The 69,853-nt window shown below is 52.8% G+C and overlaps 2 protein-coding genes and 1 long non-coding RNA gene across 5 annotated transcripts; 1 reads left to right on the top strand and 2 right to left on the bottom strand.

Annotated features, from left to right (window-relative positions):
* Positions 1–11,011: 11,011 nt before the first annotated feature.
* On the bottom strand, positions 11,012–35,150 carry PPP5C (protein phosphatase 5 catalytic subunit). 2 transcript variants are annotated; one of them, XM_079723751.1, is made up of 13 exons: positions 35,002–35,150; positions 28,661–28,902; positions 21,038–21,185; positions 20,247–20,368; positions 17,075–17,140; positions 16,656–16,754; positions 15,646–15,751; positions 14,112–14,254; positions 13,920–14,007; positions 13,004–13,044; positions 12,728–12,906; positions 11,710–11,791; positions 11,012–11,528 (listed from the first exon to the last, which is right to left on the bottom strand). In XM_079723751.1, the coding sequence occupies exons 1-13, from the start codon at positions 35,120–35,122 to the stop codon at positions 11,466–11,468; spliced, it is 1,500 nt and encodes a 499-aa protein (XP_079579877.1). In that variant the 5' UTR covers positions 35,123–35,150; the 3' UTR covers positions 11,012–11,465. The 2 variants fall into 2 exon arrangements, with proteins under 2 accessions (XP_079579877.1, XP_079579876.1); XM_079723750.1 differs by lacking the exon at positions 17,075–17,140 and having other exon boundaries at positions 35,002–35,125.
* Positions 35,151–40,301: 5,151 nt separating this feature from the next.
* HIF3A (hypoxia inducible factor 3 subunit alpha) lies at positions 40,302–68,911 on the bottom strand (the record flags this gene model as incomplete). 2 transcript variants are annotated; one of them, XM_079723288.1, is made up of 15 exons in its annotated part: positions 40,302–40,428; positions 42,757–42,838; positions 44,675–44,792; positions 45,923–46,194; positions 50,068–50,172; positions 51,491–51,681; positions 52,658–52,776; positions 57,710–57,857; positions 58,028–58,134; positions 59,596–59,804; positions 60,311–60,423; positions 60,753–60,837; positions 62,424–62,569; positions 63,683–63,873; positions 68,886–68,911. In XM_079723288.1, 15 exons carry the CDS (start codon positions 68,909–68,911, stop codon positions 40,331–40,333), a joined length of 2,010 nt encoding a protein of 669 aa, XP_079579414.1. In that variant the 3' UTR covers positions 40,302–40,330. The 2 variants fall into 2 exon arrangements, with proteins under 2 accessions (XP_079579414.1, XP_079579413.1); XM_079723287.1 differs by lacking the exon at positions 68,886–68,911 and having other exon boundaries at positions 63,683–63,956.
* Positions 47,471–49,555, top strand: LOC307066180. Its single transcript, XR_013811364.1, has 2 exons — positions 47,471–47,671; positions 49,181–49,555. It is a non-coding gene; the product is annotated as an uncharacterized lncRNA (long non-coding RNA).
* Positions 68,912–69,853: the final 942 nt, after the last annotated feature.

Genomic DNA, 69,853 nt, shown 5'->3' with positions numbered 1-69,853 from the left:
GAAGCTTATGATTTGTCCCCCGATGATGCTCCGCGAGGGTCTGCGCTTGTCTGTCCCGCTTCCTGCCGCAGCCCCGGCGGGGCCTGGATCCGCGACTCCCTCGGGCCTTTCCCGGGACGCCGCCTTCTTTTCCCGCCAGAGGCCGCCGCATCTCCTCCGTCCTCCTCGGGGCCCGCGGCAGCTCCGGGGCTTCCCTCTCGGGGACCAACCCGCTGCTGCAGGGCCTCTGCTGCAGGGCCTCTGCTGGCTCCGCGCGCCGCGCTGTCCAGGCGGGAGCGTAAGACTTTGACGCGCGGAGACGGCGGGAGACGCTCCTCCCCGCGCCCCCTCGGCTAGCTCCCACCCCCGCGTAGCGTTCTAGCACCTTCCTCGCCCGGCGCATCTGGGCTCGGGTTGCCAAGTCCGCGCGGTTCACTCCGTCCGTCAGTCACTCAACAACTAGAATCTGCGCGGCCAAGTGGGCGGACACTGTGACGGCGCTGGAGACGCGGCGGGGGCCGGGGGGACCCGACGGACCTCAGAGCCGCCCTGGCCGCTGCGCGGAGCCTGAGCTGCTCTGCTGCCCTTCCCCCCTCGCAGAGGCCCCTCGGCCTCAGCCACCGTCCCGAGTCCTCTGCCAGCTGCGCCGCCGCCGCTGGCCCATGGACACTGGTGGCAGTTGGAAGCGGGAGGAGGGGGACTCAGGCTGTGGTGGCAGCAGCAGTGACGTGGGACAGGGGCTCCGGGAGCAGCGGCTGCGTGATCTTTGGGCAACCTGACCTTCCCCTTTTTGCTCTTTGCCTTCCATGCCCGTGTCCCCAGTGCCCACTATTAACCCCCCAGACAAACACAGCCAGTGCACTGTTTAGAAACAAATTAGTGTGCCAAGTGGCACTCAGAGGTCTGAAATAAAGTGGGGATGTGCGGGGAGGGTTACATTTTTAACAGGGCGGTCAGGGAAGCCCTCCTAGGAATGTGACATTCGAAGAAAGACCCACACGAAGTGAAGGACAGAGCCCTGCAAATGTCCTGGGGAAGGGCACTCCAGGCAGCAGGAACAGCAAGTGCAAAGGCTCTGAGGCAGGAATATGCCTGGCGTGTTCCCTGAACAGCATGGATACCTGGGTGGCTGAAGTCACGTGAGAGTGGTGGACAATGAAGCTGAGACGGGACATACGGACAGAGTGAGTAGACCAGTGCTGTCCAAGAGAACTTTCTATACTTGCCTGGTACGGTAGCCATGGCCACGTGTGTGGCTCTTGAGCACGTGTAATGTGGCTGGTATGGCTGAGGAAGTGGATGTTCGATCTTATTTAATTTTAATTACATTTAAATTGCCCCTTGTGGCCATTGGTTACACTATTGGACGGAGCAGGTCTAGACCACCATAAGGTCTGTGGCTTTGACCTTAACTGACATTGGAAGCCATTAGAGGGTTTGGGGAAGGGAGTGATTGACTGGACTTGACTTCTTAGTCAAGCCAAGTCATAAGCCCAGCTCAGATTCAAGCGGAGGGGAAACAGACTCCACCTCTTGATGGGAGAAATACCAGGCATAGACAGGGAGGGAAAGAATTGATACTGCCATTTTGGAGACAATTCTCTGCAGTGCGCCCTCTGGCGGCGGCTGGCAGAGAAGAGGCCGGAGTCTGCCCGGCTCCAGAGTGGACACGACTAACTCCACCTTCTTGACCCCAGTGTGAGCATCTGTCAGGGGCAAGTAATAAATTGTGGGAAGATGTTGGCTTGAATAAGAATCTGTAGAGAGAAGAGTCCTGACTACAGGTCACAGCCATAAGGTCATTCTTTTTTTTTTTTTTTTTTTTGCCGCACTGCGCAGCCTACAGGATCTTAGTTCCCAGACCAGGGATGGAACCCGCGCTCCCTGCAGTGGAAGCGCGGAGTCTTAACCACTGGACCGCCAGGGAAGTCCCTGTAAGGAAAATTTGAAACAGAATCTTCTGGGAACCATGGTCACTTCTTCAACAACTTTTTTTTTTCATAGATAGCTGGTAACCAAAGGATATCATGGAGCAAAAAGATGGACCGTAAAAGGTGGATTTGTTTAAAAGGAGTCCTCGGTTGATTCACTTCACCTAGAAGTCCATGATCTGTCATTCCTGTGACACTCTCTAATCAAATTATTTCATTTGATGACTCCCAAGATATTCATTTTAAGTTTTGTGTAGAGAATATAAGAAAGTACTTGCTGTCTGAAGCCAGAGGGAAAAGACCTGAATTTTTTCAGGGTTGGCAGACTGATGTTACGAAGTGTATTCCACAACAGAAAAATGGCAATGACTGTGGAATCTTTTGCTCCACACACACACAAAGGCACTGCAAGTGCCTCTCCAGAGGGCAGCCTTTCCAGTGTTCACCAGAAGACATGCTTGAGTGTGGAAGAGGATTCACAAGTTGCTGTGTGAGTGCTGGCTCCTGGGCTGAGATTCAGCAGGGACTCTGGGAAGTTTGGCCAAGTCAGAGCAGATGATTTTGTTGCTTGAATCTCCAAACACTTAATTTGAGTTTTTACAGATATTTCAGATCAGTGATGTTGGGCCACTCTTGCTACCTCAAGTTTATCTTTTTGTCCTTATTCATTTCTCCAGTTACCATGTACTATTTTTTAATGTTTGGGTTGGTTTCAGGTTTCTTTTTGTTTTTGTTTTTTGGTTTCAGTTTTAATTTGATGAATTCCATGCGTCCCTTCTCCCTTGTATTTAATATTTATATCCAAATGCATGCATATAGACAGAGCATGCGGTGCAGAGGGTGTTTTTTTTTTTTTCAAGTCTAAAAATGAAATAATCGGGCTTCCCTGGTGGCGCAGTAGTTGAGAGTCCGCCTGCCGATGCAGGGGACGCGGGTTCGTGCCCCAGTCTGGAAAGATCCCACATGCGGCGGAGCGGCTGGGCCCGTGAGCCATGACCGCTGAGCCTGCGCGTCCAGAGCCTGTGCTCCGCGACGGGAGAGGCCACAACAGTGAGAGGCCCGCGTACCGCAGGAAAAAAAAAAGAAATAATCTATTTAGATATATGACCCAAATAATCTATTTAGATATATGACCCAAATTCTTCAATTTAGGTTTAATCGGGGTGAGGGCTTTGTGGCAAAGTGAGGCCAGACTGTCCTGGTCCTTGTGGGCTCTGCTAGGGATTTTATCCTGGGAACACTGGGGGCTATGGAATTGCTTAGAACGGGGAAGGGCATAATCAACCCTCCATCTTGCCAAGAAACCTCGGCCAGGGTGACAGGTGCTGAGCCCCAAATGGGGCAAACATGGGGAAGATGGGAGGGTCACTGCCTAGAGCTGTATGGGAGGGGCTGAGGGGAGGGGAGGGGCCAGGACAAGGCCAGGATCATGCCCTGGATGACAGAGAGGGCGGGGCAGCCACCCCTGAGATGGGGCAGAAGAGGAGGAGGAGGAGGCTTGGGATGAGAGGATAATGGGGTCAGTTTTAGGCGCAGTGAAGGTTTACCTGTCTTCCTCAATATGGTAATAGATTTCTTGTTTTTTATTACAAAGTAATATAGGCTAATGGAAAGAATTTGGATAAATATAAGACCACACACACACACACACACACACACACACACACACACACACACACACACACAATGAGCTAGGATTCTTCAACCAAAAAATAATTCCTATTGTTATTTGGTCGTATACTTATAACCTCTGTTACATAGATATAATGATATAGATAGAAATGTAAATAAGGATATACATATGGATATAGATGTAGATAAGGATGCGGCTATAGATATGGATATAGATAAGGATATGGTTAGAGGTATGGATATAGACTTAGGTACAGACACAGACAGATATATATTATAGTGAGTTGAATGGTAACCCCCCCAAAAAATATGTCCACATCCTAACCCAAACCCTGGAATCTGCAATTGTAACTTCATTTGGAAAAAAGGTCTTTGCAAATGTAATTAAAGATCTCAAGGTGAGATCATCCTGAGATAAACAACAAGGATCTACTGTATAGCACAGGGAACTATATTCAATAACTTGTAATAACCTATAATGGAAAAGAATCTGAAAAATAATATATGTATAACTGAATCACTTTGCTGTACACATGAAACTAACATATTGTAAATCAACTATACCTCAATAAAAAAATAAAACCATATTCCATATTAAAAAGAAACAGATGAGGGCTTCCCTGGTGGCCCAGTGGTTGGGAGTCCGCCTGCCGATGCAGGGGACACGGGTTCGTGCCCCGGTCCGGGAAGATCCCACATGCCGCGGAGCGGCTGGGCCCGTGAGCCATGGCCGCTGAGCCTGCGTGCCCGGAGCCTGTGCTCCGCAACGGGAGAGGCCACAGCGGTGAGAGGCCTACGTACCGCAAAAAAAAAAAAAAAAAAAAGATGAGATCACCCTGAATTATCCAAGTGGGCCCTAAATCCAATGACAAGTGTTATTATGAGAGAAAGAAGAGGAGAAGCCCATGTAAAGATGGAGGCAGAGATTGGAGCCAAGAAATGCCAGGAAAGAGAAGCTGGAAGAGGCGAGGAAGAAGTCTCCCCTAGAGCCCTGCTGACATCTTGATTTCGAACTTCCAGCCTCCAGAATTGTGAGAGAATACATTTCTGTCGTTTTAAGCCACCCAGTTTGTGGGGATTTGTTACGGCAGCCTTAGGAAACTAACACAAATCTGGACATAGATTGGATTTGGATATCATTGTAGATATACATACAGATAAGGACGCAGCTGTAGCTCTAGATAAGGATACAGCTGTCAGTGTAGATATAGATGCAGATGTACTTAGACGGAAACCTACAGACAGAGACAGAGATAACACAGATCTTGAGGAAACCCTGATACAGGAATAGAGCCAACCTGGGCTAACCATGGGGTGCTGCCAGAGGGAGGCCGCCGGCAGATGTCACAGACACAGCCTCCCACAAATGCTCCACAGCCAAACTCTCAAGGTTTTCTGGAGAATCCCAAATATCTGAAATGGCTTTCTTTAATGGCCCCAGAAAGCCTGCTCCTTTCTAGTTGCTAGATAATCATTTTGCCCCCCCACCACCAAAGTGTAAAAGCAAAACTCGTCCCCAAACCATCTGAAGCTTTTTCTTATCTTTCTCGTATAAATCCTGTTTTGCCTTTATGCACTGACAGCAGTCCAAGGCCGTCTGCCTCCCCTTCCCACGCTGATAACTGTCTTCAAGTTAGACACAGGGGTTTGGAGCCCAGGAAAGAAGAGGGAGCTAGGAAGGGCTGAGAGGGGGCGCTGGGCCACTAGGGAGTCAGGAGGGGAGTGCCCACCAAGCCGCTTGGGGATCCAGCAGCCAGGGCCTTTAAACCACCTGCAAATGAGTCATGGGGCAGCTCTGGGAAAGAGGTCCCAAGAAAACTCCTTTAAACATCCCTGTCTTAGGGACAGGAAAACAGGCCCAGATAGGAGGGGACATAGAAAAGGGTAAATGCCAAATACTTTGATTCAGGCTCAGTTAAAATTGGTAGTTGAAACCAAGTGATGCAAATTAGAAATATGTCTGTCATACAAATGATTAGGGAAAAAAATGCGGAATAGAGAAAAGGTACTCCCTTTACCCCGGTACTTTACTGCCATCTGCTGGAACGGTGTTGTAATGAATATAGAACACCACGACGTTAACAGCGCCCCCTAGAGCTGTAGAATAGACAGTCACAAAAGTATCTAATGAGAAATCTTGCAAGGACAGATGGTTAACAAAAATGCTTTGAGAATTGCAAAGCTCTGAGGGATTTATGAGCCTTTATTATCCGCGGTAAGATTGCAAACCATCTGTCCTAAAAGGAGAAAAAAGAGATCACCCAGGTGGGATGAATTCTTATTTAACTTAAATCTTTATGTATTCTGTGTCTCATCCTCGTGAAAATTTAGTTTGTCTGTTTTGTTTGCTGAAAGGGCTCAAAAGCTTTCCCCCAAATGTTCTGCTTTTAGCATTAGCGTCAAAGGTCTTATTATCTCCCATTCAAGAAGCTCTGCCCCTCCCTAGCTGTGTCCTCAGGTAAATTGCTGCCTGACTCTGTGCCTCAGTTTCCTCATCTGTAAAATGACGATTCTTGTTATGAGGAGCCAATGTGTTCATGCCTGCAACACACCTGACACAGGGAGTGCTCAATATTACTGCAGACTGGTTAAAGGCACAGACATGAGCCCAGCTCTGTGTTCAAATGCCAGCTCTGCTGCTTGCTGGCTGTGTGATCTGGGACACATAACTTAACCTCTCTGTCCTTCAATTTGCTTATCTGTAAAATGGGCATCAAAAAGCATGTCTATTCACACAAATGAACTTATCTATGAAACAGAAACAGACTCAGACATAGAGAACAGACTTGTGGCTGCCAAGGTGGGGTGGAGGGAAGGATTTGGGGTTGGGATTAGCAGATGCAAACTAGTATATATAGGATGGATAAACAAGGTCCTTCTGCATAGCACAGGGAACTATATTCAATACCCTGCGATACATCATAATGGAAAAGAATATGAAAAAGAATGTATATATATAACTAAATTACTTTGCTGTACAGCAGAAATTAACACATTGTAAATCAACTATACTTCAATAAATTTTTTTAAGTGCGTCTATTCATAGTGTTGGCATAAGAATTAAACGTTCATGCATGTAAAGTACTTAGAGCTGGCCATGTAGCAATTACTTTGAGTTGCCTGAAAAGGTGTCCATTTTATAGGTGAGGAAACTGAAGCTTGCACAGATGCATTTCCTTGAAGGTCTTCTCTCGAGACCTAACTCAATGTTGGTGGGAGAGAGCCCACAGGTCCGGGCAGATTGCTATCCTGCCCAGGGTCTCTGCGAGGCCAGTGTGGTTGGTGTCCCCCCGAACCCCGCCCTGCCTGACTTCTTTCCCCCCACATTTGCATCCAGCATCCCTGTTTTTAAAGTGAATGCATTTATTTTTCATTGTGGAAAAACCACATAACATCCAATTTACCATTTAAACCATTTTAAAGTGCACAATTCAAGTGCATTTAGTACATTCACTGTGTTGTGCAACTTTCATGTCTATCTAGTTCCAAAATATTTCCACCCTTAAAAAACCCTCGTATCCGTTAAGCAGTCACTCCCCTTTCTCCCTGCCCTCCAGGCCCTGGCAACCACTAATCTTTCTGTCTTTATGGATTTGCCTCTTCTGGACATTTCAGATCAATGGAGTCGTACAGTATGTGGCCTTTTGTGTCCAGCTTCTTCAGTTAGCATCATGTTTTCAAGGGTTCTGTTGTAACATGGATCAGAACTTCATTCCTTTTTAAGGCTGAGTTGATATTCCATTGTATGAATAGACCACATTTTTTAATCCATTCATCTGTTGGTGGGCATTTGGGTAATTTCTGCCTTTTGGCTACAGTGAATAATGCTGCTATTAACATTCGTGTACTAGTTTTTGTTTGAACACCTGTTTTGACTTCCTTTAGGCATATACCTAGGGGTGGAATTGCTGTGCGTCAGGACCGTACCTAGGAATGGTAATTCTGTTTAACCTCTTGAGGAACTACTCAACGGTGTGCCACAGCGGCAGTGGCAGTTTCCATTCCCACCACGAACATGGGAGGGTTGCAATGTCCCCGTGACTGCTGGTTTTTAAAGTACAGGCTGCAAAGCATGAGGCCCCCTGAGGCTGCCCCTTTAGTCACCCCAGATGGGCTCTCACCCCGGCCTTCCCGACACTCAGGTTTCAACTGCTTCTGCCCATGTTCATTCTCCAATTCCTCAAGCTGGCTCCCTCATTCTTTGGGCCTCTAGCCCTGTGGTCATATTAACTCTGGAGGTAGGCAGACCTGGGGGTCCAAATCCTGACTCCTTGCTTATTCTGTGTGCTCCGGGCAAGTGGCCTCAGTTTCCTCACCCTCTTCGTGCAAACACCAGAAGGAAACCTGAGGGAATTTCCCTGAAATCTGGGTGGAGGGAAAGGTGTTCTAACTCAGACTCACAAGCCAGAAGCAATAACAGAAAAACCAATACATTTGATTTCTTAAAAATAGGGAATTCCCTGGTGGTCCAGTGGTTAGGGCTTGTCACTTTTACTACCGGGGGGCCCGGGTTCAATCCCTGGTTGGGGAACTAAGATCCCACAAGCTGCACGGTGAAAAATAAAAAAAATAAAGAAGTAAACTTTTACATGGCAAAAACACCACAAGCAAAGCCTAAAGATAAAAGACAGGTTGGGATATAGTAAATTTTATATGATGATTTTTTTTTTACCACAATACTAGTATTAAAAAAGGGGGGGGCGGAAATTATTTGCAACACACATGACAAATACAGGGCCTTTTTAGTACCTCACTATTGTTCTGGCTGGAGATCCACACCAGAGTCTGATCAGGGAGAAACATCAGACCGACCCCAAATAAACACTCCTTAAACAAAGAGGATGGGGAGGATTGTCTTCTTCACAAATGTCAATATCATAAAAGATAAAGAGGCTGAGGAAATGTTTCCGATTAGAGACCAAAGAGACAGGAGAACTAAATGTAACCCAGGGCATTATTGATCGGGTCAACAGATACAACTGGAATACAGTTAGTAGGATAAATACAAATAGCACAGCCATGTTAAATTTACTAGTGGACAACTGTAGTGTGATTATGTGAAAGCATCCTTAATCTTAGGAAAAACACACTGAAGTACATAAGGATAAAGGACCATGAGGTACGCCATGCAATTTACTCTCGAATGACTCAGGAAAGAAGTGTGTGTGTGATACATACAGAGACACACACACACCAGTGCAAGCAAATGGAACAAAATATTTTGTAATGGGTGAATCCAGGTAAACGGTACACAGGGGTGTTCTTCGGACCTTTCTTGCAACTTTTTACGTTTAAAGTTGTTTCCAAATACAAAGTTAAAAAAGAAACTGTTGGTATTTTAAGAGGACTGCCAGCAGTATGCAGTCTGGAATCGAGTCATCCTTAAAATAAAAAGCCAAACCGAACAGCTGACAAATTAAATGCTAGCTATGCGCCTCTTTCTATAGGAATAATTGCATCTCCGGGCTTAAAGTTAATTCTAAGCAACTTGGGACCAACCAATAAATTTACTTTTAATGAGAAATTTAAGTAAATTATTAAAGTACTTCCTCTGAAAGTGCTGTCAACATGGGGCTTGGTGAGGCCTCGCGTGGCAGGCAGTATTCTGGGGAGGGGACTGGTACAGTGTCTCCCATCTGTTTCCCCAGCCCCTTGAATCTGGGTCGGTCTAGATGACTTGGTCGACGGACACGATGTGGGGGAGGGGATGCATCGGGACTTCCGAGACCAGGTCGTGAGGTCCCGCGGCTTCTGTCTGGGCATCCAGGATGCTCCCTGGTGGGCCCCGGCTGCCACGCTGTGAGAAGCCCGGGCCACAGGGAAGGCCAGTGTGGGCACTCCAGCCATAGTTCCCAGCTAGCAGCCTGCCCCAGCCGCCAGGCGTGGGAGTGAGCCATCCTGGACGTCCAGCCAGGCCAGCCCAGAGGCCACCTGACCACAAATGCCTGAGACTTCAAGTGAGAACTGCATGGCCACCCTGTCAACCCATGAAACAGAAAGACAGGGGTGGGGGGAGGGGTGTGTGTGTGTGTGTGTGTGTGTGTGTGTGTGTGTGAGAGTTTTAAGGTTTGCTGTGCAGTAAAGGACTCACCTCGCCTAAAGAAAGGTCTGGCAAGGTGGGGCTCTAAGCCCTAGGAACATCCTCCCAGATAAGGGTCTTTTTTTACTCCGAGTGGCCTATATGTACCCGAGATTTATGCTGGGGACCCTGGGCAACACGGCATCGGCTAGTCTCTCTGGAGACTAAGGTCAGCCATGTAGGATGGGTGGCCAATGTGACCAAGCCCAGTAAAGACCCTGAAAACCAAGGCCCAGGTGACCTTCCCTGTGGTGTTGTCACATGGTTGCTGGGAGAAACCAGCAGAGACAACCGGAAGCCCGGAAGCCCGCGGCTCATCTCTCCTGGGCTCCGCCCTGTGTGCCTCTTCTCTTTGCTGATTTTTTTTTTTCCTTGCTGTGATAAACTGTAACCGTGCGTATAACAGCTTTTCTGGGTTCTGTGAGTTCTTCTAGAGAATGACTGAACATGAGGGTGGGCCTGGGGACTCCTGAACTCCTGGGTTACCAGCAGGAGTAACCACACACCCGGATGCCGGGCGTCTCGCCTGCCGAATTCCCCCTGGAGGTCTGAAGGACTCCTCAGAGAACACTTGTTTCCCATGGGAAGTAAATGCAACTGGCACATTGGGATTCGTGCCTATTTGCCTCAGGACAGCCCAGTGCATACCCCCGGAAGGTGGTTCATTCACATCCACTGCGATGCCGACGTGCCGTGGAGAAGAGGACGTACCCGCAGGGCCTCTCTGAATGCCCCGAACAGAATTAGGACTGAGATCGCCTCACTTCTGTCCCCGGCGGAGGGGGATGGGGGGCACCTGAGGGGTCAAGGTCCTCACCGGACTCCACCCTCCATCTGCTGTCATCTGGAAAAGGTGGATCCAAAAGAGCTCAGACTTAAAAACAGACATCTCTCCAGTGGCCCAAGCCGGGGAGAGCAGCCTGAATGGGATTCAACAGTAACCTCTGATGGAGAATAAAACGGGAAGCGGTAGAAAATACCTCCAGTCTTCCACGGCGGGTGGAGACGTCTGCTTCGTTTCGTGATGTAAGGACTGAGGCTGGCCTGCCCAAGAGGGCTCTGCCCTGCTGGACTGTGAACAGCCTCAGTGAACACTTGCTGACGGGGATCAGCAGAGGGAAGGAGGAGCTTCTGCCAGCTTCTGCTCTGCCCTGGTCTCCCCACCTGCACGTGAGCCGTTGATGGGGGTTCTCTGTCCCAGGCAGCAGAACTCTCCCTCAGGAGCCCGCTATGATGGGCAAAGCGGCTGCTTGGCTGGCTGGCCCCAAGACCGGCCTGTCCAGCTCCAGGGTGCCCCAGGGAGATGAGAGATGAGGGGATGGGACTTTATGAAGCGGTCACCCCCATCCCAGCAGCTCCCGAGGCTCCACCATCGGAGACAAGCTGACTTACAATAATGACTTTATTTTAACATATTTAATTACAGACATAAAAGAGCCGGGAAGGGGGTGAGCCCCAGCCGAGCCCCGCCCTGGGGCTGCCAGGAGCGGGTGAGGTGCAGGTGAGGCCTCCCTGATGACCCTCCTTCCAGGGGTCTTCCCATGGCGGGGACCTATTGCTTTAGCAGGGGAGGGGCCACGCAAGCAAGGGGACGGGGAAGCCTCTGGGCCCCGCCCCCCCCAGCAGTGCTGGCCTCCCTCCAGAATGCCCGCTCGGTGCCCCACCCTCCGCCTCTCCACCTCCTTCTTCTTTGTCCAGGGAGCAGACCATCTGGCCAGCCCCCCACCCCCTCTGCAAACCTAAAGGGGAATAAATACAAACTTTACAAAGTAAAAGGGGGTTCCAACGTTGCCCTGGGCCGGGCCTGGGGTCGGATGGGGAGCAGGGGCCCTGCCACGTGGGCCTCACATCATCCCTAACTGCAGCAGCGTGCTGGCGTAGGCCATGGGCTTGACGTCGGGATGAGGCTGAGAAAGCAGAGGCACACAGGTTAGACACGGACAGAAATGGGCGGCGCGTGGAGGAGGGTCTTCTGAGCACCAGATGCAGAAACCAGCCCTACCCCTGAGAGCCGTTATGCACTCATGAGAGCCTCTTCCCCCCGGGGCCCAGGCCAGGGAGAGCAGGGGACCCAAGGGGGTGACTCACCACTGCTGTGAACTGGTGGAACTGGGGCCGCAGGTCAGAGCCCCGGAGGTGGATGTAGGCAGCTTTGTTCCCCATCTGGTCGCTGCGGGGACAAGGGCAGAGGGGCCGGTGTGGCCCATCAGAGGCTGGGTGGGCCTGGGGCACCAAGGAGGCGGCGGGGCAGGGAGAGGGACGGAGAAGAGCCCTGGACAGAGTCAAGGACACGGACGGACAGAGAGGCTGACCAGGCAAGAGGGAGGAATCCAGGTGAAGAGGGGCCCAGGGGGCCCAGGCAGAAGGAGTGGGGATGAGGGGGAGAGAGAGCCACGTGGGAGCCGGGGGCGGAGAGAAGAGGGCCCGGGGAGGAGGGCCGGCAGAGGGCCTTCCTGACAGGATGGGCAGAGGGCACGGGCAGCCCCCCAGAGGCGGGCCTCTTGCCAAAACCTGGTCTCCAGGCTGACCGTGCCCTGGCTCTAGTCAACAGGAAACACAGGGGACAGAGGAACGTGGTGTCCGGCCACCTGGGGATGGAACGGCCAGAGCACAGGAGACTCTGGTTTCTTCAACCAAAAACCAGCAAGGGGGAGGGCAGTAAGAACAGGCAACTCGAAGATCAGGAGACTGAAAACGTGGCCCTTGTTTGGGTCCTGCTTGGAAGAAATCGACTAAAATGAGACACTGATGAGAGACGTGGGGAAAGGGAACTCTGGCTGGGTTCAGGTGACCTCTTTTGAAGGTGTGACAGTGGTATCACAGTTACATACGGAAAAGAAGACTTCCTTCTTTCAGAAATATACTAGGGCAACAACGGGTAGAAGAGAGAATGCCTGGGGTTTGCTTTACAATAGCCCACGGTAGGGGTAGGGGTGGTGAGAGCTGGTAACTGTTGAACCTGGGTGACAGGTACGTGGGCGTTCATCATACTATTTTATCTACTCTTATGTATCCTTGGAATTTTCTATCACAAAAAGTTAAAAAAAGAAAACCACCAGTGGGCTGAGAAGACAGGCCCAGATGGGTGGGGCAGGTGGGGACGTACCAGTAGTTGGGGGCAGAGAAGACGGTGATGCAGCGACCGCCGTGCGCCACCTCATAGCCCTCGGCCTTGACCTCGTGGCTACGGATGATGTAGTCCAGGTTGTTCTCCTCCAGGAAGGCCTTGGTGACGTCGGGCCCGAACTGGCAACTCACACCCCGCTTGCTGACCGAGCGTCCGTTCTGGGGAGACAGGGAGCTCAGGGTGCCTGCTGCTCTTCCAGCCCGCCCGCTCTGCCCACAGCCCGCACCTGCTGGCCACGGCCCCGGGCAGACTGACCTGCGGCTGCGGGTCCGACCAGAGCAGGTCGCACATGGGACCTGGAAGGGAGCAGAGGGCAGCGTCAGGGCCTGACGGAGGGCAGGGGAGGGGCCGTCCGCCGCGGAGCGGGCGTGGGGCACGTGAGACAGGACTCTGAGCCGCTGCCCGCCTCCCCGCTGACCTCCCCCCGGGGCCAGACCCCATTCAATCCATTAGGGCCCCAAAGCTGGAGGGAGCGTTTTTTTGTTGTTTTTTTTTTTGGCCGCACCACGCAGCATGCAGGATCACAGTTCCCCCACCAGGGATGGAACCCGAACCCCCTACAGTGGAGCGCGGAGTCCCAACCACTGGACTGCCCTGGGGCCAGGGAAGTCCCTGGAGGGAGCTTTTAACACTGCAGTTCTGACCAGGTCCCTCTGTTGCTCAAGCCTCTGTGGCTCCCACTGCCCTAGGAACGAAGACCAAGCTCTTCACCCGGACCTGTGAGGCCGGATAGGGTCTGGCCTCACCAGCCCCTCTGCACCCCGCGCTTGCCCGGCCGCACTCCTGCGAGAAGGCACCTCCTCCTCCCGCCCTGTCGGCGTTCACGTGGTGCCCCCAGGAGGCCCTCCCACGGCCGCTACCTCACCACTCCACAAACACCCTGTCCCCACAGCTGTGTGTGGTTAACACTCTGCTGTCTGTCCCCATCACATCACTCCAGGGGAAGCAGGTGAACTCACAAATAAATAAATAAATGACCGCTGTGTGCTGCGGACACTCATGCTCCCCGGCCAGCACTGCCTCACGAGGGAGGTGCACTGACCCAAGTTACAGGTCAGGAAACTGAGGCTCAGCCTTGCTGTCTCTTGCCGAGGGCGCAAAGCCCATCGGGGCAGGGCTGGAGCCCTCGAGCCCCCGGAGGGAGGGGCTGTCCCCAGCCTTCCCCAGTCACCTGAATCTGGGGGCTGCCGACTCCGCTCGATCTTCCTGATGTCGTCCAGGGTGACGCCGTCTTCACTGAACAAGCCCCCGTGCATGATCTGGGGTTCAGGTGGGAACAGCAGCGTGAGGGCAGGGGCCAGCCACACCCCAACCCTCTGACTCGCTGCACCGCATAGCGGCGGCAGGGGCGGGCCTGCCTCACCAGCACTTTGCCATTGATACACTGGGCCAGCGGGAGCCACTCGAACACCTCGCTGAAGAGCTCGTACATCTGGGCTGTGTACTTGGCCTTCACCTCACCCTCAAAGCCATATATCTGGTTCATGTTGTCCGTCTCATGGTTGCCTGGCCGACAGCAGGACAAAGAGAAACCTCATCACTGCTGGGTGCCCTCTGGCTCAGACCCCGCCAAGGCCAAGGAGGACAGCCCAGTGGCCCCAAGCCAATGGCATCCACACAGAAGCTCACTGGTCCCTCCCAGAAACCCGGCCCCTTTCTAGAGGGGCAAACGGGCTGAGAAGGCACATGGCCACAAGGCCCAGGCCTGCACTGCTCATCACGGAGTGGGTTCGGCCTGGGTTCAGCCCTGGCCCCGATCCCAAGTGACCAGAGGCGTGTCCCTTGCCCCTGTGAGCCTTGCACTCCTTCTTGAAGGACTTGCCGTACGTTTTGGGCTGGAAGTACCAAGGAGGGGGAGGTATTGACAAAGAAGAGGCCCCCTGCAGAATGTCTGCTGTGGGCCAGCCCCACGCCGTGCTTTTATCTTCCCACCCGCAACCTCATTCCTCCCTCCCGGGGCTTGGGGGAGACAAGGAAGCTGCCAGGCCCCCACGGCTGCAGCAGGCGCTCACTGAGCATCTGCCACATGCCAGGTCCTGCTGCAAGAACTCCCCGAACCTGGCTGTGGACCTGCCCGGTGTCAGCACTCATGCCCCCAGGAGCCCCCAACCCAGCCCGCTGCCCTCACTTCCTCCTGGTTCTCCTCCTCTCCTAGCTGCACCTCCCGCTCACCACCCCACCTCTCAGTGCGCAGGTCCTCCGCCTGCGGCCCTCACTCCCTGCTGAGCTCATCCTGCCCGATACCACATGTACGCTGAGGAACCCATACTTTACAGCCCCCCGGGGGCCCCCAGACATCTCTCAGTCTCACAGCCACATCCAGAGCCAAGTTCCCCATCTTCCAGCCTACACCCTGCTCTTCCTGTCCCCTTGTCTGTCAGTGGCAGCCACAGCCCTCCAGATGCTCCAGTCAAAACCTTGGAGTACCCGCTTTGACCCCTTCTTTCTCTCACACCCTCATCCAGCCCACTGGCAAACACTCTGGGTTCTACTTTGAAAAGTGAGCCCCAATCCAACCACTGTTCCCACCCGGGTCCAGCCACCAGCAGTCTCCCTGCTCCCACTCTCAGCCCTTGGTTTGTTCCCCACACGGAGGCCCAAGGGATCCTCTTAACACCAGAGAGAGCCCCTGACCCTCCTCTGCTCAGAGCCCTCCCATGACCAAGTCCTCCCCAGGGCCCACAGAGCTCCATGAACGTGATGCCGCTGCACAGTGCACAACCTGCCCGACCTCACAGGGCAGGCCCACGCATGATCTCAGCGAAGACACAAAACAAACACACCTGCAACCGGTATCCCCACTTCTTAGATAAGAAATGGGAGGCTCACAGAGGAAAAAGCGAGGGCTCTGCCCAGGTCCCCACACTGACCCCAGACCCTGCTGCCTTCCAGCTCACCTCGAAGTAGGTGAAAGTGATCAGGGTACAGGAGCTTAAAGCCAAAAAGGGTGAGGATCACTTCTACAGAGAAGGAGCCGCGGTCCACGAAGTCGCCATTAAATATCTGCCCTGCTAAGGAAAACAAGGGTTGGGGGGAGTGATCCCTCCTTAGCCCCTCCACACCCCGGCTCCTGTCGGGACTGCCCTGGGGTCGAGGATGCCCGCAGGGCTTGGGGCGTCTCTCCTCACTGCGTAGCTCTGGCCCAGCAGCTTGGCCTCTCTGGGCCTCGGGATGGTACTAAGATCTCCAACCTCGTCTGCTCCTCAGGGAAACTGATGGCAGAGGGGGAGACCCCAGGTGGTCAGCCGGCTTCAGCTCTCCCCCCAGTATAGGCCCAAAGCCACAGGGCAAATGGGACACAGGCCCTCCTACCCGACACTGCACAGGCCTGGTAGCCCCACCCAGTGGCCACTGATCAGGCAATCATAACATCCGCAAATACTTATTCAGCATGGACCGTGGGCCACTGGGCACGTCACAGGTATTAACACACTATTCCTCTCAGTAGCCCGATGAGGGAAGCCCACTTTACCACTATCTCTTCTCCCCATTTTACAAACAAGGAACCTGAGGAACTGCGGGGTGAAGTGACCTGCCACAGCCATAGCTGGAAAACGGCACAGCCAAGAAGGAAGCCAGGTGTGGGCAGGGCCAGGCGCCCCACGTACGTGCTCTTGTACCACACACATCCAGCCCTGTTTCAAGCTGGGGAGAAGCTGGGGCTCGGACACACGGGCCACCTGCCCAGGTCACACAGCAGATGGGGACTGGCCCTGGCCGGTCTGGCCCCAGAGCCCAGAGCGCAAGGCCGCCAGCCGCTCCACCCCCGCTCAGTGCCAGAGCAAGCACTCGGGCCTCTCCCTCCTCAGGCTCACGCCTGTTTCCCAGGCAGCGGTTCCTCTCCCTCCTGCACGCCACACCCGGGAGGCGGGGCAGGGGAGGGGCCTGCCCTTCCGAAGAAGGATACGTAGGGGTTGGTGTCCGAGGGTAAACCGTTGAGCTCAAATATGTTGAGGAGGTCATAGAACTGGCCGTGGGTGTCCCCGCACACTGTAATCTTCTCTGTCTGGAAGAAAAGAGGCCACCGGAGAGGGAGGGGCCCAGAGAGAGATGTGGGGAGGGGGGAGGGGGAGGGGAGGGGGGAGAGGTCACAGCAGACCGAGAAGAACCATGCAAAACACACAGGCGGAAGGCACAGAAATGAAGAGGGGAGGAAAGAGACAGCCAGGAGGAGAGAGACAGGGCGGGGGAGGAGGGCAGACGTCAGGGAGAGAGAAGGCAGACCAAGCCCGGTGGGTCTGTGAGTTTCTGAGCTCCGTGGCCCCTCCCCAGCCAGGGAGCCACCCGCCCCGGCCCGCCTGCCCGCACACTGCCCCCAGCGCGCACCTCTTTGAGCGTCGTCTCCACGAGTGTGCTCAGCTTGGAGAGGACCTCTTTGACCTGTACCAGAATCTGGAAGGCAGGGCAGGCTGTGAGTGGGGCCAGCTGGAGGGCCTGCTGCCCACCCCAGCCCCAGAGAGACTGTACTGGCCAGGAGACGCTGCTGGGCTGAGGGTGAGGGAGAGGCGGGGAGAGGAGAGGAGAGGAATGGGCAGGGGAGGCCTGGCTGCGCGGGTGCTAGCCGGGAACAGAGGCGGCCCCCAAGCTGTGACCCCAGTGTCCTATGCGGCATTTAAACATCAGGATTATTTCATGGGAAAACCTAGATTCTTGGTTTCTCTTAAAACAATCAGCATGGATGGACCTAGAGACTGTCATACAGAGTGAAGTAAGTCAGAAAGAGAAAAATAAATACCGTACGCTAACACATATATATGGAATCTAAAAAAAAAAAAAAAAAATTGGTTCTGAAGAACCTAGGGGCAGGACAGGAATAAAGATGCAGACATAGAGAATGGACCTGAGGACACAGGGAGGGGGAAGGGTAAGCTGGGACGAAGTGAGAGAGTGGCATGGACTTATACATACTACCAAATGTAAAATAGATAGCTAGTAGGAAGCAGCCATATAGCACAGGGAGATCAGCTCGGTGCTTTGTGACCACCTAGAGGGGTGGGATAGGGAGGGTGGGAGGGAGACGCAAGAGGGAGGAGATATGGGGATATATGTATATGTATAGCTGATTCACTTTGTTATACAGCAGAAACTAACACACCATTGTAAAGCAATTACACTCCAATAAAGATGTTAAAAAAAAAAAAAACAATCAGCATCATGAAGAAACACACAGGATGAAGCCAGATGTGGAACATTTTATAAAACAACTGGCTTGGAAACGTCTAAATGTCAATGTCACAAAAATCTCCCAAAAAAGGCTTGAGACTGTTCTAGATGAAAAAAAGGTTAAAAAGGCAGGGCATATGCAGTAATTGATCCTTCAATGGATTCTGGATTTTATTTTATTTTTTTATTATTTTTGGCCACGCCGCACAGCTTGTGGGATTCTTAGCTCCCCAACCAGGGATTGAACACAGGTCCTGGGCAGCGAAAGCACAGAGTCCTAACCACTGGACTGCCAGGGAATTCCCCGGATTTTGGATTTAAAAAAAAAAAAAAAAAAAAAAAACAGCTAAAAAGAATGTCTGGGGGGAAAAACTGGGGAAAATTAAAATATTTGTCTAGAAACACAGAGTATTAGTTCTTTCAGATTGAAGATGACCTTGACAATGTCATGTACACCTGACAGTGTTTGCAAATCTTATGGACAGGGCCTCCCTGGTGGCGCAGTGGTTGAGAGTCCGCCTGCCGATGCAGGGGATACGGGTTCGTGCCCCGGTCTGGGAGGATCCCATATGCCGCGGAGCGGCTGGGCCCGTGAGCCATGGCTGCTGAGCCTGCGCATCCGGAGCCTGTGCTCCGCAACGGGAGAGGCCACAACAGTGAGAGGCCCGCATACCACAAAAAAAAAAAAAAAAAAAAAAAAAAAAAAAAATCTTATGGACAGCCTGTGGACTGTTTGCATTAGTCAGTATTACTGTATTGGTACTAAATTACTAAGGTGGGATGACTAAATCTTAGTCACGTAGGAGAACGTCCTGTTTTTAGGGGACACAGATTATGATGCAACTTATTCTCAAATGGTTCAGGAAAAAGAAAAAAGTGTATGTGTATATACACACCCATATACATAGAAAGATGAAGTGAATGTGTCAAAATGTTAACGGTGAACCTAGGTGAAAGGGGTATGATGTTAACCGCACTGTTCTTTTGACTCTTCTGTAGGCTTGACAATTTTCTAAATACAAAGCTGGGAAAACAGAGTGTTAAAGAGAAGAGGAGGGAATTCCTTGGTAGTCCAGTGGTTAGGACTTGGCACTTTCACTGCCAGGGCATGGGTTCAATCCCTAGTCAGGGAATTAAGAATCCCACAAGCTGCACAGCAGGGCCTGGGGGCAAAAAAAAAAAAAAGGAGGAGATGTCCACTTCAGGTCAGAATGTAAAGAGTTTGCAAAAGACTGTCATTCTTGCCCTAATGACGAGAACAAGCCAAAAGAAAAAACAAAAACAAACGAACAAACAAAAAACCCCCTGAAACATCTGAGAGCAAGGACACAAAGAAACCTAAGTTAATCAAACTGCAGACAGTAACGGTGAGAAACCCTTCCCTGGGAGAAAGGGACCATGACTGCATTCCTCCTGGCAGCGGGCCAGGAGGGCAAGACCCTTCAAGGCTGAGAAGAGGGGAAGCCGGCAGAACCCTCATGCCTACGTGGGCTGGCATTACAGAGCCCTGAGGGGCCCCGCCGCAGAAGGCCTCCGCCCTCACCCTCGCCCTCGGATTCTCTCCCACGGCCACCCAGAAGGCGAGGCGCAAGGCGGCGTAGTGGAGAGAGGCCATCTGAGGCACAAAAGTGGGGGTGAGACTGGAGGGCGGAGAACTCCCCAGCCACCCCATCTTGGCAGCGGGGCTGAAAATCAGAGCGCTTTCCTCCAGTTCCAGAAGCTGGAGACTTACAGCATAAAGACATCCCTGGGATTTTGCCAGGGCTAAGATCCCAAGCCCTGCTGACGGGAGAGTCCGATTCCGCTCTGAAGACATCTGAAACCGGCGGTGAACTAAGTCCAATAAGACCTGCCCCTAAACTGCAGATGAGATGGACACAGACCCTCACAATAGCAGCCCGACAGAATCAGGTCCTGCCGTTACCTGAAGGAAAGTTTTGTCTCGGTCGCTACTACTCTTTTACACAAGATGTCTGGCATACAATAAAAAATTATAAGACGCAGAGAGCACACAACGGAAGCAGACCCAGAGACGGTGGAATATCCAGAGACTTTAAAATAACTATGAAAAAAATGTGTTAAAGGATCTAGCAGAAAAGGTAAATGACATGCATGAACATATGGGGCAGAGAGATGAAAGCTATTGAAAAATATAACCCAATGGAAATGCTAGAAATAAAGAATTCATTTGCAGGGTGCCCGGCACACTATGGGCTCAGCAAGTGTTCGCTGCCGGTACCACCCTTCTCCTCTCGCGCCCTGTGATGGGGTTCAGGCCCGGCTGTGATGCTGTCCTGGGGTCACAGGCGTGTTCAGCCCTTGACAAGGGCGTTACCTGGTAGGCGCATTTCCGGTGCAGTTTCTTCTGGTCCTTGTACCACTGCATGAGCTCTTTCATGAAAGTGATTGTCACTTTGCCGTCCTCAAGCTTGGGTCCGCTGTACTCATCCTCGATGGCTGGTGTGTGAATGGGGGGATGAGAGTCAGTGGCCATGGCCACCGTGAGGGTGGGAAGCGGGGCCTGGCTCCCAGGCACGGGGCAGACGGCGCTGGACACACAGATTGAGAGGGGGATGGAGTGAGAGAAGATGCCACTCCCCGGCCGGGTCCTCTCGTGGCCCGCTCCTTCCGTTCAGGTCAGCTCAAAGGCCCTCGCCCCGACTGGACTTGATAGCACTTAACACTGTTAACTGACTAGTCAATCCTCTCTCCCCACTAGGACACCAGCTACAGGAGGGCAGGGACTGCTTTGTTCTCAGCTGTATCCCCAGTGCCTAGAACAGTGGCACCTATTAGGTCCCCAATAACCATCTGTGGAATGAATGACAGACTCAGCTGAGCGCCCAGAGGACCTACGGACAAACCAGACACAGGAGGCCCACGACAGGTGAATGCAACTGTGGAGGGCAGGGTGGGTGGTACAGCAGGGAAGCTCGCCCGAACCTGGAACCTCCAGACCCAGCTCTGGACTGTGGAGTCCCCAGAAGCACAGGCGAAGGAGCAACAGACAGCGTGTGGGGACAGGCACCAGAGGCACCACTGAGCCCCATCCCCCCTGCACCCCAGCATGCACTGGGAATGGAATGCTCTGGGCCGGGCACAGCGGGGCACCTAGGCCTGACTCACTCATGCTCTCGATGTCGAGCGAGTCCACGACGGAGCGCTTGTGCTCGTCACCTGCGATGGCCCGCTCGAAGGCCTTCTGCTTCACGATCTTGTTGCACTCCTGGTATTTCATCTTGGCATCCTTGTCGTGGGGCTTCACCTTCACCACCTGGGTGCGTGGGTGGGTGAGAGGGGAGGGAAGGAACGAGGCATCAACACCCAGGCCGGGGTCGGGGCCATAGGGAGACGGGGACGCCACAGCTGCCCTCGGCCTGCTTGGCCTGGGGCTTCACGACTGCTGAGCGGAGCACCCGGGCCAGGGGCACTAGGGGTGCGAGCCTGGGCTCGCGTCACCTCTAGGCCTCAGCTTCTGCATCCCCAAACTGGGCCTGACAGAGCTGCCCACACAGGGCTGCCAAGTGGGTAAACGTGCTAACGTGCTACCCAGATGCTCTTAATAAATCTTAGCTCTGACCATCAAAATAAAAGTGGCCCCGCTTCAGCTTCCTCATTGGAGTCAGAGCGGGCCGAGGTGCACTTTACTGATACCGTTACAGTCAATACCAAGGGGGGTGGGATTGACAGGAAAGGGTGGGCCGGATCCAAAGTCATAATTTACAGCCCAGACTCATCTGAAGAGGCAATGACTTGCTGGATAACCCGGACTCGCTGAGCCTAAGTTTTCTCATCTGCAAGATGGGGGAGATGACAGGCTCCACCTGCCAGGGCTGTTGGGGGTGATACACAGGGCCTGGCACGCAGCCTGGGCTCTGCAGGCAGCAGCGGGCACCTAGTGGTGACATGGCCCTTGTTCAACCCTGGGCACTGCGGAGACCCAGGACAAGTGAGTTCCCTCAGTTTCCTCCTGTGTAAGGTAGAGGTGACAGTGTTTCTATCCTAGGGGGCTGGGAGGACTAAACAAATGAACACTTGCGAAGTGTGTGCAGCGGCGCCAGGCGGCAGTCAAGTCCACATTAGCGTAGGCTGCTCTTCAATGGCCCCTCTCGTGGGCTGCTGCATTCATTAAACGAGATCGTATGGAGGAAGTGGCAGGCACACGGCTTTGGGACACACTCGGTTCTCAGGAAAAGGAGCCTGTCCTCTCCGCTCTCCTTTCCTTCTATCCCTCTTCCTACAAACTCTGATCCTCCAAGCTGAGAGGCAGGCAGGGCTGCATTCAGATCCCAGCTCTGCTACTTACTTGCTGGGGGACCCTGGGCAAGTGAATTCACCCCTCTGAGCCTCAGTTTAGTTATCTGTAACTGTTCCTGTAATTATTAGTGGACCCTGCGCACCCTGTTGGCCTCCCCAGGAGCGGACTCCCACAGCTCCTGTGCCGGGGGGCCGAAAGGGGTTTGCCAGGGCTGGCCCTCAAGGGCAGGGATGCCCCCCGGTGGAAAGCCTGCCAGAGTGAGTCAGAAGCCTGGGACAAGGCATCTGCTAATAACCCCTGGGGGTCAGTGTGGCTCACGCCCCTGGGAATGGGTGTGCAGGCCAGGAGCGGGGGCAGGAAGCTGGTTCGGGGCAGGCTCAGGCTAGGGTACCCTCCAGGCAGCTCCGCCCGGGGTAGGGGTGCGGTGCGAGGCTTGGGAAAAAGGCAGCACCAGACCTTCCCTGGAGTCCTTCCCACCAAGGAGACCTTACGAGTCCACACCCCAGGACAAAGTCCAAACCACCACTGGGCCTGGCCCACAGAGGCCCGCCCACCCCTCCACGTTCTCTGTTTGCCCAGCACTACCAGCCAGACCAAACTCCCAAGTCCCCAAGTGCGCCAGCTCCTTCTCACCTCCAGGCCTTGTACAGGCTGCCCCCGGCCCAGAACACCTCATTTCTACCCCCAGTGACTTTCTAGCCTCTCCTCCTCCTCCAGGTCTCAGCTCCCCTTTCCCCTCTCCCCCAGGCTGGGTCAGGCACCCCCTCTGGGCTCGCACAGGGCCCTGGGCTCCCCCCGCCCGCCCCAGCCCTGAGCACTGCTGGAGATGGGTCTGCTTCCCCATTGGAAGGCGGCCATGGCCATGAGGGCAGGGCTGAGGTCGTGTCCCAGCTGTGAACGAATGCCCGGAGTGGATGGATGCCCCACTAAGCATTCCCTCTGAGCAACTACCCTGTTCTCAGAGAGCTCAGAGGTTGGGGTGTGGGATGCAGGCAAACACCGACAACCCCGGGAATAAAGGGGCGGGAGCAGCGACAGCAGCAGCAGCACTAGGACACAGCTAAGTGTTCGAACACTCACCATGTGGCTGATGTTGTGAGCAATTACCTTGCTCACTGTAGCCTCAGAGCAGCTCTATGTGATGTTATCACATCTCCATTTGACAGACTAGGAAACTGAGGCCCAGAGAGGTGAGGTCACTGACCCGAGAAGCCAGGATTCAGTTCTCTCCCTGCTTGAGACCCTGCTCCCCTGGCACGCTGGGATGTGCTCCCCTCCCTACCGCTGCCACCGTCCCCACAGTGCCCTGCGCGCCCTCCAGGGAGACACCGTCGTGGTCATGAGTGCAGGCTCTGGGGCCAGGCCTCCAGGGTCTGCATCCAGGCCTTCAAGAGCAGGCAGCCCTACCTCTCCAGCCTCCCTCAGCTTCTAGAAAGCGAGGGAGGCTGGAGAGGTGGAGGGTGGCTGTGAGAATTTAACAGCAGGCCCATCACAGGGTCCAGCAGCGAGCGAGTGCCTATGCCAGGGCCTGGGGCTGCTGCGGCTGCTACTATAACTGGCTGCCTGGCTGGGAAAGGGAAGTGACCCTGCCAGGCTCCCGCTCCTGGGGAAGGTCGTTTGCTCCAGGTTGGAGGGGCCAAGTGGGTCCCAAGGCCTGTTGGGTCAGAAGTGAATGCTGGACTTTTCTTTAAAAAGTGGGATCTGGGGCTTCCCTGGTGGCGCAGTGGTTGAGAGTCCGCCTGCCGATGCAGGGGAGACGGGTTCGTGCCCCGGTCTGGGAGGATCCCACATGCCGCGGAGCCGCTGGGCCCGTGAGCCATGGCCGCTGGGCCTGTGCGTCCGGAGCCTGTGCTCCGCAACGGGAGAGGCCACGGCAGTGAGAGGCCCACATACCACAGGAAAAAAAAAAAAAAAAAAAAGTGGGATCTGGGGCCTTCCCTGGTGGCGCGGTGGTTGAGAGCCCGCCTGCCGATGCAGGGGACACGGGTTCGTGCCCCGGTCCGGGAGGATCCCACGTGCCGCGGAGCGGCTGGGCCTGTGAGCCATGGCCGCTGGGCCTGCACGTCCGGAGCCTGTGCTCCGCAACGGGAGAGGCCACAACAAACAGTGAGAGGCCCGCGTACCCAAATAAATAAATAAATAAATAAATAAATAAATAAATAAAGGTGGGATCTGGGTTGTATCCGTGTCAGTATCCAGATTCTGATGGTGATGCCAGATATGTCACTGGGAAAACTGGGAGAGTGGGATCTCTGTATTACTTCTTACGGCTGCATGTGAAGCTACAATGCTCTCAAAAGAAAAAGCTGCCTTTAAAAAGTGGTATTTTCAGCTGGGAGTATCCACAGACAGTAACTACAACGACTCGAATCAATGAAATGATAACATAGGCTCGTGATCCCCACGTGAAGCCATGGGGGCTGCGCGTGTTTGGGAATTGGGAACTCTTAGGATTTTAGAAAGGTGACACAGTGCACCCGCGTGCTGTATGTTACAGGACACCTCCAGCAAGTCCGGGTGGCACCTGGTAACCACACACACTCCCGTTTCTGCAGTGAAACTTCTAGTCGCACTACAAGGGGGCAAACAAGACCATCAACGGCCTATCAGTTCAGGTCAGATTTTGCCACCAAATGAGTTGCCCAAACTTACCAGACTATTTTTCACAACGGCTCGGGTTTAGAACTGAGGTGAAGGAGGACTGTAGTCTGGGAGCAAAAGCTGACTTCAGGGGACCCACATGATAACGTGTGGCGGGCCATTAGGATTATTTCCAGTGTAGAGGTGATGGGATGCAGCCCAGAGAGAGGCCATGCCTGCCCGGGGCACACGGGCAACCAAGGAAGCCAGGGGTCTGGGGGAGGCAGTGGGAAGCAGGACATTAGGGTTTGCACCCCAGGGGTCGAGACCCTCCAGTGAATTCATCTAGGAGGTCACACCAACACTCCTTCCATAATACATCAGAGTGAGACCATCGGAGTACGCTGCCTGAGCTAAGGGTGATGATTATGCCAACAAGCCTGGGACCGGGCTGTCCCTTCCTGGCTGCGGGACCTCGGGGCAGTGACTACTCTCTGGGCCTCGGTCTTCTCACCTGTAAATCAGGAATAGTAAGAGTCCCCACTGCGTAGGGTTGTCATGAAGATCACGTGAGTTATCACAGCACGAAGGTCACCAATGCACCTGGCCCCTGAGAGCGCCGTGTCAGGTGTCAGCTGTGACCGTTCCCGTTACTATCATACGTCCACACCTTAGGGGGACGGGCGTTCGTACAGGCTAGCGAGGCAACACGCATTTGCTAACTGACTGTGCTGGGCTATGCTGTAAGAAGAAACCCAAATGCAAACCATATTACAAACCAAACCCCAAAAATCCCAGGAGAGGGTGAGGAGTGCTGAAGGAGTCCCCCAGATCCGGCCCGGGCCCATGTGATTCACCACCTGAGTTCCAGCCACAGACGGGAAAGAACACAGGTGGAATCTTCTGAGAAGAGGACCCAATAAGGGGGCGGGGAATCCTGGAGCCAGAGTCCCCCGGAAAGGATGAGCTTGGAGATGAGGGGCATTGGTGGGAGGATTCAACATGGACCCATGGAAAGTGGAGATCAGCTCCTGCCCTGGAGGGAGAGCAGAAGTGCCCCCAGGTCCCCGCCCCCTAACAAGGCCCTGTGCCTGCACACGGCCCTTCCTGGGGGCTGCAGGCTCTTCCCCAGACACCCCCGGGAGGAAGCGCACCCGGTACTGAGCAGGGCCAGGCCCTACTCTGAACATATTACTCCTGCCGAATCCTCACAAGGCCCTGAGGCAGGCTCTGCTGTTCTCTTCCGTTTACAGATGAGGACACTGAGGCCGAAGATCCAAAGCTCTGAGATACACAGCTCATAGCCGGGCGTCCTGACCGCGGAGCCGGTGCCTCCAGGCCCTGCATGAGTGACCTTCAGAATTTGAGACTATGACTCACAGTAAGAAATATATATTTTATCACACCTAATATGCATCCGTATTCACATAAATGAAAAATACTCTTTCACAAATATATACGTACTTCCTCCACACAATGAACTGCTGTCTTCTCTATTCTATTTGATGAAGACAGAAGTGCTGGTCTCAAACTGTTACACTGACTTCACGGCCCACTAACCATTACAAGCATGGACTATGGGTTCAAGTCTCAGCCCTGCCACTTCGCTGCTGGGTGACCTTGGAGGAGGGACTTCCTCCCTCTAGACCTCTTTTTCCTTCTTGTAAAACGGATTGAACGCATTTTCCTTCTTGTAAAAAGCACATCAAGAGCTCACAGCAGAGCTAGGTCCACAGTGAGTAGGCAGGTGAGGAAACTGAGGCTGAGAAAAGAAAGGTCCTTCACCTGAGGGCCCAGGCTGCTGGGAGACAGAGCCTCAGGCTCTTTGTTTAACCAAGGTCACATCTTGGTTCCGCCTCCAAGGATGCCATGACTTAAGAGGGGGCCTGGGCACATCCTCCGTGAAACTCCAGCACGTCACAAGATAGCCCTGGAGGTAGAGACTCTGGACGGGGAGCCACCCCAGGGCCCAGCCCCTCTGCCCTGCACCCAGGGTCGGATGAAACGTGTCAGAAAGGACAGCCTGCAGGCGGGCAGCTGGCCCAGGTGGGCAAGGATCTCAGGCTCATGCAGGGGCTCCCCAGGGCTGCTGGCAGAGCCCTCACAGGGAAATGGGCCGTGACCTGGCCCCCAGGGCATCCGCAAGGCCTGGGAGAAAACTCAGATGCAGTGTGCCCACAAGACGGCTGCAAGTGACCTCTCAGCCTCATGGAATATGCAGGGCGAGGCCGCAGTCTGGGCCAGAGCTGTGCCGCAGACCTGTGCTTGGGGTTCCTCTCATCTCCTGCCCGCTCCCATCTCCTTCAGGTCCCTCCCCCCATTTGGGGACCTGCAGGAAAGCCCTGCCCCCACCCAACCCCCCCTGTCTTCTGAGTTAGTTACTGAGCCCTCCAGCCCTATGATCTTTACGCACACCACTTCACCAGAGCCCAACAGCCGCCCAGGAGGTGGCCACTCCTCTTGTCACCATTCTCCAAATGAGGACGCCAAGGGACAAGGGAGAGGTTTGGCCGGGGAATGGCCTGGGAGCCCACGCTTGTAAGGGCTCTGTTCTGCCGCTCCTTCCTCCGTTCTCCTCCCGGAGGGTCACCCCAGCCCCCTCCTCCATTCCGCCCCTCAGTCTCTGAATGATCTCCTCCTCCAGGCCTCTGCCCCACCCTGACACAGGTGCCCCCGGCCCAGCGCCTGGCTCGAGCCTGCACTTGGCCTGACAGCCGCCCTCCTCTCCGGGCCAGCAGCCAGCCCCATCCGTCTGACCTGGCTCCCTCCAACTGCAGCCTGTGGCTCTCAGCCTCCCCTGCCGCCTCTCGCGACACAACAGAAGCTGCTCAGAGTGCGTGACGAATGAAATGAAAGGAGGGAGTGCCGGGTGCGTGGCGGGGACGGAGGCAGAATGATCATTCGTTCAACGAACACTAAGCCCCTGTTGGATGCCAAGCTCCATCCCAATGACCAGAATAAACAAAACCCCTACTCTCAAGGAGCGACTCTCTCCAGTGGGGAAAGACGCGGGCCGGAGGGCTGGGCTGCCTGCGTTCAGATCCCAGCTCTGCCGCCCGCCTGCTGCGTGCTGGTGGGCAGGGGACTCGAGCCTTCTGGGCCTCAGTCACCCCATCTGTACGATGGGAGTAATCACAGTTCCCACCTCACAGGGCTGACGCACAGGTCACTCAGCCAGCTGACGAGAAGGGTGTAGAACGTGCCTGGCACGAAGGCGTGTGCTCTGGGAGACCTTACCACTATCGTTGTCATCAGAGCAGTTAGAGCGATGGGGTGGCAGATGAGCGAGTGAACTGGTGGATTCCTGCCGTCCTCTAGGTCCCCTCCCTCGTCACCTCGTTAAAACATGTCCCCCGTTTGCTCCCTCTGCAGCACATCACCCTAGTCTATCTTCTCCCAGGCCCGTATCCTCACCTGCACCCTCACAGTGACGGGTTTGTTTTTGGCCCTCCTCTGAATTATAAGCTCCACCAGAAGAGCTGTGTGCCTCTTGTCCACCAACAGTAACAGCAACAAGTATCGTAACAGTTAATTATAACAGAACACTGACTACATGCTAGGGGCTGTTCTAAACACTTGGAAAGCAGAGGCTCATTTATTCTTCACGGCAACCCTGAGAGGTAGGTCTTACTGTCCTCCCATTTCACAGATGTGGGAAAGAAGGCACAGAGAGGCCAGGTAACTTGTCCCAGGTCACCAGGCGACGATGGCAGAGCTGGGCTACGAGCCCGGCTGGCATCTGTTGGATGAGCAAGCGGCAAGTAAACGTATGAATGGCCTCCGCATACCTCCCCCCGTCTAGTCCAGCTGCACACACAGAGGCCGTCCTCCCCCAGCCCGCCCCACCCGGCCCTCAGCACCCGCCCGGCTCAGAAGCTGGGAGCTGGCTCACCCCCCGAGGTCTGGCTCACCGTCTCATAGTCGCGCAGGGCGGCCCGGAACTTGCCCAACGCCATGTTGCTGGCGGCCCGGCGGTAGTAGCCCTTGATGTACTTCTTGTCCATCTCGATGGCCCGCGTGGCGTCGGCCAGCGCGTAGCCATAGCACTCAGTGCGCAGGTAGGCCAGGCTGCGGTTGCCATAGTAGATGGCATTGCTGGGGTTCAGCTCGATGGCCTGGCTGTAGAACTTGATCGCGTTCTCGTACTCCTTGGCTGTGAAGATGGAGGAGGAGAAGCATGAGGTGAGCTGCCACCGCCCAGCCAGAAGAGGCCCTAGGCTGGGTATTTGCCCAGGCCCCCAATTTACAAATGGGGAAACTGAGGTCCACAGCTGAGCTCAGAAGCGTCTCTTCAGCCCACCCCCCTTCCCTGTCCTGACCTGTCCCACCCTAGCACAGGCCTTGTCTCCTAGGCCCAAATCCCTAAGACCCCAAATCACTTCCACACACCCATCCACCCAACCATCACCCCCCAAGGCCCCAGGCGGACAATACTTCTTCCAGGACTTCAGGAGGGTCTTACTGAATGTTCCCCATGGCCCGGAGAGGATATGTTACTGAGTGCCAGACCTGAGCTGTGAACCAGCAAATGTGAGTCTGCCCTGAGCCCCTTGGTTGTGCAGCCCCCCAAAGCAAGTAAACAAGCCCAAAGAGGGGTCCTAGTAGGAGAATAGGAAGTGGGGAAGGAAAAGGAACCTACTTAGGTCTCAAGAAGGGGACATTTCAGCAGAGACCCAAAGGAAGTGACAAACCAGACCAGAGGAAGAGCATTGCCAACAGAAGGAACAGCAGGTGCAAAGGCCCTGGGGGGGAAAGGGGGTGAGAGAGCATTATGGTCCAGGACCAGCAAGAGGGTGGTGTGGCTGGGGTGGAGTGAGCTTGGGAGGGCAGGAGATGAGGGCAGGGAGGCCGGCAGGACAGAGCCCAAAGACCACAGCCAGAGCTGGGTGTGGACATCAATGTTCTAAGTGTGGAGTGACAGGATGTGACATCTGGCCAAGGAGAAAGGTCAATTTTATTTGAAATGAGCTACGGCCATGCCTTGCACGTTACATCTCGGCCTGTGGAATCCTCACATCCCCACGGCATAAGCACCGTCTGGTGCTCACTTTACAGCAAGCCACAGAGGTCTTGTTCAAGGTCAAACACTCAGTTTGTATCCGCAGAGCTGTCTTGGGCCCCGCACATATGGCCATTCAACAGGCAGGAGGCCGAAGCTAGGAGGTGTGCCCGAACTGCGGGGACCATGATGTGCCAGATGCCACGTGGGGCTCTTGGTACATGAGTCGCCTCACTGAACCCTCACGGCAACCCTGAGGACAGTTGCATTAGCCCCATTTTCCAGACGTGGCTCTAAGAGGGAAACCCCAACACACAAAGTGGCAGGCAGGAATTCTGAGCCAGGCCAAGACCCAAATGCTCCCACTCTCATCCTCCGTACCAGGTGGCCTCTCAGTGGGAGCCTGGCATAGAGACAGGCACAGACACAGGGGCAGGCAGCCTGGGCCCAATCGCTGGCTCCACTCCTTACTAGCTGTGTGTCCTTGGGCAACTTATGTGCCCACTCTGGTCTAAAGTTTCAGAGAGTCCTCCAGACACTGAGCCTAAAATGAAAATTCCTGCCCTAACTCCCACTATTCTTTTCTCCAGAGCCATCTGATAAACCATGGCTTTCCTTTGTTTGCTTATAATCTATCATCCCAATTTGAACCTAAGCGCCCCATAAGGGCAGGGGCCCTGTTTGTCTTACTTCTTTGAACCCTTACCCTGTCTGAGGACACAGCAGCCCCCCCCCCAGCCCTGCCCTCCTGGGGCTCACAGTCCAGTTGGGGGGTGGGAGTGACAAAGCACACACAGATCCACCCCCAGACAGTGATGACCCAGAGTGTTTTACAGCTGGGGCAACCCAGAGGGGATGCTGGAGCTGAGACCTGGAGGAGGAGAAAAAGTGAGCCAGGTGAAAAGAATGGAAGAAGAGGATTCCAGGCTCCATGAATGGTTCCTGAAGGAAGGAAGGAAGGAATGAAAGAAAGTGAAAGACAGGACACACCTACACTAGAGAAAGAAGCCAGGTGCTGGGAGATGCCAGGAACAATATAACGGCGATTCCTTCTGCAGGCTAACGTCTGGCAACCTTTCAAATGGCTCGGATGTCACCTCCTTTGGAAAGCCTTCCTTGACACCCAGGCTGGATCAGGCACCTCTCCGGCTGCCTCGGCCCCTGGGCTCCCCTATCCCAGCCCTGCCCCCATTGGGTAGTCACCGTTAGGTGATGGGTGTGTCCCCCAGGATGGTGAGCGCTGGAGGGCAGCCCAGGACTTCCCAGAAACACGCAAGGGCAGAAGCAGGCAGCCCGAGTCTGACTGGCCCTCCCTGGAACACCAACACCTTCGAGGGCTCCTTCCAGCCTCCTGGCTGGGCTCCAGAGGCCAGCGCTCTTGCCGGGCCGTTCAGCATGGGGTGGGGAGCCTGGTGTCTCGGAGCCGGACATCTGGCTCTGAGGATCCCGACCACGAGGCCTTGGGCAGACAGCCTCCCCTCTCTCAGCCTCAGCTTGCTCATCTGAACTGCGGGAACCACAATCGGCCCTGCCTCATGGGCTGGTTGTGAGGGTGAAAGGAACTCCTGGATGAAATGTGGCTACAGCAGAGAAGAGGTCAGCAGAGGCTTGTAAAAGAAGTGAATAAATGACTAAATGAAAGGAAGAAGAGACTAGAGCAGAGGAAAGAGGAGGGGCCTGTGCTTCACACAGCTACCCAGTGGCACCAGATCCCAGCCCTGCTCTATGTACTCGACAAATATGAGCGCATTTAATCCTCAAGAGAGGCCCCATTTTAGAGGAGGAAACTGAGGCACAGAGAAGTTAAGGTTTGCCCAGGGGTCACACAGCAAGTAAGAGGAAGAAACAAGATTTGAACCCAGGCAGCCTGAGCTCTTAAACCTGTCTACAAACTCTTAGACTCAGAGGCCTCCTGGGGGGTCAAATAGAACCCCTCTCTTTTTACAGAAGGGGGTGGGGAGCAATGAGGCCCAGAAAGAGGGGAAGAGAGCTGAACGACACTGGGGGCCAGGCTCTGCCCCACCAGGGCCTCTGGAATGGGCCTGCGTTCACAGAAGTGACCCAGCCATGCTGACGGGGGCGGGGGGCCTGGGGCCCCTCTTCTCCCACCGTGTTGAGCCCCTGGGGCCCCTCTTCTCCCACTGGGGCCAGGACGGCTCCAGGTGAGGCTGTGGGTAAGGACTCTGAACGTGGGTGCCAAGCACGTGGTGAGGAAGGGGGATATCCGGGCTGCGCTGCTCACACACTCTGACCTTGGGCAAGCGGTTTCACTTCTCAGAGCCTCAGCTTCCTCTATAAAACAAACAGGCCCGCTCCTGCCTAGTGCTCGGGGGAGGATTAAACAAAGCGGTGTACCTGGCCACCACGGGGGCTCAATTAAGGCGAGCTGTAATTATTCCTTTTATTGTTATTCCCCCAGCCCTGGAGACTGGGGCTCTGTGCCTGCAGCTGCCTGCCAAACGCAAGGGACCCGGACCAGAAGGGGCATTCCCCTCCGTTCCAGCTCAATGCCAGGACCGCTGGCTACCTGCCCAGTCTCAGGCCTCCTAAGAGCTCAGATCCCAGGTCCTGGAGGGCAAGGAGCCCTTCCCAACGGCCTACGGTTTCCCAGAATTCTTCCCTCGCCACAACATCACCCCCATACTTGCTGCTCCTCTTGAGCCCCATTGCAGGAACAGCCCCACCTTCCACACCACCCTCAGCTGGAGACTGGACCCTGTCCTGGACACCTGATCCCTCAAGCCCCAAAGCCAGGCAGTCACCCTGTTCTGTCAAGTCAGCCTCCGGAACATCTCTCAAATCTATTCTCTCACTTCCATCCCGAGAACCCCTCTCTGCCCTGGTCTGGCCTTCATCCTCTCCTGCCCAGGTTCCTGCCCCAGCCTCCTCCCAGCTCTCCCAGCATACGCCCCCTCCTGCCCCTCCAGAGGGGCCTTTCTGAAGCACAAACCCAATCCAGTCCTTCCCCACTCAGAACCATCCACGGCTCCTCAGGGTCCTCAAGTGGAAAGCTCGGGCTCCTGCCTGCAGCCTCACCATAAACTCCTCTGGCCTTTTACACTCCAGCCCCACTCGCTTCCTTGGTGCCAGGCTCACCTCTGGGCCATTGTCATCCAGCTCTTCCTGCCTGGGGTTCCCTCCTCCCTCTCTCCAGGCGGCCGCTGTCATTCTACCTCTGAAACATTTCTTGAGTCGATTTCCGTCTCTCCAGCCTAGTGGGCACCACCCCCCTCCCCACTCACCTGTCCACCATTCTAGTCTCCTTCCTGGTCTCCAGCCTTGCCCTTGGGTCCAGTCTCTACAAGGCCGCTGGGGGATCGCCTTCAAACGCGCTAATCAGACCGTGTCACTCCTCTCCTCAAACCTTCCTTGGCTTCCTACCACCCTAGGGATCACGTCCTTGACCTGCCTCCAGAGCTCTACCTTCCAGTCTCACCTCTCACCAGTCCCACCTCCTTCTCGCTGCTCCGGCCTGACCTGACTTTCCCACTCTTAAAATCTGTTCGTGCTCCCACCAGAGGACAGCTCTCCACTAATGCTCTGGATTCCTCCCATGCCCCACCCCTCCTCCAGGGCTCTGCTGCTGTAGGTCTCCTCTCTCTCCTGCAGGATCAACTCTCTCTCTGTAGGACCATACTCTTAGTCTCTTTTATTCTTAAACAAAAGCACCCTCCCCCCATTTCTCCATTCCCCCTCAGAACCAAAATTGTCAAAACCCTTGTCAACAATTGCTGTCTCCACTTCCTCATTTCCCATTCACTCTTCAGCGCCCTTCCCTCTGGGTACCATCACCATCATCCCCTAGAAACCGCTCTGGTCAAGGCTACCACCAACACGTTATGGAGGCAAATCCAATGGTCAATGCTTGGTGCTCACTTTGGCAGCATTCGACCTCAGGTAGAGCCCCTCCTTCTAGAAGCACTCTCTTCTCTCAGCTTTCCTGATTTTCCTTCCACCTCACTGACCACTCTTACTCAGCCTCTTCTGCTCTAAACATTAGAATCCCTTGAGGTTCCGTACTAGGCCCCTTCTCTTCTGGGGTGACCTCATCCATTCCCAGGGTGTTCCAGTCCACCCATTGGCTGATCATGCCCAAATTCCTCTCCAAAGACTTCCAGACTGGCCCATCTACCTACTCAATGTCTCCTCTTGGATAGCAGAGTCAAATCCACACTAGTCTATGCAGTGACTTGTGACACCCTACATGAACTGGCCCCTGTCCTAAGCTTATCTTGTACCTGTTTCCCTACTAACTCATTAAAGTTCCAGCCAAGCCAGCCAGTCTCTTTTCATTCCCGACCTCAGGGCCTTTGCACAGGCAGCTTCACCCACCTGGGACACTCCTTCCCAATTCTCCTTCTCAACTTAAATGCCTTTTCCTCAGTACGATCTTCCTTGACCGCCCTCTCTAAAGTACTAGCCTCTAACCCTTATTCTCTACTTCACACTCCGTTGGGGTTTTTCCAAAGGACTCATCACAGCTTCTAAGTATTTTAATATTTATCTGTGTGTTTACTCAATGTCTGATTCTTCTGCTAAATTACAAGCTATATAAGGGCAGGGCTACATCTGTCTCATCTGCTGCTACATCCCTAACGTCGAGCATGGTCCTTAGCACATAGCAGATGCTCAATAAACGTAATGAATTAATGAATGAATGGGTGCCCCCACATCTTTCTTTCCCAAGATCCTAAGTCATACTATTCTTGGGATTGCCTCACCTCTACTCCCAGAACCTCCCTTCTCCTGGTGTAACCCCAAATTTCCTACTTCCTTGCCCTCCCATCTAATGATCTATTCTCCACTCCCATGATTTCCTGCTCTATTGGGACAGTTCCCCCCTCCCCCCCACTTGGTGTCTCTCCACTTGGTAGCGCCATCACTGCTCCGCCCCATGTCACTACTTGGTAGCACCCTCTTCAGGTCTCACCATAAGCTGGCACCTCTGGGGTCTCACATCTGGTAGTGCCCTCATTCCCGTCCCCCTCCCGTTTCATACTTGGAAGCGCCTTCCTCAGTCTCCCCACTTAGCACCCGCTCCGTACGCCACTTCTAGGTGTCACCCCTTCTCTCAGAAGGCCCCTCTGTCGCCCCTTGGTAGCGCCATCCTCGGCCTCCCCACGCCCAGTCACTTGGTAGTGCCTGCCCCGCGCCCAGGCTGCCGCTCCTCGTTGCCATGGTTCCGCGCGGGCCCGGCACCCCTTGACCTGGGCCGCTCTCCACCCTCCTTCGCTCCCTCCAGGGCGGGCGCACCTTTGAAGTAGTCGTTGGCCTGCGTCTTGAGCTCCTCTGCCCGCTTCAGAGCGCCATCAGCCGGGGGCTCATCCCGCGGGGGCTCAGCACACTCAGTCCGCTCGCCCTCCGCCATCGCCATGCCGCAAAGCGACCCCCCACCCTGGCAACCGCGGCCAGCGGCACCCGGCCGAATCGTCGCGAAGGAGTGCCGAGTTCCCGCTGCCGCTGCTGCACAAGTGTCGTAAAGCGCGGGCCCTGAAGGCTCCCTTCGCGCGCCTGCGCAGGGCGCTTTACCCATAGAGCGCGCGGAGAAGGTGACCAGAGGGCCCCCTGACGGCGCCCTTCCTAGCATGAGCCAATGGGGATGGCGAAAAGGGGCGCGCGGTCAAAAAAGGCCCGGCGTGGCCCCGTCTCCCAAAGTTCCGTGTTCCGAGCCGCAGAAGTTTCTCGTGGTCTTAAACTGGGATTTCCCTGCTGTCTTCTCCCGTTGGTAGGTGGGTTGCGAATGCTGCTGGTGGGTGTGGCTTTTCTGCGAGGCAGCACCATGCCCAACGCGGAACCGGAGCCGGGGGTCAAGCCCTTCTGTCAGTTTACCTGCGTGACCTTAAACAAAGAAACCTTCCCTTCCTCTCTAGGGCCTCACTTACCCCTCTCTGAAAAATGGGCGGTTTCTCAAACCAACACCAGAAAGGGCCAGTGTTTCTAAGTTATTAATTAAAGGTGCCCTGCATCCCCTAGCCCTGAGCTAGGCTTAGAAGTTTGTTGCACCATCTCCTTTCTCCTTCCTCACGCCCCAGTCACCAGCCTTCCATGGCTCCTCAGTGCCCTTAGGAGAAAACCCAGACTTCTTCTGATGACTTAAGAGACCCTGAATAGTTTAGCCTCAGGCAACATCTCCAGATGCCACTCCCATCCCTAATCTTCATTCACGGTCCACCGTTCCAGACTATCCTTCCTAAACCCACAGCCGCTACTCAATACCGAACTGTAGCGCTAAATCCTTTAAGGCTCTGCTCTGGCTCCCCTCCTGGGGATAGCACGAGCTACCCCACCCCCAAAACTTCTTGTCCTGGCAATCTGACCCTACCACATCCAACAATCACCCGAGAAGGTAAATACTAGTATCGTCTCCATTTTACAGATAAGGACACTGAGATTTGCAGAGGTCAACGTATTTGCCCAAGGTCATACAATAAGAAAGTGGCAGAGCCAGAACTTGAACCTGTCCCACCTAATTCCTGTGCTCTTAATTCCTACTCTACTGTTCCTGTAGGCTCCAGAGCCTACGCTGTGGGTTAGATTTTTGAGATTTTTTTTTTTTTTTTTTTTAGTGTGTGTGGGAAGAATGCCATAATGGATTTGGATCCTGGATTCGAGTCCAGCACAGCCCTTCCCTGCTGTGTGACCTCGGGCAAGTGATCATCCTCTTTGAACCTCAGTTTCATTCTCTGAAAAATGGGGATAATGACTGCCTATTGTATAGGATTAGAGGAGAGTTTGATAAGATCACGTAAGTAAAGTGACAGAGGGCCTGACACAGTGTAAGTACTTTTTATATCCACTCCGTTATAAGTACTCAAAGTGGGACAGAGTACCTAGAGCTGATGGGGTGGGGTGGGGGGCGGGCAGCTCTCAGGAGGTTGTGGGAGGACCTCGCCCAGCTGAGGTAGGCAGGGAAGACTTCTCGGAGGAGGGGATGTCTGAACCAAGATCTAACGTATGAGTAGGAGCTAAGCAGGTGAAGAGAGGGGAGAAGAGAGAAAGGCATTTAAGGCAGAGGGAACAGCAAGTGCGAAGGCTTAAAGGTGGCTTTCTTTTCTTTTTTTAAATTTTTATTTATTTATTAATTTTTTGCCACACCGTGTGGCTTGCGGGATGTTAGTTCACCCCAAGCAGGGATTGAACCCGGGCAATGGCAGTGAAAGTGCCAAGTCCTAACCACTGGGCCACCAAGGAATTCCTAAAAGTGGTTTTCTTCCTTTGAAAAGATTACTTTGTGGAACATAGGAGAGGGGTTATGAGGGTGACATGACAGAACAGGCACACCCGTCCACACATGAACCTGTAGACACAAAATCTCTCTTTGGCACCTGCGCGCACGCACACACACACACTGAAGTACAGAGAATCATGTCACAGAGACAGTACACAGAATTATACCATCAAACGGTCCCATACATGCATCCAGAATCACAACACCACACAGACAACACACAGGTACAAAAAAAAAAAATCGCAATGCCTCCTACACTCAGGAACACAGAAATCCAAAGTAATGAGAAACACACATAAGGCTGAATCATTTCACCCAGACAGTAACACATGTAGGAGGAATTACAACCCTCCCCATACACAGGTTCACAGAATTATGTCACAATGACCCACACAGAATGAAAACATCACCAGACACGCAACGTTACACAGACCTATATCACAAAGTGACATGGACACCCAATCACCCGGTGCACCCACACCCCCTGAAGCGACCCCACAGATGAGTCAACACACAGGGCTCTGGTGCCTACCAAGGTGAGATCTTTATGGGGGTTTAGAGATCAGTGGGTTTCAGAGCCAGCATGGCTGGTCCAGTCCCTTCCCCTCCCCCAGCCCACACAGTTCCCTCCATAGAGGGCCTAGGTCACCCGCTGAGAGAGGGAGGGGTCAGACCCTTCCCTTCATAGCACCGATCTGGACAGGCCATCCCTTGACAAAACAGTGAGAAGTGCCTTCCATAAAGGGGGTGAATTGGGTTGAGAGAGGGAGGCCTTTTCCTGTGGGAGACCAAGAATAGCACCATCGTCGAAAGAAGGTTGGGGGAAGGGGACGGGGACACATAGGTGGTGGTGGAGTACTGAGGAGTCCTGGCCTCTCTCCCCACCCCATGATATGCAGATAGGGCTGTGCGTGTGCCTGTGCGGCTGGGGAAGTCACCTGGATTGTGAGGGAGCCCCAGGTTCCCCAGATACCTGGGGTTAAGTAATAGTAAGTACATATCTGAGGGCTGAGGTGGGGAGGGAGGGGGTTCTAGGACAGAACTTTTAGGGATATGAGACTGAGAATGGACAGGCTTGAGCATGAAGTCCATTAGCTCAAGGACCTGGAGGGTAGGGATCTGGAATCGGAAGACTTAAGGCAGAGAGTAGTAATTAGAGCAAGTTGAGTTGGGCGGGAAGCCCAGAATAGAGTTAGGAGGGTGGGGTCTGGAGTGAGGGAGTCAGAGGTCTTAAGATTCAGAACTAGAGGAATCTACAGGGCAAGGTCCAGATTCTAAAATCAGAAGCCTTTGGAGGCTGAGTTCTAGAGCCAGAAGAATTTGGATCTGAAATCAGAGGCACTTGGATGCTGTGAGGTCTAGAACCAGAGATACAGAGTAAGGACTAGAATTTGAAAAAGTCTGAAGACCAAGTTTTAGGACCAGAGGGATTTGGGAGTTGTAAGGTCTAGAATCAGGAATTTAAAGCTGTAAGGTCTAGAACCAGAAAAATTTATAAGGCAAGGTCTGTAATCAGAAGATGTTTGAAGGCTGAGTTCTAGATACGTGGTATCATTTGGAGTCATAAGATGTGGAATGAGGGGGAATTGGAGATTGTGAAGTTTAGAACCAAGGAAATTTATAGGACGAGGTCTGGAATCAGAAGACATTTGAAGCCCATTACTAGAACCAGAAGAAAGGGAGATCATCAGATCTGGAATCAGAGGGCCCTGGAAATTGCAAAGTGTAAAGGTTGTATAGTCCAGGACCAGTCAGTGGTAGCGATAATGAGGTCGAGAGCAAAAGAGAACTGGAACATTGTGTCTGGTTCTGAAAGGTCCAGACATGAAACCCATAAGGTCAAGACATGAAACCCATTTTACTTCTTTTTGATGGGAGAAGCAAGTCTCGAGTGTGGAGTTGAAAAGGGATGAGCTGGGCACCATGAATCAAAATGACTGAGACATCACGAAGTCTAGATTTGGAACGAAATGCATTACAGATCAGGAAGACTAGAACCAATTCCAAGCTTGGGGATGTGGGGTTCCAAAATCAGAAGAAGTCTGGTTGTAAGAGCTGGAATCAGCAGGAGTGGGAGCATGCACCATTGAGAACAAGGGAGACCTGTGGGGAGAGCTCTAGAACCAGAGGAAGGCGGAGAGTGTGCTCTAGAACCAGAGGAAGGCAGAGAGTGAGCTCTAGAACCAGAGGAAGGCGGAGAGTGTGCTCTAGAACCAGAGGAAGGCAGAGAGTGAGCTCTAGAACCAGAGGAAGGTGGAGAGAGAGCTCTAGAACCAGAGGAAGGCGGAGAGTGAGCTCTAGAACCAGAGGAAGGTGGAGAGTGAGCTCTAGAACCAGAGGGTTCTGGTGGTCCTAGGCCTGAGGGAGTTGGAGGTTGTGAGGCCTAGAACCAGACAACTTTGGAGAGCGTGAAGTAGAAAGATAGAGTTGGAGATTGTGAGGTCCAGAAGGAGAAAAAGCTGAAGACAGTGAGATCCGGAATCACAGCAGTTTGGAGGATGCAAGGTCTGAACCAGACCACGTTGGGGGTTGTGCAGCCTAGAACCAGAGAAGGCCGGGAGTGGCATAGTCTAGAACCAGAGTAGGTCGAAAGCTGTGTGGTCTAGAACCAGAAAGGGTTGGAGGTGGTATGGTCTGCAAGCAGAGGTTGGAAGCTACACCTGGGATAGGAAGACCACCTATGGAGTCGGGGTCCAGGTCAGGCAGGAGCCAGCAGAAGTCCAGAGCGTAGGGGTGGGCAGAGCTGGGTGGCCGCTTGGGAGGCTAAGGGCTCAATCAGGAGTCGCCAGGGGTGAGGTCTGGCCCAGAGGCCTCCCGTCCCCATTGACACCTGAGTTGGTGGGAAGATCAGAGTCCCACATTCTTATGGACCCCAGGCAGTTCGTAGCGATGAAAAACATATCATGAAAGCAACAAAAATAAAAATAAGAATGAAAGAAAGATGGATGGAAAGCAAGGTGCTTATGGTTATCAATACTCCCCCAAGCCCAGAAATGCAGATCTGAGCCCCAAACTCCCCCACCCCTAATTACCAAAAATAAAGCCAAGAGAATTGGAGAAAAGGATGAGGTAACCGGTACTGAGAACCCCAAGGGAAGTCCTGAGAGAAGCAGGAGGGGGCCAGGGACCCCCTCCCAGAGGTCACTGAGCTGAGACCACCCCGGAGCACCCCCAGACAGTGGGGGTGGGGCAGAGGGGTGGGGACTGAGGTAGGCCTGAGGCGGGCGGGGGTCACCGAGAGGAGAGAGGGAACCCCTCTCCCGGCACCTCCATCCTGTGCATTGGCTGCCGGCTTGGAGTATGATTGACGTCCTTTCTTGTCGGGGGAGAAGGGAGGTGGGAAGAGGACCTGGCTCAGTTGGCCTGGGCCAAGCCTGCCGCTGGCTGAAAGTGGCTCCTGGGCTGGGCGGTGTCCTCGTCCGGGTAGAGAGAGAGCAGGGAGGGGCCCAGGCCTGTGGGGGAAGATGGAAGGTAAACCAGTGGGGAGTTATCACCCCAACCCGTCTTCAGACAGTTAAGAGCATGGCTGGTGAGGCAGGCATGCCTGGATTCAAATAGGAGTGAAATCTTGGGCAAGTGCTGTTCTCTGAATCTCAGGTGTCCAGATGTTAAGAAGCCTGGAACCAGATGCCACCTGAGTTTGAATCCAGGCTCTGCTATTTACTTGCTGTATGAACTGGGACAGGTGACTTTACCTCTCTGTGCCTCCATTACCTCATCCGTAAAATGGGCTAACAAAAATAACTCCCCTGCCTCCCACAGGGCTGTCAGTGAGGAGTAAATGAGTGAATCCATGTAAAGTGCTTTGAACATCGCCCAGTGAGCTGTGGTCATCTGGGAAACAGGGATACTTAGACCTACTTCATTCATGAGAATTCACTCATTCAAAAAATATTTGTTGAGCACCTACTGTGTGCCAGGCACTGGGGACACAGTAGTGAACAGGATAAATGAAACTTCCTGCCCTCGCGGGGCTGACATTCCAGTGAGGGACGTCAATTGGATCATGTATGTAACAGATTTAGCACAAAGCTTGGCACAGAATGAGCTCTAGATAAATGTTAGCTCTTCAATTACAAATATGTACTGAGGCCCTGCTCTGTGCCCAGCCACTGCCCAGCCTTGCACACACGGTGAAGCACAGTGACCAAGACAGGCCAGGCCCCTGCCCTGTGAGGAGTAGACAGACAGTAATCAAATAATGTAACAAACTCCTATGTGAATGTGGACTGTGATGAGTGTTTCAAACCATAGCTTGGGAAATGAGGGAAGGCTCTGTGGAAGGAGTCGTATTTGATCTGAGATCTAAAGGATGTGGTAATTAGACAAAGAATGGAGGGAAAAGCATTCCAGGCAGTGGGATCAGCATATGCAAAGGTCCTGAGGCAGCCTCCTCAAGCAAGATGACTTCAGAGTCCTCACAATGCCCCACAGTGGCCCTGTGGAATCTGCTTCTCTCCTCTCTTCTCTGTGCTTTAGCCACACTGGCCTGATTTTTCCCCATAGAAGACAGATACACTCCCACCTCAGGACCTTTGCATTCGCTGTTCCCTCTGCCTGGGATGCTCTTCCCCCAGAAATTGTCACAACTCACTCCCTCACCTCCTTCAGGTCTTTGTTCAAATGGCACCTTCTCAATAAGACCACCCCTAATCCTACTGTTTAAAATGGAAATCCCCCCACCGCAGAACTCTTTTTCCTCTGCACACATTATTTTCCCAAGTAGCACTATTTTTCATCACATGTACTCTTTATTGCATTTGTTTCTTTGTTCTGGACTGTCTCCCTTACTAGCATGTCAGCTCTATGAGGGCAGGGGTTTCCGTGTGTTTTGTTCCCAGTTTTGTCTTCAGCTCTTAGGACAGTGCCTGGCACTTACTGTGTGTTTAGTGAATATTTGTTACACACATGAAGGAAAGAATGAATTAAAGGATAGTGACTGTGGCTGAAACAGAGGATGTGAAGCAGAGTGCAGTCTGAGATGAGGCAACACTCAGACCCTGCAGAGACTGGAGTCCAAGATGAGGGGCTTGATCTTTCTCTGAAGGGTGCTAGGGAGGCATAGAAGAGCTTTGAGCAGAGGAAGGCCAGGGTCAGATTCGTGCTTTGGAAAGCTCCCTCATGGCCAATGCCTGCAGGTTTCAGGTGGAGCTATGGCTATTCACAGCTGTGCTGGAAGATGATGAGAGCAACACAGACAAAGCAGCTTGTCTCATACTCTGCAGGGTTTGGGGGGGTGGTCTGGAACCAGCGTCACCTTAAGGGCGACATTTCTTGAGCATTTATTGTGAAACAGGTCTCGTGCTAAGCTCTTCCTGGGCAGCATCTCAAGTCCTCAAAACATCTCCTTAAAGTATGAACTCTTATATTGGGTGGGCCAAAAAGTTCGTTGGGGTTTTTCCTTACGGAAAATAGGCCCCCACTGACAAGAAGGGGGAAACCGAGACTCCAGAAGCAGAAACTATCTCCCAAAGCCACACAGCTGGGAATGACCAAGGGACAATCAGACACAGGCTTTGGGAGACCTAGACTCAGGCCCGGGCTCAGCTTCAACCTCAAGGGACAGCTTTGGCCAGCCCCTGCCTCCCTCAGGGCCTCTCTTTCCTCCCACAGTGTCCCTGAGAAGAGGGAAGGGCTGCCTGTTTCCACTAAGGTCATGTCCAGGCACAGACAGCCCCCCACCAGCCTCAGAATCATCCCACCCTCTCTCAGCCATCAAAGGCACCTCCCACAGGAGAAGGGGACCCAGAGCCTCTCTGTCTACCCAGGTTGCTACTCACCCAGGGGCTCATTCAGTTCTAGGAGGTGGGTGCTGGGATCCTGCTGGCTCCCTGGGGCTGGTCCTCCTGTCAGAAGGAAACTCTAGGGGACACAGACAAAGCCGCCATCATCATCATAATCATCACCATCACCATCATCATCATCATCATCATCATATCCAAGGAGGCAGGATAGGGCAGTGGTTACGGGCACTGTGGTGTTCAGTGGCGCTTATTGGACGTGTGAATTTGGGTGAGTCACTGTCCCAGATGTCCTCTGTGGGTCCCTCCAGAGCCTTGTTTTCCCCTTCTTTGGTGCCCCAGCAGGCTGACCTGTGCGTGTGGACTCCGTCAACGTGCAGCCTTGCTCTGTGTGTTCCTTTGAGGTTTACATGATGGGAGGTACCAGCAGGTGGGAGGAGGAAGACAAGGGGTATTTGATCCTCTAGCTGCTTCCCTGCTGAGTCGTCTTGGGCTGGCTGTGTCCCTCCATGGAAGGTTTCAGCTCTCACAAGGTGGACCCTACTCTCTCCAGGATCCAGTGGCCACCCCTCTGCCCTGTGCCTTCAGGCTAGGGATGGTGCTGCTAGCCCCAGGGTGATGCCTACACCTTTGCCAACAGTCCTGTTACTAAATTCTCCTCAACACCCCATTTGAACATGTTCTCTGTTTCCTGTCCAGTCTCTGACTGATACAGTTGCTTAACCTCTCATGTGTAAATGTGAAGAATAATAATAATATTTCAAGAGTGGCTGTGGGGACTGAATAATCATGCAAGGCACTTTGTGCAGTCAGCGTCTGGCACATGGTAGGCACTCAGTAAATAAGAGCTGTTGATATTATCAACCATACTCTCACATTCAAACAGCCCTGTTCAGGGCTTCCCTGGTGGTGCAGTGGTTGAGAGTCCGCCTGCCGATGCAGGGGACACGGGTTCGTGCCCCGGTCTGGGAGAATCCCACATGCCGTGGAACGGCTGGGCCCGTGAGCCATGGCCGCTGAGCCTGCGCGTCCGGAGCCTGTGCTCCGCAACGGGAGAGGCCACAACAGTGAGAGGCCCGCGTACCGCAAAAACCAAAACAAACAAACAAACAAAAAACAGCCCTGTTCAGGGTGAGGAGCCCGAGGTGCTGCTCTTGTTTGGTTGGTTTTTATTCGCCCATTTATCAATAGCCCACTAAGGAGCAGCTAAGGGCCTGATTTCATTAAGTCTCATGCCAGTCCTATGAAATGTAACTATCTGCTACTTCCCAGATGAGGAGACTGAGGCTGAAGGTGGTGACGTCACCCACCCAAGCTCTCACAGTTACTGAGTGATGGACCTGGGACTCGAACCCAAGTCAGTCTGACTCTACTGTCTGTACTCTTTTTTTTTTTTTTTTTTTTTTTGCGGTACGCGGGCCTCTCACTGTCGTGGCCTCTCCCGTTGCGGAGCACAGGCTCCGGACGCGCAGGCTCAGCGGCCATGGCTCACGGGCCCAGCCACTCCGCAGCATGTGGGATCTTCCTGGACCGGGGCATGAACCCGTGTCCCCTGCATCAGCAGGTGGACTCTCTACCACTGCGCCACCAGGGAAGCCCTAGTGTCTGTACTCTTAAAGCTACACTAATAATCCAAGGCCAAGACCTGTGCTAGGTTTGGGAGGGAGTGTTCCATGGGAGCAGAGAAGATTCCTAGAGATAGTCACCCTTGTCATTTCCCCCCTTACCCTGCTTATTTTTTCTTCTTAGCACCTACCACCAACTTATGTCTATTTGCAAAGCCCTTCCATACCTGTTGCCTGAACCAGCAGATCAAGGTCCTAGCCCTAGCTGGACGGCTGACCATCCATTTGACCTTCAGCCAGGCCCTGCCTCTCTTGTTTTTCCATCTATAAAAACTAGGTTTAAGCCCGCTGGGTTCTGAGGGCCAGAGAATCCCACAAATCCCCACACATACCAGGCTGAGGGGAGGCAGCAGGAAGTTTTCGGGTTCTGGGCTGGGGGACCGTTTGGGGGGTCTCACTCCCAGCAGCTCCACCCCCTCTGCCTCGTCCTCTGAGCTCTGGGCCAGGGCCCTGGAGGAAGACAGGCAAGAATCTCAGAACCCAGCAAACCTGGGCAGGTGTGGGCACCAGTGTGAGCAGGTGATGAGCGTTCATTCACTCCCCCAAGCACCTATTTATTCCTTTACTCATACACCCTCCGATCCATCCATTCATCCATCTGCCAATCCATCTTCCCATTCATCAATCCAGTGATCCATCACCCACCCACCCACCCACCCACCTATACAACTACCATCCGTCTATCCTTCCATTCGTCCACCTATCTATCCATCCACTCAGCCACCCACTCCCCCATCCATCCATCATCCATCCATCCATCCAACTACTATATTCACTAATTTCCTCCCTCTCTCACTTCACAAATCTTTATTAGGCACCCACTGTATATCCAGCTCCAAACTGAAAGCCTTGGAAAATAATGATGTATCCATGAAAGCCTTATAAGGATAGTAATGAGACCACCCTGGGGACTAAATGGGCACATGCCTACAATTTGGAGAGCAAAAACTTGAGTATTAGTAGTGTAACATCTTTGGAAGGGGGACATGGATCCTCTGAAATTATATGCGAAATCATGTGTCTATGTGTGTGTGTGTAAATCTTCTTGGGAAGGGTCCATGGCTTTCAACAGGTATTCAAAGGTGTTAGGGAACTTAGTTCTAGACAGTTTCCCTGACACCGTGGCAATGTCCTCTTAACTATGACAAAAATTGTTACTAGGCCAGATAGAAATATATTCTAGAGGAGAGGGCCGTGGTTGACTAGTGGGATTTGGATAAACAGAACAGTGGAAGGCGCTCCAGAAGGAAGGCACAGCCTAGGCAAAGACATAAAGTTTGAAACAAACATGACATGTGCTGGGGACACTGAGGGCCTGGCTGGAGCAGAGGTCAGGGTAGGAGGAATAATGAGGGGTGAGGCTGAAGTAGGAGGCAGGAGAAAGATGGGGTCAGGGACCTTCTCTACACTTCTTTTTTTTTTTTTTTTTTTTTTTTGCCACACCACTGCTTACAGGATCTTAGTTCCCCGACCAGGGATTGAACCCACACCCTCAGCAGTCAAAGCACGGAGTCCTAACCACTGGACAGCCAGGGAATTCCCTCTACACTTCTTTATATCCCACCTCTACTGTGGCTCACCTCTTCCGAGCCCCAGCCATGGGGGAGGATGCTGAGGGGTCCCCTCTGGAGGGGCTGGAACAGCTCAGCCGGGGGTCACTCCCCCAGCGGGGCAGCAGGGAGGGCTCAGGGGTTGGGGGTGACATGCCGTGGAAGCTCCGTGCACGGGGCCGGGGAACAGCCCCTGGAGGTCTGTGGTAGGCCCTGGGTAGCTGCTCACTGGAGTTGAGCTGGAAGTCATCATCCATGGAGATGTAGGGGGCCAGCATCTCCAAGTCCAGAGCATCGACGTCCTGCAGAGGGCAGGAGGGAGTTAAGAGCATGAGCCTTGGCCTTGGGTGGACCCGGGCTAGAGTCCCAGCTCCACCACTTCTGAGTTGTGTGCCTGAGGTCAAGAGTCTGAGCCTCAGTTTCCTCATCTGTAAAATGGGTAGAAGGACTCTGTGGTAGCCAGTTGCCAAGATGGCCCCCAAGGATCCTCATCTCTTGGTATTCACACCTTAGGTTAGTCCCCTACTATAGTGACTAGGGCTGACCTGGTAACGATAGGATATTGAGGAGATGATGGTGTGTGACTTCCAACATTAGGTTGTAACGATACTGTGGCTTTCGTGTTGCTGTGCTCTCTCTCAGGTCACTGGCTCTTGAGGGGAGCCCTCTGGAGAGGCCCACATGGCAAGAAACAGACCTCTTGCCAACAGCCAAGAGAGGGATCTCGGAAGTGGATCTTCTAGTCCCAGTCAAGCCTTCAGATGACTGCAACCCGGCGTGACATCTTGATTGCAACCTCACGAGAGATGCTGAGCAAAAGCCACCCAGCTAAGTGACTCCCAAACCCCTGACCCTCAGAAAGTATGTGAAGTAATACATGCTTGTATTAACCTTCAAAGTTTTACAGTAATTTGTTATCCAGAAATAGATAGCAAATAAGATTTTGATAAGAAGTGTGGGGTGTGACTGTAACAAAAACCTAAAACGGGAGAGGGGCTTTTGCACTGGGCAGTGAGCAAGGGCTGGAGGACTTCGAAGGGCCCGTTCGAGGAGGCCTAGATTGCCTTGAACAAGGCATTAGTCAAAATTTGAACCATGAGGAGCCTGCCACTGAGGGCTTGAAGGCAAGTGAGGAACACGTTATCCGAAGCTGGAGGAAAGATTTTTGCTGGGAAGTGGCTGAAAGTTTAGCAACACTGTCACCTGCAGTTTTGTGGAAAGTAGAAAATGTAACTAGTAAGCTGGGTGATCCAGCTAAGGAGATTTCCAGCCAAAGTGTTGAAGGGGCTGCCTGATTTCTTCTTGCTTACTTGGAGTAAAAGGCAAAGGGAGAGAAAAGATAAAGGAAGAAATGTTAAACAGGAAGGAGCTGGGGTTTGAAGGGCTTGAAAATTCTCAACCTCCCTGTGTAGTGAAGAATTTTACCCCAAAAGAGGTTCGGCCTTTGTCCTGGCTCCTGGGAGGTGACATCTAAACCCTTGGAATTTCCCAAGTGATAGATGTGTCTTGGCTACTCGTGATGGACCCCTTGGACCACACCTGATAGTTTATTCTGACAAGACAACTCAGGATGGGGACTCTCCATGCCAGAAAAGCCAACCATGGGATTTGAGGGCTGGGGCTTTGGGCCACATGAAATCAGCCTGACCTCCACGGAAAATCTGTGTGTGTGCTGGGGAAGGTGGAGATGGAGATGGAATTCAACTACGTTGGCAATAACTCAATTGATCATGCCTACACAATGAAACCTCAATAAAACCTCTGGAGACCAAAGCTGGGGTGAGCTTCCAGTATTCCATATGCATGTTTCCACACATCAATGACAGGAGGGTAATACCATCCCTGGGGACATGAAAGCTTTGAACTCGGGACTTTCCCAGTCCCAGATTCTACCCTATGAATTTCTTCCTTTGGCTATAATATTCTTTTGCTATAATAAGACTGTAGTCATAAATACAGTGCTTTCCTTGGTTTTATGACTAGTTCTAGTAAATTATAAAACCTGAGGGAGCCCACGAGAGTCTCTGAATTTGTAGGCAGCTGCTCTGAAATGAGGGTAGCCCTGGGGACCCCCAAACTTGTGGCTGACATCAGAAGTCTTGGGCAGACTTGACAGTCTGGAGGATTGTGCCCCTCACCTTGGGTTTGGCTGACTCTGGGAACTCCCCAGATGGCAAGTGATGCTAAAATTAAGAAATGGTTTCTGAGCAAAGAAGGGCACTCTCAGGAAAGCATGGTCTAAAGATTAAGCCCAGGGTGTGTTTATAAAATTCCTTGTTAAGACCTCAGAAAGACAAAAGGTGGTGCCTAGAATATCCTCAGTCAGACAAAAGGTACTCTAGGGTTTAAGGATGTGCCTCATAGGTCTTCCCAATCAAACAATAGGGCTTCTGTTAAACCTCAGGGCACTGTCACTCAGCCATCTCAACAGAAGCCCAAGGTAGAGAAGGGTTTATCTCAGAGATTTGTGGGTACGGCTTTTGTCTAATGGAGTGAACTCCAAAGAGATTCATTTAAGACATACAAAGTTTTTTTTTTTTAAGAGAATTATATGAACAGAAGCACTGCCAGCTTGGCCTGAAAGGGACAGAGATGGTACAAAATGAAAAGAGAACTTTGGGCCATCAAAGTTCTAAAAGCAGGAAGCAGGTTACAGAAACCACTCAGCTGCAAATACATGTTACCTTTTTATGAAAAAGGAAGGATGACTCAGAGTGAATTGCCAAGAGCCCAGAGGGTGGAGCCAAGAACCATGGAGAAAAACTCCTGGGATGTTTTTGAGTCAGAATGGGTTCTGACCAAGGAACTTTTGATATTTGCCCAACTGGATTTCAAAACTGCTATGGACCAGTGATACCTGTATGCTCTCCTTTCCCCTTTTTTTGAATAGGAGTGTTTTTGGCAGTTATTCTATGCCTGTCCCATCACTGGATGTTGGGTACGTGGGTGGCAGACAACTTGTCTCTTTAGTTCACAGACCAACAGATTGAGAGGAAGTGTATTTGAGGTGCTTTGCCACACCCAGACCTGACTGAGGTGACGGGATTCTGGACTTAAAGTTGATGCTGTAGTGGGAAGAGACTTTGGGGGACTTGGGAGGGGGTGAGTGAGTTTTGTGTGACGGAGAGACATAAATCCCAATGACCCTTGCCTTTTGGTGTTCCCACGTGTTTGTGGCTGCCTTCCACATTGTACCAGGGTTGGCCTGTATGACCAATACAATACAGCAGAAGTGATGGTATGTCACTTCTGAGATTAGGTTATAAAAGACTGCATCTTCTGTCTTAGGTTCACTCTCTGTCTCTTGGATTACTTGCCTTGGGGGAAGCCAGCTGCCATGTTGTGAGGATGCTTAGGCAGCCTCTATGCAGGCCCACATGGTGAGGAACTGAGGCCTCCAGCCAAAGCCAGTGAGGGACTGAGGCCTGCCAACAACCATGTGTGTGAGTTTGGAATTGAATCCTCTAGCCCCAGATGACTATGGCCCTGACTGAGAGCTTGACTTCAACCTCATGAGAGACTCAGAATAAACCATCCAGCTAAGCTGCTCCCAGATTCCTGATTCTCAGAAATTGTGTGACATAATAAATGTTTGGGGATTTTTTTAAAGTTCTTTTTTTTTGATGTGGACCATTTTTAAAGTCTTTATTGAATATGTAGCAATATTGCATCTGTTTTCTGTTTTGGTTTTTTGGCTCCGAGGCATGTGGGATCTTAGCTCCCCGACCAGGGATTGAACCTGCACCCCCTGCATTGGAAGGCGAAGTCTCAACCACTGGACTGCCAGGGAAGTCCCATAAATGTTTGTTTGAAGGTACTGAGTTTTGGGGTAATTTGTTACAGTGATATATAGCTAATAGATCCATGCCACTGTCATTTATCTCTCCAGACCATCAATCATCCAAACATTATCCATCTATCATCCATTCAACGGTCTATCTATCCAGCTACCCATCCAAACATACATCACCTATCCATCCGTCCATCCATCCATCCATCCAAATACCTAAGCATTACCCATCCATCTCTCTACCATCATCCACCTAGTGAATTCAATGACCCATCTATCCATCCATCCACTCATCCCCTTAACCATTCCACCATCCTTCTCTAAAACTTAGATATGTCACCCAGAACCCAGAGGTAAAGACTGTTCCTTCCATGCCAGCCCTTACCTGAGCTATATCTAGATCTGTCTCCACTGCCTCAAGGTCTTTCCCAGAGGCAAAGAGTTTGTGTGCATTCTCCACATCCACAAGTAGTTCATCTGGGAGATCAGCCTGTGGGGAGAGAGAATAGACTTAAGGAAATCTTGAGCCTGGGAGATGTTAAGCAGTAAGGCAGTCTAAACATTTGAGCTCAGGGGTAGAAGTGAGGGTCAAATGTCAGCCAGCTGGGACACCAAAGGGGTCAAATAGCAAATGTGAGTTTCTGCACCTGGGTGTTCCAAAGTCTGAGTGCCTGGGTATAAATTTTTTTTATATATAAATTTATTTATTTAATTTTATTTATTTTTGGCTGTTGGGTCTTCGTTGCTGCATGTGGGCTTTCTCTAGTTGCGGCGAGTGGGGGCTACACTTCATTGTGGTGCGCAGGTTTCTCATTGTGGTGGCTTCTCTTGTTGTGGAGCACGGGCTCTAGGCGCGCGGGCTTCAGTAGCTGTGGCACGCGGGCTCAGTAGTTGTGGTGCATGGGCTCTAGAGCACAGGCTCAGTAGTTGTGGTGCACAGGCTTAGCTGCTCTGTGGCATGTGGGATCTTCCTGGACCAGGGCTCGAACCAGTGTCCCCTGCATTGGCAGGCGGATTCTTAACCACTGCGCCACCAGGAAAGTCCCTCTGGGTGTAGATTGACAGAGCAAATATCAAAGGTTCAAGAGACCAAAGCCTGAGGCCAAGATATTCTGGCCCTCTGGGGTTACATGTCTTGGAGTCTGGAGGAAAACAATGCCCAGTCCAGCTTCCCAAGGGTAAAGGGTGAGGTCAAAGGTCACAGTCTATTTCTCTGGTGGAGAGAAGATATTTGGGGGGGGTCACAAAGGGGGGAATAAGGAAAGTCAAGACCAGATAATATGGACCCGAGTGAAAGGTCAGACTATCTGGACTCTTAAGTGAAAACAGTAACCGTTATGGTCTCTTGAAGCCTTTCTAAATGCTTCTCATGAATGATTTCGCTGAACCCTCACAATAACCAATGAGGTGGCTACTTGCTATTATCTGAATTTTACAGGTGAAGAAACCGAGGCCCCACTTGTCCAGGGTAACATGGCTATAAATGGCAGAGTCAGGATTTGAACCCAGGTTTGTGCAGTTTAAGACATTAGACATTCTGGACTCTCTGAATTCAAACTTCAGAAAACCTGGATGCTTGGTCACAAGCAATGAGGGGGTCACCCACGCCAGTCCCAAACATCCTAGGTTTTGGTCCAGATAACAGTTGAAGAATCTGGAATCTAGGTCTTGAAGGAACCCCCGACTCCATCTCATCCCAGCCTTTCCACTACATAGATGGAGAAACTGAGGCCCAGAGAATAGCAAGGTTCAAGCCAAAGGCCAAAACAGCCTAGATCCTGAGGGCTGAAGTGGAGGGGACTGCTTACCGGAAGAGGACTTCGGGGGCGTCGTGGGGCTGGGGGTGCGCTGGGGGTAGCGGCTACTGAAGTCCCATCCAGGATCGGTGCCAGGAGGCGACGGAGGTCAGGGCTACAGAAACGACGGGGGTCAGCGGCCAGGGCGGCCTCACTCAGGGCAGGGGGGTGCAGAAAGGCTAGGATCCGGGGACCAGAGGTGTCTGCAGGACACATCAAGATGGGGAGGACACAGGATGGTCACCCAGGGCTGAGGGGCAGAGCCCTCTGCCAACCCCCGGGAGCACAGCCGACTGGGTAATCAGCATAGACCCCGGTCACAGTGCTGCTGAGTCCTGGAGAACTCCTGCTGGCCCTTCAGCTGCCCTGGAGGGGCTAACATGGGGTGAGGGCACACAGTAGGCTGGGGACTGTAGCAATTGCCCAATGGTGGGAAAATGTTTTAATATTTAAAATTGACATGGCTGGACCATGGCACGTGACTGACCCGGTTCTCCGGTGGCACAGGATAACATTCAGCCTGGGGGGCTGTCATGTTAGGAGAAAAGACTGGCCCATGATCCTCAAGGAGATTCTAAGGTCCCTGGAGGTCAAGATGTGGCCCTGAGCCAGTTCTAAGCCAGAAATGGAAAGGAGATGGGGGACCTCATTACCACACCCAGGAGCATGGGTTGCCAGCAACAGTTTGGAGATGGTGAGGCCCTGAAGAACAAACAGGGAGGGAAGCTCATCCATCCAGGATTGGAGGGGGTGGGGTGTTAAGCAGAGGAGAAGGAAGAGGTAGAAAGCAGCCAGACGTGGAAGGGTCAAGATTACCGGAAGCCAAGGAACAGTGAAGTGGGAGCACGGAACAAGTGGAAAGTGGGGGCGATTGGAAGCCACAGCAGGATTCAGAGCAGAGAGCAACAAGACTGAAGCAATCATCCTGGGGATAGAGGAGAAGAGGGAGGAGGGAAGAGAGAAGGGATTCTGGGCGAAGGAAACTACATGTGCAAAGGCCCTGAGGCATGAAAGAGTTTGGTTTGTTCCCAGAGCACTAAAGAAGCTGGTGTGGCTCAGAGAGTAAGAAGGGGAGGGAAGCAGGTCACACAGGGCCAAGCGAGTGGCATTAAGGCACTTGGGCTTCCTTCCGAGCATCCTGGGGACACAACCCCTCCCAGCCCCAGCCCTGCCCCATACCAAGGCTGTCACCAGGATTAGGGGCATCCTTCTGAGAGGGGATGCCCCGCTGAACGTGTCTGCGAGAGTGTCGCTCCGTTTGCTCCAGGGACAGCACCACTTCGGTCTCTTCCACCCGGCTGGGGTACAGGGCAGAAAGGGGAGTGGGAGTCAGGGAGGGTGCTTGGCAGCCTCCACATATGATGTCCTGTTAGAGGAGGGCAGTCTCATCCGGGGGCTGGTGGGCATTGTGCAGAAAATAATTTGCCACAATGACTTGTTTTAAAGATTTAAATTTTGTTGAATGCTTTTTATTATAATAGCATTGAAAAGAAAGTGAAGTGTGTCTTCCCAAGCTCCCTCTGTGGAAGGAAAGGCAGAAAAAAAGAGTTGGCATTTAGCACAGCCTGGGTAGAGAGAGAGAGAGAGAGAGAGAGGAGAGACTGAGGGGCCATGAGGGGCAGAGAGCAGGGAGAGTGAAAGGCATGAGCACTAAATATTCTCTTTATAGATATTTACTTATAAATACATTCTTATAAATGTATTGATGAGGAATATGCACTTACTATATTCTTATGTTGCCTAATATGAAGAATTTATGGGGATACATTTTTATGAATAGAGATTTTATTTATGAAGCTTCTATTCATAGGCATTTGTCACATTCAAGGGAACGGATTTATAAATACATCCTTATGTCCCCCGTGCCTTCCTGCCGCCCCCCTCCCTCCCCAGTCTGTAGCTGCAGAAGCAACTCAAATGTTCTCTCTGCAAATTGGCTTCTGGAGAATGGGTCTGGGGTGGAGGACCAGACCTTCATTTGCATCTCATTTGCAGAGCCCTATCCAGGTCAGAATGTGGGTGGTCCTTCTACCAGCGCTTTGACCCTTCCCCATCTTCACCCACCCCTTCTGAGCCGGAAACATCCCAATTTAGCCTGGATCCAAAGCCACCCCACCCCTCTTGAAAAACATAAGGTCGCACAGTCACACGTGTATGCACCCTCGGCACTTACAGGCACAAACAGGAACTCCCATATACACCCAGGTGTATACATCAGATATGCACACATGCTCTATACGCTTGGGCTCGCACATATGCATACATGCCACATGAAATGCACGCGTTCATTCATTCCACAGACATTTCCTACACAACCAGTAATACTTAGTGGTTAAGAGCAAGGGCTCTGCAGCCAGCAGCCTGGGTTCAAATTCCAGCTCTGCCACTTATGAGCTGTGTGACCTTGAGCATATGGCTGAACCTCTCTGGGCCTCATTTTCCTCCTCTGTAAAGAGGGAATAATAATAGTACCTCCTCCCCAGGTTGTCGTGAGGCCTAAATGAGTTAGTGTATGTCAAATGCATAGAACCGTGCCTGGCACGGGGTGAGCTCTATGTAAGTATTTGCCATCATTGTTTATTGAGCAACTACTGTGTGCCAGACACTGTTCTAGGCACTGGAGATTCAGCAGCGCACAAGACAGACAAAACTCGCTGCTCTCATGGGGCTTAAATGCTAGTGGGAAAAGACAGACCTTCAATAAAAGATATTATTTGTTGGTAAACGTATCTATCTAGTTACAAAATATATATTTCCACTAACGAAGCACTTGAAACATGGCTGGTTGGAATTGAGGTGTACTGTCAGTATAAAATACACCCCAGATTGAAAAAATTGAGTATGAAAAAGAATCTAAAATATCTCATTAATTTTTAATATTGATTACATGTTGAAATGACATTTTTGGATGTATTAGAATACACACACATATACCTATATTACAATGTATAATACACTTAATAGTGTATTATTAATTACATTAATTAATAATGTATTACTGATTTAACAATGTATTATTGATGTGATATATTATTGTATTTAATGAAGTATTATTGAAACTAATTTCACCTGTTTCTTTTTACTTTTTTGGGGGGGGGTATAGTTGTTTTATAATGTTGTATTAGTTTCTACTGCACAGCAAAGTGACGTAGAGTTCCCTGTGCTATACAGCAGGTTCTTATTAGTTATCTATTTTATACATATTAGTGTATAGATGTCAATCCCAATCTCCCAATTCATCCCATTCCCCACCCCTCACCCCCCACTTTCGCCCTCTTTTTACTTTTTTAATGGCTATTAGAAAATTCAAAATAACATATGTGGCTCATGTCACACTTTTTTTTTTTTCCTGTGGGGCTGGCTTGAGGGATTTTACTTTCCTGACTTGGGATCAAACCCGGGCCCTCAGCAGTGAAAGTGCAGAGTCCTAACCACTGGAGTCCTAACCACTGGACCACCAGGGAATTCCCACGTCACACTTTTATAGGACAGTAAGTATTAGGGGAAAAAAAGGCAAAGAAGGAGATATGCAATTTTGAAAAGGGCAATCAAGGAAGAAGGCCTGGTTAAACACACAAATAAATAATTACAAATGGTTTTAACTGCTCTGAAGCAAAAGGACAGGACCAGGAGGGAAAATGGGGAGATATGACCTCCTGTAGGGGTTCAGGAAAGGGTCTCGCAGTAAGTAATATCTGAGCTGAAACCAGAAGGATGAGTGGGCGTCATTCAGGAGAAAGAGGAGGAGGGAAGGGGGAGGAGCATCCTGGCAGAGGAAACCACATGTGCAAAGGTCCTGAAGTTTGGAGTGATAAGGGGAGGCATGCAGGAGTCAGGTCACACGGGGCCTGATGAGCCATCTTAAGGTTCTTGGGCTTTCTCTTCTGGATACTGGAGAACCACAGAAGGGCTTTGAGCAGGGGAGAGACATGAACCAATTTGTATTTCAGAACCTGCCCCCTGACCTCAGCAGTTGTGTGATCAGTGGAGTCCAAACCAGCTTTAGATCTCAGTCAGGAGGTTAATGCTATAAACAAGGTGTGAGATGGTGGTGGCCATGGAGACAGAGAGAAGGGAAACAAATTCAAGATCTATCCCAGAGGTGGATAGAGTGGATGGGGATAGGAAGGAATGAGAAAAAGGATGCAGGAGAGACTCCTAGGTTTCTGGCTTGAGCAAATAAGAGATTGTGTGGTTTGGTGGTTATTAGTGCAGCCTCCTGACCAACCTTGGGTCAAAACCCAGCTCTGACATTTACTAGCTGTGTGACATCAGGCAAATGACTTCCCCTCTCTGGTCCTCAGTTTTCTCTCCTCAAAAATGGGGATCAAAATAATTGCTATACCTCATGGGGTGGTTGTGAGCACAAAGCCCAGGGCCTGGAATGTTGTAAGTGCCCCGTGCAAGTGAGTTGTATTTTTATGGAGCACGTGCTCACTGCAACGGAAGGAGGCTTAGGTGTGGAAGAGGAGGGATGGATTCTACAAAGTGTCAGCACCTGGGCACGCACAGAGAGCCACGCAGCTGCACGCCACACAGTGTGTACACAGCACTAAGCATGATTCATACCATATGCTTCTCATCTCACTGTTACTAAGTAAACACCTATTCTTTCTTCACCCATTTTCTGCCAGTAAAACTGAACTCGCCAGATTGAAATTCCAGGACCTGGCCATCAAAAGGCAAATCTTCATAATGAATAAAAGGAGCTTGCCGGAAGGTATGGGGGCGGGTCCCCTCTCCTTAGCTCTGACAGTGAGGAGACTTCTTCCCAAGGCTACAAGTTATTCAAAGATTCTGATTTGAAAGGGTGTTAAGGAGAGAACATTCCAAAGATGATCAGCCTTGTTTTCTTGTGTATGAAGACTTATATGAATATTCCTGTTATCAACCTCTGTTTTCTAATAGAATCTGTTCTTGATCAAAAAGACCCAGGGAAACTCCTATGGCTTTAGAAATGAATGCCATGTCCTGGAAGATAATCTTCAAAGAAAAGCTGTAAGTCTCAGTCTTAGGTGATAATTTGCTGAACTCGTCACAAGGTTGTCATGGTGAAAAACTTCTAAGATGCATGATGGAAGCGGCGGGAAACACTATGATTCACCACTACACACCCATTAGAATGTCACCCAATGAAGACGAAACAAGACAAAAACAGACAATACAAATGCTGGCAAAGATGTGGAGGAACTGGAACCCTCACACGTTGTTGATGGGAATGCAAGAGGGTACAGCCACTCTGGAAAGCAGTTGGCAGTTTCTTAGGAAGTTAAATAAACTGACCATATGACCCATCCATTCCATTCTTAGGTGTTTGCCCAAGAGAAATGAAAACATATGATCTCACAAAGTCCTGGATGAGAATGTTTACAGTAGCTTTTTCGTAATTGCCCAAAATAGGCAACAGTCCAAATATCCTCCAACTGGCGAATGGATAAACCGTGGTCCATACATATTCATACCATAGAAGATTACCTAGCATCAAAAAGGAACGTATTGATACACACCTCAACATAGATAAATTTTAAATATATTAGGCTAAGTGAAAGAAGCCAGGCTCAAAGGCTACATACTACAGAATTTCGTGTACATGACATTCTGGAAAAGGCAAAATTCTAGAGTCAGAGAACAGATCAGTGGTTGCCAGAGATGACTGCGGGGTGGAGTGGGGTTCACTATGAAAGAATTTTCTTGGGTGATGAAACTACACTATAGTTTTGGGGGGCCACACTGCGTGGCTTGTAGGATCTTAGTTCCCCGACCAGGGATTGAACCCAGGCCCCTGGCAGTGAGAGTGCGGAGTCATAACCACTGGACCGCCAGGGAATTCCCTACTCTATAGCTTGATTATGGTCGGGGTTACACGATTCCACGCATTTGTCGAAACTCATAGAAGCGTATACCAAAAAGAATGAAACTTCTCTATGTAAATTACACATCAATTTTTAAAAAGCAAAAAAGAGCCCCCAAGATTCAGCTAGATTTCTTATTTTAACTTGAATATAGAATCCTTTTAGTTTAAATTACACGCTCACACACATTTGTGTCTACATGCAGATACGCGTGTGGTCAGTCACACGTGTTCTACATACGTGTACCTGTGCACATTCCCTCTCACACACATGTGCACCATACACATGCACACTTGTGCATATACACACACACACCTGTTCACACATAGGCAGACCAGAAGAGAACCACACACAGCCACCCCACCTCCTTCCCGCTTACCTGATCAGGAAATGGACGCAGACGATACTCTCAGACTGGGGGCCCCGGCCCCCCGACACCACTGTGGCCTGGGTCTGGGTCCACAGGTAGCCACCACTCCGGGCCAGGAAGCGGTACTGCCCCGTTACTGCCTGGCCCTTGCTCAGCACTGGGGAGGGGCATGGGGAGGGGTTAGGGCAACTGGGGAGAGAAGGCCGTGGGAGCAGGGTGCTGGGTATGAAGGGGCCAGGGAAGAGAAGGTTCCTTGGGACTTGGGGAAGCAGGCAGCTGGTGTTGGCTGGGGCCATGCAGCACTGGAAACGGAACCTGAACACGTACAGGTATGGATGCTCTGGCCGACTGCATCTGAGTCCAGCGCATGGATGTACTCATAGGCAGAACAGCCAATCAGGTCATCAGGGCTGTAGCCAGCAACCTCCGCAATCCTGAAGTGGGTGCAGTGGACCCCGGTCAGTTCAACTGGCGAAAGTGGAGGGTGGGTGAAAGGAAGGAGAGAGGGACACGGGGATGAAGCCAGCAAGACAGAGAGAGACAGGGTTGTAACAGAGAGAAAGGGAGAGTAAGAAATAGAAAAAGGGGTGTGGCCGGTTGAATAATGGCCCCTGAAGATGTCTCCGTCCTAATTCCCGGAACCTGTGAATATGCTACCGTACATGGCAAAAGGGACTTTGCAGATGTGATGAAGTTAAGGATCTTGAGATGCGGAGATGATCCTGGATTATCTGGGTGGGCGCAGTGTAATCACAGGAGTCCTTATAGGAGAGGTGTAGGTGATCAGAGTGAGACTAGATGTGATGATGGAGGCAGAGGCTGAAGTGATGCGCTGTGAAGGTAGAGAGAGGGGCCCCGAGCCAAGGAACGTAGGAGGTCTCCAGAAGCTTTCATGGCAAGGAAACAGGTTCTTCCCTGGAGCCTCCAGAAGGAGCATAGCCCTTGATTTCAGCCTCATAAGACTCATTTCAGACTTCTCACCTCCAGAACACTGAGATAGAGAATTTGTATTGTTTTGAGCCACTACGTTTGTGGTAACATGATACAGCAGCCATAGGAAACTAATAGAGGAGGAGAGAGAAGGTAAAAATTGGAAGAGTGATGAAAAGAAAGACAAAAAAGGGGACTTCCCTGGTGGTCCAGTGGTTAAGAATCCGCCTTCCAACGCAGGGGACGCAGGTTCGATCCCTGGTCGGGGAACTAGGATCCCACATGCGCGGAACAACTAAGCCTGTGTGCCACAACTAAAGAGCCTGCATGCCGCAACTACAGAGCCCACGCACTCTGGAGCCCGCGTGCCGCAACTAGAGAGAAGCCCACACACCGCAATGAAAGATCCCGGGTGCCGCAACTAAGACCCGAGGCAGCCCAAAAGTAAATAAATAAATATTAAAAAAAGAAAAGAAAAGAACAGAAAGACAAAAGAGAACGTGAAAGAAATAGGAGAGGGGAAGAGAAAGAAAGTCACAAAAAGATAAAAAAGAATGAATAGAAATAAAAAGTAATCATGATGATAATGATTTTAAAAAATAGGCACTTCTAGAGTGCTTTGTACCATGCAACTCACTGAATGCTCAGAACAACTGTTCAAAGTAGGTTCTGCTATCACTCCATAGGACGGATGAGGAAAGTGTGGCACAGAGAGGTGAAGTCAGTTGGCCAAGGGTGCACAGCCAGCATCTGAACCCAAGCAGTCTGAACCCAGATACGAAGACCCACAGACAATTCAGAGACAGAGAGATACACAAAGACACAGACAGGTGGAGTCAGAGAGAGAGAAACAGAGCAGAGAGAGAAGCTGGGGGGTAGGAGAGGAGATGTGAATGAACTTGGGCAGAAAGGAAGAGGAGGAGCCAGGCTGGCAGGTGGTGGGTGGGCCCCTGGCTCCTGCCCACCTCTCGTCACAGTAGGTGAACTTCATGTCCAGGCTGTGGCGGCTGAGGAAGGCCCCCCGGCCCAACGGGGGCTCCAAGCTGCCAGGGTGGGGGATGGCTTCACAGATTAGCACCAGGCATTGCAGGGGGGGCTCCAAGTTGGGGCTCCCGGCCGGGGAAGACTGTGCAGGGGGCTTGTAGGCCCTCATGTGTCCAGAACAGTGCAGTACCTGGTGGGCAGGGAGCGAGGCAATGATGTACCTGGGCCTAGGGCTACCCAAGGGGGCTGGGAGGTATATCCCTGTAGGCCCCTCCCCTCAGGGAGCTGAGAAGAAGAAACCCCTGAGGATTCTAGAGACCCAGCTCAGGGAGCTCTGAGGACCCCCAGACCCCAATCCCACAGAGACCCAACCTAAGAAGGTTCTGACAATCTCTAGATTCTTAAGACTCAGGGAGCTCTGAGGACCCCAGATTCCAACCCCATGGAGACTCCAGGCCCAGGATGCTGAGGACCCCCAGCCCCAGGCTCACAGAGACCCAGACTAAGAAAGGATACAAGGACCCCCAGATCCCCAACCTCCTAGGTACCCAAAGGATGCACTAGACCCAGCCTGAGAATGCCCCACTGGATCCCCGGCCCAGGAGACTCCCGGACTCCAACCCACTGTGAGAACTTTAGGGCTCAGGTCCAGCCCCAGCAGGTCCCTCGCCCTCCTCCAGGCCAGGCCCTGCCCACCTTCCAGGTGGCCGCCTTGAGGTTGAGGGTGCGCCCGCGGCTGGTGAGGGTGCTCTTCATGCGCAGGGAGAAGCACCGCTCGGTGGGGGCCTCCGGCTTCTTTGGGGACAGGCCTGAGGAGGGCCGGTGTGGGGGGGGGAGGAGCATGTCACCGGGCAGCTTGGGACAGGGCCCAGTCCATCCAGCGCCCTGGTTACCAACCTCTCCCCAGCCTCCTCCCCAAAATCGAGACTTCCGACCCAGAGAGGGTCTCCACGGGGTATGCTGTGCTCCTTTAGACCCCCAGCGTGGAGCCATGTCCCTGTATTCCCCTGGGGCAGGGCCACGTCCTCCTCATCCCATTTTTCTTGGCCCAGTATTTCAGAGGGGGAGGAGATAATGCTGAAGAAAGGATGGAGCCTCAGTTTCTGCAATCTGGGGGCAGAGATCTCCAAGGACTCACTGTGCCGGGGGGTCAGGGCGTCCTGAAGCTCCTCTTGGTCACAGGGATGGATAAAATCAAAGATACTGTGTCCGATCAGCTCAAGCTGGGAGGGAGGGAAGCAGGGGGTGTCTTAGAGGAAAAGCATTTTTACCAGGGCCTCTGACCCATCTCCTCCCTCCCATCCTCATCATCCTGCCCTAATTCATGAGCCTGGATTATTTCCCCAGTCTCCTTATTCATTCATTCCTTTCTTTGGCATATAATTTGCTGGGCACTCTTCTACATGCTATGGGCACAGCAGTGACTATGAAGACAAAATCCCTGCCTCTCAGAGCTTACTGGCTAGTGGCGGGAGATAGCCAATGAACAAACAAAACAACACACATGCATAAAACAATATACTAAGTGATATGAAGAACACTAAAGCAAGGTAAGATGATGAAATGATGGGATGCTATCTTAGAGGCAGTAGTCAGGGACAGTTTCTTGAAGAAGTGACATTTACACAAATTGCTGAACAAAGCCAGTGAGGTGGCTCTCTGGAGTAGAGTGTTCCGGAAAGCGGGAACAGCAAGTGCAAAGGCCCTGAGGTGAGACCCTATTCAAATTCCATTTGTTGTGCAAGCCGAAGACCCAACTCCTTATTTCAATTCAGGAAATGAGCCTGGTGCTGGGAGGAGATGACGCAGATGAAAGGGGACCCACAGAGCTCACAGTCCAGAGCTAATGCCGAATAGGGGAGGAGTGAGATCTTGTAGTTGGATTTGAATCCAAGCTCTGCCACTTCCTAGCTTTGGGATCTTGAGACATTCACCTCTCTGAGCCCAAGAGCTCAAACTAACGGAGAAATTGGTACCAAGAGTGGGATAACAAGGCAGGGGAAAGGAACGGATGCCAACTGTGGAGCCCATTTATGTGAGCTAAGAAGAATGGTATTGCTGTAAGGATCAGCCGAAATTAGTTCTGCTCTCTAAGTGTCTCTTGTTTGTCTTCCCATCCCCAGGCCCCTAATCCTACTTCTTTTCTCCCACTTGGGGCCCTGCATCCACATCCTTATGGATTTTCCAGCCGCTAGTCTCACTCCCTCTAATTCTATCTCTGTGCAGTACCTAGAGGGATCTTTCTAAATAAAATGAAATTCTGATTCCACCTTTCTGACACAACCTCTCCCCTGCTTAAAATCTTTCCATGGCTCCACAGTGCCCTAGAGATAAACCTTCTATTTTGGTCCTAAATTATGTCCTCTCTAGCCTGTTCTCTCTCACTTTCTCCCATTGCACTCTGCACCTAGCTTGGATTAATGTCTTTATTTCCCCAATATGCTGTTTTATCTCACATCTGTGTCTTTGCATATTCTGTTCCCTTGGCCATGTACATTGCCAGTCTTCTCTGGTCCCATCCATTCGCCATACCCTTTGACTGGCTAAGCCCTTCAGGTTTTAGCTCAGATGTCTTCTCCTCCAGGAAGCCCTCAATTCCCACCCAGGCTGGGTCAGGTACTACCCTCCACCCCCGACTTGTACAGCCCCCTAGGCTGCCCCACCCCAGCCCTGACCATTCTGAATCTTCCTGTCTGGTGACATATTTGTCTCCCCTGTGAACTGTGGGCCTTGTAAAAATAGGGCTAAGGTGGTTCTGGTCACCTCTGTATCCCAGCATCACCTGCACAAAGCAGGCAGCTCCTCTTACCTGACTGAGGCCCAGGTGTTTGCTGACATTCTCTGACAAGTAAGCCATGTCTCCCTCGGCGGTGAGCACCATAACGAAGCCCTCCAGGGCCTTCAGGTAGCAGGCATCCAGTGGTTCGCCCCCTGCTCCCACCTGGTTCCACTCCCCTGGTGTCCGGACCAGGATGGATGGAGCATCTCTAGTCAGCGGTCAGCCCACCCTGGCTAGCCTCCCTCTGCTTTCCTTCACTCAGAGGAACTTATAGGTACCTCCAGGTGAGTGGGGCACATCCCAGTGGCTTGGAGTCCAAGGAAGAGGGCAGGACCACCAAGGACTGGAATTCTAAGCGAGGAGAGCCTCCCAGGGGTACAGAATTCTAAGGAGATAGGGGTTCCCTAAGGGAATAGAACTCTAAGGAGGGCAGAATCTTAAGGGGATGAAATTTCCAGGGGTCAAAATTCTAAGAAGCCGGGGCCTAGGAGGAGTCAGAATTCCAAGCTTCCCAGGGGTTCAGAATTCTTGGAGCAGGACCTTCCAGATCGGTGGGATTCTAAAGAAGCAGGGACTCCCATGCAACAGAATTCTAAGGAGGCAGAATTCTAATCTAATGGGCAGAGCATGCCAGAGGATGAGTCCACTTTCCCCATAATAAAAGCTTTTCAGGGTCCTGGGATTCCAAGGGTGTGTGTGTGTGTGTGTGTGTGTGTGTGTGTGTGTTTGTGTGTGTGTGTGTGTGTGTGAAGGCGTCCTACAGAGAATTCTAACAGAGAATTCAAGGGGATGGCTACTAAGGGAACAAGCAATAGAACTAGGGACCTGAGGAGGGGAAGCGGGACTCTCTCAAGTAATTAAATATTGGGCAGTGAAGCCTCCTGGGGATATTGATTATAAGGAAAGGAAGCCTAGCCGAGAAGATCTCCCAGGAGACCAAATCCTAAGGGTCCAGATGCCTTAGGGAGTTAGCCGGCCTCCTATTCCCTAGGGTTCTAACTCTAAGGAGGCGGGGCTTCCCAAGGGCGCATTCCAACGGGCGGGGCCTCACATGATAGACTTCTAAGGGGGCGGGGATCCCTAAGAAACTGGGTTCCGATTGGCCCAGAACTTGAAGGGGCGGGGCTTCTCCCACTAAGAGGATTCCAGAGGGGTGGGGCTTCGCCGGGAAGACATCGGGGGACGGGGTCTTGTGGAGATGAGGCTTCCCGGAGGAGGGGCCTCCCTGGGATGTACCTTTCCGAGGGCGGGGTCTTGCTGAGGTGGGAATTCCCGGGGGCGGGCCTCACCTGCGGCGCAGAGTTGGTGCATGCGCAGGTAGCTGATGGTGAGGCGCATGATGGAGGCCTTGTCCAGGTGGGCGCTCACCCCGCGCGCGAAGGGCAGCGTGTGCGCCAGCTGGTACAGCACCTCGGTCTCCTGGCTGCGCCGGCTGCGGGCCGCATCCCGGGACTTCTCCTTGCGCAGCTCCGTGCTCGACCTGCGGGCATGGGCAGCGTTCACTGGCGGCGCCCCGGGAAGGGAAAGAGTTGGATGGGACAAGCACGTGGGTTGCTGCCACATGGGGGTCGGGTTCAGAGAGGGCAGAGCCGCGACTGTGCTAGCCTCGCAGTGTGGCCCGGGCGAGTTGCCGGAGCTCTCTGGGCCTGGGTGGATTATACTGTGGAGTCGCTCCTTGCCTCAGGTTTTATCTGTCCCCGCGCCAGCCCATGCTGCCCTCCGGTGCCTCACTCCTCTCCAAGGCGTGCCCAGGGCCGCTCTGTCCCCTCCCTGACTTATCTGCTGTTTATTCTCCGGGCTTGGGAAGACTGGGGAACAGGGAGGCCTCCGGCTGGGAGGGGGCTGGCAGAGCTGGCCAGGAGCCAGGGAAGGGAGGGGGCAAGAAGATGCCTGCAGCCCCCCAGGCCCCCTGCCCTACAGCCTCCCAGAACCCCCTCTTCTGCCCTTTCCCCTCCTCAGCTGAGCTGAGTCCTCAGAATCTTGGAGTACAGATCTCAAAGTCCAACGACCCACCAACAGGGGCCCTGCCAGGGTGACACAGCAAACCAACCCCAGGGCCAATGGCTAACCACTCATCTCTGCCCTTTAATCCACTTCAAATGCCTGAATTCTGCATGTGGGGTTGGGAGGAGAGGATGAGTGTCATTTTTTTTCAGAAATATCTGCCACTTATCCAGCTTTTACTATTAGGTCACACCCTGTGCCAAGTGTGTAACTTACATTAACCCGTTTAGCTCAGACATCCCTAGAAGGAAGGCAATAACATTTTCCCCACTGAACAGATGAAGCCCAGGCACAGAGAGGTGCAGTGCTTGCCCACAAGGAGCGAAGCCAGGGTTTGAACGCTGGTCTTCCTAAACTCTTCAGTTTCCTCTGATGTATGGCGCTGGGTTATCTCCAGATTTTAGTACTTCTCCCTGTTTCTGCCACTGTCTTAAAAGTCAAACTCCAGGTCTGTCTGAATCCAAATTATAGTTTTGGGGAAAAAAATTATAGAGTATGTTACATATAGTATAGTATATGTAATCTTATCCATATTGATACTATTGATAAAACCATTAATAAGCAGCTATAAGTTGCTAAGCATTTATGGGTCTGGCATTGCACTAAGGACTCAGCCTACGTGTACTCATTCAATCCTAAGAAAGCCCTAGGCAAAGAGCACTTTAGACCTCCACAAAGGGGAAACTGAGGCTCTGAAAAGTGAAGTCCTTTGCCCCAAAAGTCACAAAGCCATTAACTGGTGGAGCTGGGATTTGAAGTCAGGCCGTGAACTTCCAAAGCCTTTATTCTTCTAATTCCTTTCTTGTGACGTCGCCGCCAACCTCCATGGACGCAAAACTCTAGGAGGGGAAGCTGCCCCTTCCTAAAAGCCAGAGGCCACTTCTGGGGCATTAACCTCACCCCCAAGCAGGAGACCTGCAGCTCCACCCAGAGACATGATGGAGGGAGGGGAGTGGACTCTCCTGACTCTCCAGATGGGAAAGAACTCCTCACTGCAAGTGGGTGGGAGGCACAGAAGGGGGCAGCTGGGTGGAGGGAGCCAGCAGTTGCCCTCATCCCCTCCCTCCTGGCTGATGGGGGGCAGGGGCCTCCAGTCCCGCTCTGCCCAGGGGACATTCCGTCCTCCTGTCCCGGTTCTGTTCCAGCCCTGTTTGTCTTCCTGCCCAGAGGGTGGGGGTGGGCGGGCCTCACTGAGCTGGGGGCCCAGACAGAGGGAACAGGGAGTAGGAACAGGAACGGGGCTGCGGGGTGGGGTTGTCCCCCCACCTCCCGGGCAGCTGGGCTCTATAATCCTCTCTGTGGCCAAATCACTCCTCCCTCCATAGAAGAAGCTAGCTGGTGGCTACAGCGGGACCCTCCTTCTAGCTCCCAGCCTGTTCTCCGGATGTTCTGACAGGAAGTGTGGCCTCTCACTTGCTCCACAAATGCCTGGTCTCTGGCCTTTCCCTTTAAACAGAGTCGGGGCTAGTTCCTCTGGTGCAGGGTTCCAATCTCAACTCCATCACTTATTAGCTGTGTGACTTTGGACAAGTTGCACAGCCCCCCTGAGCCTAAGAACAGCACAAACTCGTGGGGCTGTTGTGAAGATTAAATGAGTTAATATATGTTAAGGGCTTAGAACCGGGCCTGGCAATTGGTTGGTGCTATATAAAGGTTCAACTTTTATTATGTCCCCTTTGTCCACATCAGGGATGGAAGGCTTAGGAGCATCGTAGGCACGGGAGAAACCCTCGGGCTTCAGTGGTAACCCCATGGTGTGGTGTGTGTATGTGTGCAAGTACACACGTGATTTAAACAACACCTTGGGAAGAAGACTAAATCACAGTGATACTAAGAATAATGATAGCTTTGGTGGATCAAACACTCAGGAGCTTAGAGACCCCATTAAATCCTTTCAACAAACCCTAAGAACCTGGAAAAGTGATCTCCCTTTTACAGAGTCAGAAACCAAGGCTCTGAGCAATTGCACCACCCACCCAAGTAACCAAGCTGGTAATCCCAGGGCCCTCCACCAATGCGCAACTATGCTCAACGCTTCTGTTAGTCTGACCACGTATCCGCTTCTACCCAGAACCCTGTCTGACTTGAACACAGTTTATTGCTCACCTATCGGGTATCCTGCCCCGAAGATTTGTCCCTTCACTGCTTCTCATCTTGAGCGGGTGCAGGGGAGGGGAAGTATAACCCTCATTTTCCAGGCTACAAAACTAAGGCTCAGAGAGCAGTTGCTGGCACAGAGCCACACAGCCAGGAAGCGGGTGAGCTGCAATTTGAGCCCTGATTTGGGGGCCTGTGCTCTTAAATGCCATGCCTTGGTGGGCGTGCCACCCAACGGACCCCTGTCCTGCCCTTCCTCTGTCCATTGGCCCCAGTCCCTTCCCCTTGTCCCACCACTGCTGCCTCCAGATTTCCCCAGCTGGCCAGTCTCCCCAGCTGGCCCCATGCCCAGCCCTGGTCCGTCCCCTTGGCACTCTGCCCAGGTTGGGACGTGCAGCTGGAACCCTGCCACCCTTCCTCTGTGTTCCAGTAGAGAACGGGGGTGGAGCCAGGCTGGGAGGCCCCAGGGTAAGGCCTGGGAATGGGGACTAGGGCTTGGTGCCCACCCCCAACCAGGAGAGGGAGAAGCCCACCTCTTCCCTGCCCTGAAGAACTTGCCACCCGAGAGCAAAGGCATGGAGAAGCGGGGACACCCTTCCCCACATTCAGGGCTGCTCCTGGGCCTCTCCTGATATTCAGCTGGGTACTGGGGGTCTTGCAAAAAGTGTAGAGGATTTGGGCGGGGGCTTAGGTTGAATACATGCAGGGACTCCTCTTGGCATTGCCCCAAGGTGGCCTGAGAGGGTTTGGGTTTGAGAAGGGACTTGGGGTGGGGGTCGGTGGGAGTCTCTCTACCCCTGACTCTGCTCATCCCTAAGGACATGATAATCCAGTGGGGTGCCTGTGCCCAAAGCCCTGTGTCCTCTGGGAACCCTGTGATCAGAGGGGCATCCGGGGCCGAATGTCCATCAGGGACTTCCCAAGAATCACCCTTGCCTGGAGTGGGATGGCAAGGATGGAAGAAGGGAAGGGGGTAAGGGAGTATGGGGGGCCCACCCACCATCACCCTGACCCTCTTTGGCACTAGCGCCATCCTAGGGGTGCAGGAGAGGATGAAGCGTGGCCGGGATCTGGGTGCGAGTTATGAGTGCGTGGTGCGTGGGCTCGGATGACACCACAGGAGAGGGCTGGCCTTGGATGGGGAGTGGGGAGCGCCCCAGCTCAGCCAAGAGGGGCCCCCACCTAGCCAGGAAGGGGTGCTGGGAGGGGCTAGGCCAGGGCTGGCCTAGAAGGGGTGGGATAGAGTTCCCTGGCAGGCCCAGAGCCAGAGACTAGAATAGAATTGGGGGGTGTATAAGTGGGGGGAGTGAAAACATGGGGGTGTGGAAGGATCCAATCAGACCTGCGAAGCCAGGGAGGAGGGAAGGGGGTGAGGCTTCCTGGACGCCTCAGATTGGACAGGAGAAACCAAGGGCGTGGGATTTTTTCCGGGGTCCCATGAAAACATGGCCAGATAGGACCCCCTGGCAGTGGACCCAGAGCACGAGTTCCCTGTGCTGCCCCAGCAAACCTGCACCTGCTGGGAAGGGAACACAGAGACCCACCACCTGTCCAGGATGACCCCAGCTGGGCACTGCGGCAGGGGGCGCTTCCCACAGCTTGCACTGAATCAGGCACAGCACCCGCTCTGGAGTCTTCCCCAAATAAGGCTTGGGTGCCCCTTCCCACTGTCACAGGGACTGGGTGGGAGTGGAGGAGGCTAGACTTTGGGAAGTGGGTCAGGCTGTTTTCTTGTTCTTAAAGGGGGTGACCCTACCTTCCAAAAGGCCCCTGGGAAGAGTCCCAAGGTGGCTTCTGAAAGGTGACCATCTCTGCCTATTTCTAGACAACTCAAGGTTTGGGAGACGGTCAGGGAGGGTCCAGTTAAGGAGGATCTCTCTTCTCTTGAACTCAGAAGCTGACTCCGCATTCCAAGGGACTCCCTATATCTGGGAAGGCTCAATTTGGTGATACCCCGGATCCCCTAGGACCCTAGGGGTCTGGTGTCAAAGAACAACCTCAATTCTCGGGGCTCGGAAGCCAGAAGGGTCAGTGTGTGGAGGGAGAATGCCTCCCGCAGAAGCCTGGGAACTGCTGAAACGCAACCACCCCCGATTCCGTGGGGACCCCGAGTTTCACCCCCAGTCAGGAGGGGAAGCGAACCCGGAACAGCAGGAAATCTGGGATCACGACCCCGATGTCGCTCCTGGCTAGAGGGGCGTGGCAGCCTGGACTTGGGGAAATGCCCCCACCCCTGCAGTCCCCTAGGGTGGAGGTTGCGGCGGGGATGTGTCTCCAACCGCGCGCCCGAGTGGCCCTAGGCTTGCACCCGCGCCTTCCCCACCCGGCTCAGGGGTCGCTGGAAGAGGAGCCCCCCCAATTCTTATCATTCCTGCCCCCAAAGCCCAGTACCTTGCGCGCTGTAGCCCCAGCGCCATGACTCGCCAGTCGCCGCTCCGGAGCCCTTCGAGGCCCCTAGCCCCCTCCCCTGCCCTGCGAGCCCCCTCCCCAGCTCCTCCCCCCGCCGAGCGGTTGGCTGCGCAGCGCCCGGCCCGCGGCTCTGGTTGGTTGACCGGTCTGTCACTTCCATGAAAGAGGCGGGACAAGAGACGAAGACTTGGAATGCCGGGGGGCGGGGCGGGAGAGAGAGAGAGAGGTGTGTGTGTGTGTGTGTGTGTGTGTGTGTGTGTGTGTGTGTGTGTGTCGAGGGGGCGGGTGCAGTGGAATACACCCCCCCACCCAGCCACACTCCTTGCCGCGGACTTCTCAGCAGTGTCGCCAGCACAGTGCAAGCAAGGTCGGCTGGCCGCGCCTTCTGGCCCAGTATCTCCCGCCAAGTTCCGACACCAGTACACTTCTGAACCCACCTAGTTCATTCCAGCCCCCACCCTCTAACTCGCACCCCCGGCTCACTCCTCCATTTCCTACCCCCGGGTGGGCCCCTCCGACCTCCAATCCCACCCCCTCCAGTGGCCCAGCCCCGCCTCCTGAGTCGCCCAGCTCCGCCTCCTCCCTTTCCCTATCCACTGAGTCCTCCGCTTTTCCTCTCCGCCCCCGACTCCCGACCCCACCCCAGTTCTACAATCCCTCCCCCCTCTGTACCCCATCGTTCCCTCTCAGTCCCCAGCCCCTTCCTTCCACCTTCACCCCTCCATCCCGTGCCCAATCCCTCTGCTCCCCACTCCTCCGGTCTGGCACCCTCTGTACCCCAGCCCCACCTCCTTGCCTCTCTAACTCCGTTTTCAGGTTCTCACTGGTGAGTGATCAAGTTTATGTCAAGTAAATATGTAAAACTCAATCACACCCACTTTTCAAAAGAGCGGAGAAATGATCTTTCTACCAATGAAGTAAGAAGGGAGAGGCACAAGGTCACCAAGGAG

The sequence above is a fragment of the Hyperoodon ampullatus genome (assembly GCF_949752795.1).
Source record: "Hyperoodon ampullatus genome assembly, chromosome: 18".
Taxonomy (NCBI): domain Eukaryota; kingdom Metazoa; phylum Chordata; class Mammalia; order Artiodactyla; family Ziphiidae; genus Hyperoodon; species Hyperoodon ampullatus.
The sequence above is the reverse complement of the archived record's forward strand: the minus strand, read 5'-3'. Positions and strand labels throughout refer to the sequence as shown.

What these genes read in the sequence shown, in the direction of transcription:
- PPP5C (XM_079723751.1), bottom strand. Translation starts at nt 35,122, where the DNA reads ATGGCGATGGCGGAGGGCGAGCGGACTGAGTGTGCTGAGCCCCCGCGG. An exon ending in TTCTCTGCCCCCAACTACTG is followed by an intron (nt 11,792 to 12,727) that starts GTACGTCCCCAC and finishes TTGTCCCCGCAG; the next exon opens with CGACCAGATGGGGAACAAAG. An exon ending in TCCACCAGTTCACAGCAGTG is followed by an intron (nt 11,529 to 11,709) that starts GTGAGTCACCCC and finishes CTGCTTTCTCAG; the next exon opens with CCTCATCCCGACGTCAAGCC.